Source organism: Phoenix dactylifera, unplaced genomic scaffold (genome assembly GCF_009389715.1).
Source record: "Phoenix dactylifera cultivar Barhee BC4 unplaced genomic scaffold, palm_55x_up_171113_PBpolish2nd_filt_p 000143F, whole genome shotgun sequence".
In the NCBI taxonomy this organism is placed as follows: domain Eukaryota; kingdom Viridiplantae; phylum Streptophyta; class Magnoliopsida; order Arecales; family Arecaceae; genus Phoenix; species Phoenix dactylifera.
Genome location: NW_024067698.1, coordinates 1 through 58,831, shown reverse-complemented (window position 1 = coordinate 58,831; position 58,831 = coordinate 1). Strand labels below are relative to the sequence as shown.

Sequence of the window (58,831 nt, the reverse complement as noted above, 5' to 3'; positions counted from 1 at the left end):
TAAATAGGGACTTTTACAGGAGCAATTTGGTCTTTTGCGGATGCGTTTTCAAACGCGTCCGTTTTCAAATGCGTCCGTTTTCAAATGCGTAACGCCCGCTGGGCGTTACCTTTTTCTCACACGCGCACGCGGCCCGAGATTTTGGCCGCGTGCGCATTTAAGTTTTTTTTTTTTTTCAACACATCTAACTACTTTTCATCACATGAAAGTCATTTTTAATCCCTGAATTTTATACATATATTTTATGATAACTTTTTTTTTTGATATAAAAGGATAACTTATTGATTTTATTACTAAAAGTAGGCAATCTAGCCGATTGGCATGCATCCGTCCAATTTAGAGGTATGGCGCTAGTACTGTAGTACATGAATTGTTGTGGAATATATACTTGCACCGGCCGATAAAAAAAAAAAAAGAGTATATATAGAGAAAGAAGAGAATTGCTATAAAAATATGAACATGTGTTTTTTTGTATCAATCATGTTTCAAAATGGTGCTGATTAAATAGTACATATGTTGCAAAAGAGAGCCTTAACTTCTACTAGGTTAATGACAGCCTAGTATATCATACATGATTGAATGTGCCTCCACCTTTGGACGCCACCTTCTCTTGGGCGAGGTTGGTGAGAGGCTGTGGTTCGCTCCCAAGTACGAACACTGCCATCATAATTCGCGACGTTTGAGCCATGCTGACGAGCTTCATGCCATAATCCATTGACTTCATCCGAGCGATGCATCATGCATATGGCGCTTCTAGAAGAAACTTAAATAAAACTCGTGATGGGACCTGAGGAGGAAATACGTCCGTTGAGCTTGTACTGGACCCCACCTCTAAGATACGTGTCCAATTTGGAACCTCGCATGCTCGTAATCTTAGCCCAGACCCAACCCCACGCGTGAGACGTGCGGGAGAACCGGACCGGTGAGGGGTGGACAGATCCGTGGTACGTACGTGAACCATAACTAAGATACCGACCCTTTTTAACCGCTCGTTTGGCTCGAGGGAAAAGAAGTAAGAAAAATATGTCCAACGAAAAAATAATGAGATATTTTTTATTTGGTTGGAGTTTTTAAAGATTAGATTGCCTCTCATTTATATATTCTATGCACATCTAACTACTTTTCATCACATAAAAGTCATTTTTAATCCCTGAATTTTATACATATATTTTATGGTAACTTTTTTTTTATATAAAAGAATAACTTATTGATTTTATTACTAAAAGTAGGTAATCTAGCTGATTGGCATGCATCCGTCCAACTTAGAGGTATGGCGCTAGTACATGAATTGTTGTGGAATATATACTTGCACCGGCCGATAAAAAAAAAAGTATATATAGAGAAAGAAGAGAATTGCTATAAAAATATGAATATGTGTTTTTTGTATCAACCATGTTTCAAAATGGCGCTGATCAAAGAGTACATATGTTGCAAAAGAGAGCCTTAACTTCTACTAGGTTAATGACAGCCTAGTATATCATACATGATTGAATGTGCCTCCACCAGTTTGTGCTTTGGACGCCACCTTCTCTTGGGCGAGGTTGGTGAGAGGCTGTGGTTCGCTCCCAAGTACGAACACTTCCATCATAATTCGTGACGTTTGAGCCATGCTGACGAGCTTCATGCCATAATCCATTGACGTCATCCGAGCGATACATATGGCGCTGCTAGAAGAAACTTAAATAAAACTCGTGATGGGACCTGAGGAGGAAATACGTCCGTTGAGCTTGTACTGGACCCCACCTCTAAGATACGTGTCCAATTTGGAACCTGGCATGCTCGTAATCTTAGCCCAGACCCAACCCCACGCGTGAGACGTGCGGGAGAACTGGACCGGTGAGGGGTGGACAGATCCGTGGTACGTACGTGAGCCATAACCATCAGATACCGACCCATTTTAAGCTTAAAATTTCGGCAGGTTGCGTTTTGAAGGCCCGGGTTGAACGACGGCTCCTCTGGCTGATGCCGTTGACATCGCATTCGATCTACTTGACGTCATGCATGACATGAGACACCGATCAAACGGTTCTTTTTTTAATCCAGGGTGGGATGTCATTTTCCTGGGGTCATTTAATTTCTGTGGCTGAAAGGCGTGGCTCTTCTCAATGGATATGACATGTCCCGTGTTCATCTCAAACACTACCATCTGTGTGAGAAAACTCGGGACGACGACGTTCAAGCTTCTGCTGTGATTGCACGTCATATAGGATCTTTTTTATAAAAAAAAAAAGAAAAGAAAAAGGGGTGATAGAGATGTTCTACTTATTGTTGGACATCAGAGGCCCCATTTAGGCCACAAAACACTTGAGCACTCCTAGTTGCAAGGTATCAATGATACCCACAAAGAGAATAGAGCCACTATAGATGGGCACTGGGCCGGGCCGCCCACGGCCCGGCACGGCACGGCACGAAGCGGGCCGTGCCACAGTGCCGGGCCGTGCCGGGCACGGCCCCTTTGAGAGGGCCGTGCTGGGCTAGAGGGTCCTGGCCAGCGGGCCGTGCCTGGCACGGCCCGCTTCGGGCCTGGGCCGGCACGGCCCGGTCTAGGCCCGCGGGCCAAGCACGGCACGGCCCGCGGGCCAGCACGGCACGGCCCATAAGGGCCTGGGCCGGGCTGGCACGCGGGCCTGGCACGGTCCGGGCCTGGGCCTGGCACGGTCCGGGCCTGGGCCCGGCTCGGCCCGATAAAAATTAATGCTTCATAAATTTTTTTAATAAATTAATAAATATTGAACACTAAGAATTTATGATTTATGAATATAAAGCCACCTTAATGGTGGGGGGTTTGGCATAGACCCCTACCAGTTTATTAATTTAAATCAAAATGGTACATGAAGGGAGGTTTGGACCTTGGTCTGACCTCTAGAATACAATAAGAAACTAAGAAAGGGCCGAGGTTTGGACCTTGGTCTGACCTCCAGAATACAATAAAAATGTACAATTATAAAAAATTAAGAAATCTTACTAATCATCAGTGATTCAGTGAATCAGTATTCACTCTTCAGTCTTCAGTCTTCAGTAGTGTTTGTATCATCATCATCAGAGGATGTTGTATTATGTCCACCTTTATCTTGAAGTCTTGCCTCAGCATCCAGCCAATCCTTGAAGCAGAGAAGCATCTCCACCGTTTCGCCCGTCATCCTACTTCTCTTTTCGTCAAGAACACGCCGACCTGCACTAAAAGCGGATTCCGATGCTACCGTGGACATCGGCACAGCTAAAATATCGCGTGCAATTGCAGACATAACAGGATATTGATTTCTAACATTCTTCCACCAAGATAATACATTTAGATTCTCTATTTGATTTTCATCATATGCAGAATGAAGATCATTTCGTAAATAAAATTCTAGTTCACTACTTAAAGATGAAGAAGATGAAGAGGAACTTGAAGCATGTGTGTGTCTTCTCTGTGCAATGAATGAAAAAATAGATGACGAACGAGAACTACTAGAAGGAGAAATAGAGGTTTGTATTTGTGTTCTAGATCCACGAATTTTTTCATCATATATAGCATAAATATCATAAAGAAGTTTTTTTACCTCATCTTTAGCAGATTCAGCATCTTGATTCATATTTTCAGAGTATGCATCAAGTAAAATTAGCACGCCATTTAATTTAACTCTAGGATCAAATACAGCAGCTAAGTTATGCATAGGACATATCCTGTCCCAATACTCATTCCATTTAGATTCCATTAGGTCAATAATAGGCATTAAAACATCATCATATCTATGTTCTGCAAATTTTTGACTAATTATATATGCTTGTTGTAAAAATGAACATGAAGTAGGGTAATAAATACCAGAAAGAACATTGGTAGCATTATAAAAACTAAGCAAAAAATCTTCCAAAATTTTTCCTTTATTCCAATCAGTTTTAGTCAATGTAAATCCTAATCCACGATCATTAATATATGCACTTAATAAATTTTTATATGGGTATGCATCATGTATCATGCTATATGTGGAGTTCCAACGAGTAATTACATCAAGTTTAAATTTTTTAAAACGTTTACCATGATTTATGCATAATTCCTTAAATTCTTGAAGTCTTGATCTAGAAGCATGAATAAAAGAAACTGCATTTCTAATTTTTGAAATCACATCTTGAATCATGCCCATGCCAGCTTGAACAGAAAGATTTAAGATATGACATGCACATCTAATATGCAGTAAATTTCCATCTAATATGGGATGCAATGAGTCTTTTAATAATACAACAGCAGAATTATTATTAGATGCATTATCAAAAGTAATAGACATAATTTTATCATTAATATTATATGAACATGCAGTTTGATAAATTATATTTGAAATTTGTTGCCCAGAATGTGGAAAATCAAAAGCACGAAAAGCAAGAATACGTTTATTTAATTGCCAATCATTATCAATATAATGAGCAGTAATGGCAATAAAACAATTACTACCTACAGATGCTGACCAAATATCAGAAGTTAATGAAATTTTTACATTTAAAGTAGAAAGTGTTTCAATTAAATTTTGTTTCATTGCTAAAAAATTGGTCATAGCTACTCTTCTAAATGTACGCCTACTAGTTCTTTTGTAAGCAGGTTGTAGGTTTAATTGAACATATTCTTCAAAATTAAAAGATTCACATAAACTAAAAGGTAATTCATCCTTAACTATCCATTTTACAAGTGCTTTTCTTTGATTTTCATGATTATATGCAAAATTACCTACAAGTAATCCCCCTTGTATATTAAGGGTACTTTGAGTTTGAGCATGAGAATCATGCATCCTATGACTCTCTTGATGTCTTTTTAAATGCCCTGTTCCCCCACTACTACTACAACTATAAAGTTTGGCACATTTTTTACATTTAGCTTTCCAGACTCCCTCAACCATAACTCTATCAAATTCATTCCATACAGTACTAGTCCTCTTACGAGAAGAGGTTTGACCTTCACTCGGTTCACCAGTTCTAGAGGAACTAGGAACAGGGGGTTGGGGATTAGTTTCTTCTCCCTCAGAAACAGGAATGCCAAACTGACTTTCCTCAAAAGATGACATATCTATGATTAATTCAAAAAATAAAAACTAACCGCAAGGAGGAATTGAGTAGAGGGTCGGAGGGCAGAGGCAGAGCCGAGATTCCGAGCTTCCTCTTGTGCTCTCAACAGAAGCGACCTTCTCTTCTCAACAGGAACCTCCTCTTGTGTAGCACTTGAACAAACTAAAAATTAAATTGCTAGAATAGCACTTTAGAAGAGAGAAATAATAGCAGTAGAGAAGGAGAGAATGAGAGGTTTGGTGTGGTGAGAATGAGGGAGGAATGGGCTATTTATAGAAGCTCAAAAAAAAAATTTTCCCAAAATACCCCTTAATTCAGCCGTTATTGGACTGTTGGGAGGGGTAAAAGGGTCATTTTCACGAAAATAGCCGTTGGAAACGGCTATTTTCCTCCCCCCTCTCCAGACGGGCCGTGCCTGTCTGGAGCCGTTACGGGCCGTGCCAGGCACGGCCCGTTTGGAGACGTTGCGGGCCGTGCCTGGCACGGCCCGTTTGCGCCCGTTACGGGCCATGCCTGGCACGGCCCGTGGCGTGCCGTGCCCGGCCCGGCCCACCAATAGAGGGGCCTGGGGCCGGGCCGGGCTGGCCTTCCGTGCTGGACGGGCCGTGCCAGGCACGGCCCGTTTAGTTTTTGGGCCCGGGGGGCCTGGGCCGGGCCGGCCCGGCACGGCCCGTTGCCCACCTCTAAGAGCCACTAGGTTACAGGATGAGCTGGTCTTGACAAAAAAAATGATCCAAAATTTATCAGGTGCTGCTAATGTATCACTTGTTGCCGAGATAACACCACATATACTGGCAAAACTTTCTTTTGACACGTAATAATTTTTTTTGACATGTAATAATTTTATTTGTCCAATAATAATCATGGTTTTCTTTATTTTTTCTATCATAGCTGGGATAATTTGGTCCTCAAATTATGAGGATTGATTTATTAATCAATGAAAAACTTTGCATCATTATTTTACAAAGAGGAAGCATATACTATCAGGTAGACTCCTTTTCTTCATGGACAAGGCATTTTTTGGTGAGCATCATGAGAGGGCTGGTAGCATATGCATCCAGATGAGCCACTCTTTTTAAGCTATTAGGGAAATGCAAACAAGCGTGGAAACTAGAAGGAACTTTTTAAATGTTTCCACAAGTAATGCTTCCATCCTTTCTACGGAATGATTAATCAGACTCCCCACCACTATCACAAAGATTCAAAATTAAGCTATCAGTACGTCAAATGCCAATTCATGTAACTATCTAATCAAGAATATATTTTATGGTCCTTCCCCTAAGAAGTATTTCTTGTGTTGAGAAGAGTTACAGCTTAGTGGAGAAGTTATGAAAAGATGAGCCCTAGTATTTGAATGATCATGTTATGTCATTTCTTTTACTAAAATTCATATGAAAAGGTGAGCTCTAGTATTCATATCAAAAGATAGCTTCATGCAATAATTTTGCATTCAGTTTGCAGGATTTACAATTCCTTCCATACTTAATAAAAGCCAAGTTCACTGACTTGACATACATACACATGCTTCGAATCAAAATACGAATTCTCGTTCTTTTACCAACGATCATGTAAAAGTTTACCAACTTCTTGAACAATTATTTTTGCTCACCATCCAAGTCCCCCATATAGCTGAGAATTTATGAGCAATTGGAAGCCGTTTTGCCAAATAAAATTATTACGCAGTCGTTATTGTCCATCTTTATCAGCCAACCTTTCTTTCTTTTCTTTTAGTTTTCTAAGTGTCGCGAATCAATCATTCATTCATACAATATTTGTTGATATGAGATTAGGATTAAAATCGAATCGGATACTAGTATATCCATTTCTATATTTGTTTTAGTTGATAAATGCAGATATGGATACGAATATTAGTTGGATATAAAAATTTATAACCATATTTGTTTTAAACTGTCACCGATACAAATCGGATATCCAAAAAATAGATATAAATATAGATATAACTAGGATAATTAAACTTTATGACTACAAAATCAAAGATATTACTAAGTGGATGATAAATCAAATTAATAGTATGTTAATGTGGCCATTTATTTTTTTTAAAGTTCATAAGTAATATAAATTTAAATAGAATTACAAATAAAATTAGATTTTCGAATATCGATCAGATAATTGTCTATCCATATCTATATCTATTTTTTGACAGATATAGATATAAATATGAATATTAGTCGGATGCTCAAATTTTTATCGATATTTGGATAAATGTAAATATAAAAATATATACAAATGGATATTATGCAATCCACTTTTATCCTTGCACCAGACACCGATTAATGTGTTCTCATTTTCCAAGCAGGTGGATGTTATTTTCCTGGGGTCCTTTAAATTTCTATGTGGCTGAAAGGCATTGCTCTTTTCACAATGGATATAACCCGTGTTTATCTCAAACACAGCTATCTGTGTAAGCCACCTTAAATCCCAAACCCCGATAATTTTTTTGTCATTAAATAAAGAGAGAAGTTTTATTGACTTTATAAAATATTTCCTTTTTTCTGAGTGAAGACAGTGGCAATTTTCCATTTATGGGGAATATTGAAGCCTACCCCTCAAGGTGTCGGACGTCGGTTGGGTGGATTTGGGACTTTCAGTTTTTGGGAAAAATTGAAACCTACCCCTCACGGCCTCAGACGAGAGTTGGGGGGGTTTGGGTCCAGTTTGTCTGCATTCGTTCCCAAATCAGAAATATATCTTTTACATCAAAACCTAAACTCAGACCCAAACAAAACTCTATGAAAAAGGTTTGGTGATCCAAATGAAATCTATCATGGTGATTTAAGTTCATTGATGATTTTTATTCTTAAATAATATGATCCTTGATGATATAAGATTATAGCATGGTCCATTAATTAAATATCTACAAATAACTATGAGTAATTTGTTTGGTATACGATGAAAATCAAAGATCACTAACTATATAATATCAAAAATACCTCTAACATATGCTAGGAGGAGTTTTTTATGCATTCACCGTTGTCATGATTAATTAAGAAAATAAGCAAATATACCGATTTTTATAGTGATTGTATTCAACTAAATAGAGCAGTTAAGCTAATCATTATTTTGTGATGCAAAGCCATCATCAACTTATCAAAGATAAAAACCTTCATTGTTAAGCCAATAATGAGAAAGAAAAAGCTCTTTAACTCTCTTTTGTTTCTTAACTTTGAAAGCGATCAGCAACGAAGCCATCGCCATCTGAGCATATGGTCACCATATTGCCACTTCAAAGATACATCGTGATCTTCAACCAATTTTGATGATCTAGAAGCAGATCGTCCGAGCTGTCTAGTAGCTCCAGCTTAATATTTTGGACAGACTGATTCTCAACGGCAATACCCATCATCAAAAATAAAAAATAAAAAAGAAAGTAAATAAGGTGTGACTCACATGGCATAAAATACTAGATCTAGTGGGAATTTAGATCCAGGTAATTTTGGACAAGGGCTTGAAGTGGGCATAGATTTATGGTGGAGCCAGTAGTTTCCGATGAGTGCAGACTGCAGACCAAATAATATTTAATGGTACGATTCTTTAGTTCTGACGGTGCTATCCTAAAGGCAAGGGGTGGGGGGTTCGGTTCCAAGGTACGTCGACCCTCTTTTGGACCCCACATTACCCTAGTATTCCGTCCCGCGAGGTTTGGACCCGGCTTGCCTCGTCATTTTTGGGGATTTCTGCCCAAGTGGAGGGGTATGTAGTAATGTAGGTGTAGGTTGCAGGTGGGGTTAGAACCCCATCCTATCTAAAGAAAAAAGGGGTTAATGGGTAATGACGTACAATTTATCTAATAATAGTGACATTGAAATCTTTCCAATTTAGTGCTTATATAATACAGAACAATGATGAGAAAAATACAAATAAAATAACTACATACTGTCACAAGATTGGTCCATTAAACAAATTAAAAAAAAAAACACTTTAAATCTTTTTTTCAGTATCACCATTGAGAATTGACTAGTCTTAGGCACCGCAATGAGAAGCGCGACGATGCTAGAAGGCTTGATGGTCGGTTGCTCTAATCGAAATTGGAGACGGCGAGCGGCGCTCGGTCGCTGCAGCCGAGATCCTCGTCGGATGGCAGCATTCTAACCCAAACTAGCACAAAGCAAAAAAGTCCTCTAGCCGTCTGTTAGGGCGTTCTTTTTAGTTATCTCCTCTGCCTCCCTTTTTCTATATGTCCGGTGGAAAAGCTTATCTACCACCAGAGAATTAGGGCATGTGGGTCAACTAGAAGTGATTGGCTTGAGTACGATCTAGACATCGGGTGGGAATGCTTCGTACAAGAATAACGTCTTGTCTGTCACATCGGTGGGATCTCAATGATCACTGGGTCTCTCGGTTAGAATGCAGCCATAGCTCTTGATATGCAAGCTCGATAATATGGCGCTACGCCTGCCCAATGGCCGCTCGCAATCCACCACATGTTGGCACTGTGGTGTGTTTTAATTGGTTAGACCTTCCAGTAAGCTATAACCGCTTTGGAGACGTGTCACCTAGTATTCAAATTTTATTCTTATTCCGATTCCAATTTTAGTTCTAGAATCGGCCACAAAGTAAATATATTGAGAGATATGATCACTACAAGAAAATACATATTCCGCGACTAAGATTCGAGTCGCCGAATAACCATATTTGGTCGCCGAAACCTTTTCGCGACTAAAATACTCTTCGTCGCCGAACCCTAGTCACTGAAAGGTTTTGGCGACCAATATTGTGTGGTCACCTAAGGTACACCAACAACGACCAACGTTTGGTTGCCGAAGCAACTTTTCAGCGACCAAATTTGTTGTCGCTAATTCCCACGCCGACCAAATAGTTGGTCGTGGAATGTTTGTCTTCCGCTACCAAAAATATGGTCACTGAATGTCTATCTTCCCCCACCAATAGTTTGGTCGTAGAATGTATTGGAATGCATTGGCAACAAACATTTTTTGGTGGCAGAAAGTATTAACCTGTATTTAATTAATAATTCAAATTATAAGCTTAATATTTATTTTTGAGCTCGTTCCAAATCCTGTACAACCAACACAGCCTATCCATTATGCATATTGCACAATACATTTGCTCATCTAAATAGAAGTATACACAATGTTGGAGAATCCATAATCATTCATTATAAATATCATTCATACACAAAGTCAAGCAAACCTATTAACCATTCATCAAAATGTTTCATCCATACCATATGTTAAGGTGATAATCATCACCAAACACATCAAAATGTAAATTAAAAATTCCAAAATATCTGATCTTGCAATTCATCCAAACAACCATCATGTAGATAAAATATGAATAAACAAAAAACTGATTTCTGCTTGTAGACAACTCCACCATGATCATCTGAACAAAAGCTATCCATGTACCAAAAACTAGATTCACATGCTCATAACTCCACCATGTATCTGAGAAAGCAAAAAAGAATACACAATCAATAACCACATGTGAAAAATAATAAACTAAAATTCAAGTATAAGTTCACAATGATATTTCGCTTAACTTGGTCCAAATCTCTAAATAACCTACGTAATATAAATGAGAATACATACCAACGAGTATTTGTGCCACCAGTTGAATACATGGCCCCATCATGATGGATAGACGACTTATGCGTTTGAGTCTTTTCCTTTAAGAACTCTGTCACCAAACTTGTAAGATGTGCAATTTGCTTCTGTTCTTCCTCTCGCTCTCTCCTCTCCTGTTCCAATTGCCTCCGCAGCTCCTCACGCTCCATCTCACGCTCCATCTTCATCTCCTCCATCTCAGCTTTAAGTTTCTGTAACTCCCCAACATGGTCTTGTGACACACGACTAGGTGTGGAAGAAGATGAAGAGGGCTTCGGCCCATCCCCAAATCCAAGAATGTATCTCTTCCTTTTTCCAAGTGCCTGCCTAGACATCTCCTCTGATGTTAATTGCACACCGGATTGGGAAGATTCTTCTCGCAAGCTCAACATCTTTGACTGTCAATGCAAAGGTAACAACAGAATTAAATGTATATATAATCTTGCAAAAGCATAAAGTGATTTAAATTATTATTGAGATTTTAGATACCTACATGTTTCACGGCGCAAATAGGATCAATCCACTCTTTGTTCTTCTTGGTATGAGTTTTCTTATAGAATTCTGGAAATTTAAGGTTTTCAGAACCATTAAACTCCGGCTGCAAAGTGTAATTTAGATTAGCATATAGCCACTATATAATAAAAAAACTAGAATAACTGTCAGATCTACTTGCATAAATGATTCCAAAAATATACATGCAGCAAACTAGAATAAAAAATCTACTTGCAGCAAATTATTTGTTTTACAATAGCCAAAACTATCCCATAGACTGTTTCACAGGCAATTCACTAAAAATATAGCCAGTACATACTCAAAAATATATTACCTGTATAGTCATTGTTGCAACAAATGACCGAGATCCTGAACAATGATTGTACTCAAGCTTTTTCCTATTCTTTTTGCCAGCTTTTGATCTCACCTTCAAAAAAAATACAAATTAAAAATCAAAAGAAAACATTATGATCAAATATTTTACTTATAAACTCTGAAGCACTAAATATGTAAGTTACTTTGTGTTCTTTACTTTTCCACACATCGTCAATTAAGTGGCGCCAATCCTCTTGAGTCACATGTTCGTATGGATGACTATAAGGATCCACATGTAAGACGTTCTTAACATGCTTGTAATGCAATTTCATATTGTGCCTCCAATTTCTGTGAATATTGTAGCATTTTCTATGGACAGCTTGCTGAGCTACTAGATTGCCATAATAATCATCCGAGATTTTGAACTTGTCCTAAAAACATAAGTAAAATCATTATGTAGTATGATCAATGCAACTATTACAAGTATGTAAAAAAATATTATGCAATAAATAATTACAAGGACAGATTGTATGATAGCAGATTGAGTAGCCTCGTCTACATGCCGCCACGTCGGTATGCCCTTAATTGGACACATTCTCCTCGCCCATGTAAACAGCTTCCAGCATATTAGACAATTCGTCCCTATCATCGGTGCCATCCCCAGCCATTCTATCCTCAACACCTCCACCATTGTCACAGTTAGCATCATTTGAAACACAAGATTGATGCACGTGAACAGATTCTCCATGTTGCACCCAAGTCTTGTAAGAAGGCGAGATTCCTTTCAACATCAAATGAATCTTGACAACTTGAATGCTTTGTTTTTTGTCATTCATGCACTCGACACAAGGACACCAAATATCATTTGCTGAGCCTAAATTTGCCACCGCAAATTCAATAAAGGACTTCACCCCTTCTCTATACTCTTTACTCTTCATTCTATTTTTTATTGTCATCCAACTCTTGTCCATTTTGACTGACCTACAAAGTACTTCATCAAGTTAGATTGATTAGTTTATAGATTTATTTTTGTATCCTGCAAAAAAAAGTTGCAGCAAAAAACCAGGGGCGGCCCAATACATTTGGGGGCCTAAGACAAATTCAGTGAATGAGGCCTTTTCTTTTTTTATTATTATAATAATAATAAATTTTAATAAGTATAAAATAGTTAAAAAAATGATATGAAAATAGATAGCTGTCAAGTATACTATTTCAACAAAGATGCATGAATCTAACAATGATAGACAAGAAGCCTCTTCAGTTTAATATAATCCTTAAATAAAAGCATGGAAAAATAATTAATTTAAAAGAAGTCCCATCCCACCATCTCCCATCTCCCATCTCCCATCTCCCATCTCTCCTTCGATACCCAAGCTACCTCACAGCATGGCAACCATTCAACCCAAACAGAAAGGAGTAGAAACAATTAAAAGAATCTCCACCCTCTAAGAAGTCCATCTCTAATCCCCATCTTTCTTCCCGATGGCCCAGCTGGATAAGGAGTAACGTGAGGGAAGGAAAACCAAGACCAAAACCAAAATAGTGATGGTCCCCACCCTCTAAGAATCTCCACCCTCTAAGAAATCCATCTCTAATCCCCCTACTTTCTTCCCGATGGTCCATCTCTAATCCCCCTATCTTTCTTCTCTCCACCCAAATCCCTCTGACCGGAAGCCCTGCGGTGGCTGCGGCGGCGAAGGAGGCGAAGCCCTCCCGCCTCACCTCCAAATCTCCTGACAACTCAGCCCCGACGACCCCCACCACTCCGCGGTGGCAGCGGCGGCGGCGAAGGAGGAGAAGCCCTCCCGCTTCGCCTCCAAACCTCCCGACGACCCGGCCCCAACGACCCCCACCTCTCCGTGGTGGCTGCGGCGGCGGCGAAGGAGGAGAAGCCCTCCCGCTTCGCCTCCAAACCTCCCGACGACCCGGCCCCGACGACCCCCACCTCTCCGCGGTGGCTGCGGCGGCGGCCAAGGAGGAGAAGCCCTCCTGGGTTTCTTCTTCTCCCGCCTCGCCTCCAAATCTCCCGACAACCCCCGACGACCACCACCTCTCCCTCTTCCTCTCCCTCTTCCTCTCCCTCTCCCTCCCGGCCTCTGTTAAATCAAATAACAGAGGACCCCCGGCCACCTCTCCCTCTCCCTCTCCCTCTCCCTCCCGGCCTCTGCTAATTAAATCAAATAAGGGAGGACACATACCTTGGACGCCGACGGCGAAGAGCTGAGCGAACGGGCGAACGGGCGAAGGCGATGGGTGAAGGTGACGGGTGAAGGCAAAAAGATAAAGCAGAAATTACCCCAAAAAAAAAAAGTTAAAGTAGAGAAATAGGAAATTAGGGTTTGTTTGGTTTCTCAAACCCCCTACATACATACTTTTCTCGACTAAATTTTTTTAGTCGCTGGAGGTGAACCTTTAGGGGCCAAAATTTAGTCGCCAAAAATTTCCGTGACCAAATATACATTTAGTCGGTGTAGGATAATTATTCTGTAACTAACAAGAATATTGGTCGCAGATAGCCTTATTTTCCGCGACCAAACTTTAGTCGCCAAACGTTTTACCTCCACCCCGCCAACTTGGTTTTGATTTTCCGCGACCAAATATACATTTACTCGGTGTAGGACAGTCATTCAGTAACTAACAAGAATATTGGTCGCAGATAGCCTTATTTTCCGCGACCAAACTTTAGTCGCCAAACGTTTTACCTCCACCCCGCCAACTTGGTTTTGATTTTCCGCGACCAAATATACATTTAGTCGGTGTAGGACAGTCATTCAGTAACTAACAAGGATGTTGGTCGCAGATAACCTTATTTGCAGCGACCACTATTCATTTAGTCGCCGAAAGTGGTCGCTGAAAGTGTATTTTCTTGTAGTGGATCATTCCGATTCACATTCCAACCTATTCCAATTTCTTCCGATCGTGAGCCAAATACATTCTAGATTTTGTGATAAATAAATAAAATAAATAATGATCGAGATCTCTTGTTGTCGCGTGCACCCTTAAATGGGCCCTCTCTCTCAAGTGCAACTCCCATACCCAATGCTAGCTTAAATGTTGCCAAACTTGACTTACTGGGCACGGTCACATACAGCGTATGAATGAAGACCGGCTCCACCCGTTCGTATGAGAAGTGTCTTAAAGTGAAGTTAGGCAATATATCTGATTACCAAGTTAGGTGTTTTTGGAGACCATTACTCACACGGAATGTTATTGTCCTTTTGCTCACCGACACCCGTGCTTTTTATCGAGCAGCCTGGCTGCATGTTCTGCATCCCTTTAGCCGTATACATACATGCATGTCCCTCGTCAAACTTTTTTTTTTTTTTTGAAAAAAAAAAGAAGGTCTTTCCTTTAAGGTGTACTGTTTTGGATGCAAGTGCCATATATTTTATGCTCCCGGGTGTGCAAACTTCACGTATGTATTGTCTTATTTGCTTTTCCTTCGAAAGAGAATGCGGCTGCCTTCAAAATGAGTTATTTGGTTGCACGAATTTCGGTGCAGAGCTGAAGGCTGTCTGAACGGACCTTCAACATTCTCAGCGTGTACTGCTAGTTAATTCAATCACCTTGAAGGATGACTCGGCTACGATCATCAGCTAGATTTAGGGGGTCCAAGAATCGCTACCGGCGACCATCAATTGCTTCGAAACATCTGAATGATGATGAGGAATGGAGAGGTTGCCCAAGCTAAGCATGTATATAAAGAAGCCAACGGGGCTGCGAACTGGATGGCCGCCTATGTGGCTAACTATATCGGCAGCACCGTATGGGAAGAGGATGAAGAACTGCCTTGGGAGCTTTGTGATATTATGTTTTCTGACTTTATTGGATGTATCCATATGCATATTGTATGAATTATCCGTCTTAGCAAAAAATAAAAGAAAAGAAAAGATGGCATGGGCTTTGTGGAGACACCTTGCAAAAACTCAGTAAGAAGGTTGGTAGAAATAAAATATAGTTCTTAGCAATAAAATTCACGGAAGCTTTGATGCGTCCCCAACTGCAGAAAGAGGAGAAACGTTGTTCAGATCGGAGAAGGCTCCGGACTGGGGCAGATGGGCGGTACATCGCCGCATGAATTTGATGCGAAGAAGATGATTAGATTGGGAAGTGGGGGAGGAAGAAGGATAGATTGAAGTGGAATATTATTACTTGATCACCGGTTCAACATCTGATCAAAAGCATACATCTTGGTTGTATTTCATCTCTTCAACAAGTTTAGTAATAAGTATAATGATTTTATAGTTTTGATAGAGAAAAAAATCTATAATTAATTTTTCGGATGCTAAATAAATGTAATAATATTTTAACGTCCCTAACATCATATCCAGAGATACCAGAGACATATATAATAATTTTTTTTCCAGGTCCCTGATTTGATGTATAATTATTTAACAACGGCATCCTCATCCGTTGGCTTTACTCAGAAAAGTTATTTATATATCCCGAAAGTAATATAAAAATTGCTTATGGGTGCTTAATTTGCGCGCTCCGTTTAAAGTCATCTTGCCGAGTTTAGCCGAATCATTTCTAAATCTCCAAATGGGTAAATTATTAACTATCAGTTTTTTTGATTACCGGTTCCACATTAAGTCTGTCAGCTTTAGCTGTGCAAAATTTTATTTGGGCCCTTAAATGGTTTTATAATTGTTTAACTGATCCCTAAGTTTCCATTTCCATGCAGGGTTGTTAGGTCTCGCTAAAATAAAAACACATCATTTCTGGATGGCAAATATATCCAGGGAAAAATTATTTGTATCGAGCTAAATAAATTTTTAATCATGAAAAATGCTATAGGGCTCACCTTGGTCCCCTCGAGAGGACCGCATGCTAACAAATTGTTGTATCATGGCTGTTTCTGTTGTTTTCCATCCTTTCCTTCTTTCTCACTCACGGGGGCTTTTTTTATCTTTGGAAAGACTAAAAATTCAGAAGCCTGCCTTTTGATCAACATCCCCTTTGCCGATCACTCCAAATACCTTGTGCCGCATCAACATGAGAATGCCCTATGACATGTCGGTTTAATTATTTGCACATCTGTACATTTTAAGCTTCATATAACAACATCGAACTTTTTAGGTTTACATGACCCCTAGTTGGACCTTTAACTCTTTACTCTTTGCACATTTACAAGGTTTTTCATGTGAAGCTAGCTGACAATCTGTTAAAAATACTGACATTGAAGAACAGATGACAATTGGTAACAAGCAGAGAATGACCCAGTCACCTATGGTTCAAGTAGCATATCTTGATACTATAAAAGTAGCTAGAATAAGCTCATCTTGTACAAGAGCTTCTCCGATTAGGAGGGCCATTCAAATTGCAGTTATTAGTCATGCTCCTTTGTCCAATATTTAGATTGATAAGTACATGACTCTATAGCCAATTAAATGGATACTTCATTAACTCTGTTTTCTCTATAGCCATATTTGCCTCATGGTAAGTGCTAAGCATAATCTCCAAGCATGTACCATGAACTGGGTATCAGAAGGAACAACAACCAGAACAAAGATACCTTTTTTTCCCCATGATAGGAGGACTTCATTTTGTTATGAGAGAACCACACATTAGTTTCCAGTAGTGCTACAAGCACATTGTGCAGAAGGAAGCAATATACATGGAAAGCATACTTCTTGATTGTTTGGCAGTTGTTCTAGCGCATCCAGGGTCTGTGGATTATAGAGAGAGAGCATGATGACAGAAATTTGGTCCAGAGATTGGATCTCAATCGGAAGAAGCTGAGGTTGGCCATGGTCCTGATTTGTTTGGACAATATAATTTTACCTTAGTTCAAATCAATCACTCTTAATAAACGTAGCTTTAACCTATCAAAATGATGATCGTTCCAACACAAGAATGCCAATACGGTATGAAGATTTGGAGTCCTCAAGCTTGCGTCGCCATGATTCCTATGTTCAGGTTCAATCTAGCGATAGCAGCCTAACTTCATGGGGTCTCTAATCTTGAACAAGCTGACAGATTACCTCAGACAAGCTCCAAACATCAAGGATTAGGATTTAAGTATGATTCCTGGTGTCATCCTCTCACAACCTCTATATATAATTTTCTGGACGTAAACCCAAACCTACCTGCATTCAAGTGCACTGGGTTGGGTTTCTAAAAAGGCTTGGTCTGGCCCAGGCCAAATGGCATGGCGCAAGCAGTTCATGGACTCAGCCGTGGTCGGCCACAGATGGGCTCACATCGACAATCATGCCCTAAAAGAGAACCAAGATGGTTTCTGAAAATTGAAGCCCATAGGAAAAGAGTCAGCAATGTATATTAAGGCTTAGCACTCTTTCTCCCCTCATTACATACGTAAGCACAATGATCGGAATAGGTCACAAGATAATAAACAGATTAATTTAATAAATTATTTGCATGAAGAGAATATTATTAACTCATAAACTTCAGCAAATCTAATGCCTACCAATTAACGTTGGAATCTTCATTTGAGAGGGAAAAAACCAATAATGTATATTTAGCTTAGCATTTTCATATAAATACATAGACTTAAAGCTTGCTTAAGCATGTACAATTTCTTTTTCAAAAAGAATTAAGCGTGTGGTTCCTGCCAACGTGATTGCACTTGTTTTTTTAAGAGGATATCCGGGACTAGATATTTCAAGGAGATTTTTTCAAATGCCTCCTAGTAGGGTTGCAATTCTTTTTTTTTTTTTTTGAGAAAATAATGGGAATTGCCAACTAGTAGATCCAAGTAATTTTGTCTCACTTCCAGCTTAACCGAGGTTGAATTTGGCTCTGAACCCGATCTATCACTTCAAGGTTTTAGATTGAAACAATCCAAGGTTTTATGGCTAGACCTTTGTTTTCAAACTAATTATTGCAAGTCAAATTGGATCTTAACTCAAATATCAGATCTCAGAAGATTCCGGCTGGATTTGTGTCGACCTGAACCTGTTCCACCTCTACCCCTTAAATATATTCCATCCTATCTATGTTTTCTCACCCCTTGGAAGCTACCATATTCTTTTCACCCAAAAGAGAAAATGGTAACTATCATGTTCTAATGAAAAGAGTAGTTACCCTGTTCAATCCTTGATATTGTAATACTGCAACAGCATTTACCATTCACTATCCTTGAAATAAATCCAAGTGCCACTTCTCCAGCATCTGATGTCAGTGGGATATACAACTGGGTGATGGTTGATTTGGGAAAGTAGTAAATATGGTGCTAATATGTGGAGAGGATGAACAATAACCCAATATGCTTACCTAGAAAAAAAATAAAACTAAAAATAGAACGAAGTAAAATAAAATAATTCAACAGCTTTTAATTCATACTGTCGGCAACTCTCTCCAAGTGAAAGATAATGGGTTCATTCCCAAATTATAGCATGTTTCCACTATATTTTCAATAAACAAATAAATAAGTGAAATAATTTAAGAAATTAGTTTTGGTGAAAATAATACCTTGCATGAATGATAAGTTGGGATGCAAAATAGATTTAGTCATATCCACCTCCCTGCCTAGCATTATATCAATCTTCTTTAAAACTCATTAATTGGGTTTACGGAAAGAGGAGGGAGAAAAGTATGATCGACAAAAAAATAGAGAAATACTTTATATTTGATTCGAGTTTAAATTTTTTTTTTAGAAAAGTAGCATTTCTATGAAAATAATATTGCCATATTCTATGAAAAAGAAAAATCTATATAGGATATAAAAAAATTCAATTTCTACCGGCTGAAAATTAGGATATTTTTTTTTCAAAAATATCTTTAAGCTTTTAGATAAAATGGAATAAAGTCTCTCTCCTTATTAATGGCATAAGAAGTATTTTGCACAATTTTTCTAAAAAAATATACGTTCAACCAAATATAAATTAACCATTCTGATACGTCACTTTTAAATGATCAACCAAATATACAAAAATTACTTTCTTAAGTATTATATATTTAGATATTGGCTTTTCAAAAAAAAATATTTTCCGTCGCCAGTAACATTTGGCAAATGGTATCCCGTATACATTGTACAAATTGGATCCGCATGCTGAAAATTTTAAGGCGCATATAATTTTTTATGGGTGAAGTAACCTTGAATTATTTTTTTCCCTTGATGTTATATGGTCGGTTTGACAGATACAAAATAAATATGCATCTAAGTTTTCCAAAGTGAGCTAGACCTACTAGATCTTGTTTCCACTTAGCAGCAGAGCTAAATCCCATCCTTAACTTCATCCCGCTCTCTAATAATGGATCTAATCGTAAATCTCATGTCCGGCCTTGTCCTTTAGGCAAGTTTTCAAGTCAAAATAAGTTAAACTAGCACAAGACAAATCATAAGCTGGTTCTACTCATTTGCTGCCTAGCTCAATTAATTGTTTCTAGAATATATCATCCTTATCGCCTCTAATAAGATAAACTAATGCAATCCAATAAAATGCCTAACGCAAAAGTCTCACTGGAGTATCGAAGACTCAAGACAGGCCCATCCATGACATGACAAACCATCAATCAAGCCATATCATCCTGTTTTTCATCCTCGTATACTTGTCATGGTATGTTGGTCGATTTAGCTTCATTTTTACCAATGAAATGTTGAACAAAAGTCAAATGTTTCATGGGCATGATGCATCCTATCCACCCATACGTCATAATACCAATATTTCATCATCTTAGTGATTCAAGTTTCATAGGTTTATCCCTAGCCTAATGATTGATTGTGTTGGATCTAATACACGGCAAAGGCGTAACGAAGCAAAAGAAAAAAAAAGAGAAAAAAAAGAGGTGCACAGAATATTTATGTAGTTTGGTCTATCAACCTACATCCAGGAGCGGAGACGATGTAAAATTTTTACTATAGAAAATTGGAGATCATGGAGTGCAAATTTTTTTTACAAAACCTTGCCCTTGATACACTCAATCTTTAGAGCACTCATTTATTCTAATCTTTTAGGATTACAAGACATATACATAATAGAATAAGTTGATTTAGATTTAAACTGATGTCCTACAATATTCACTCACCAGAAAAAGTAATGCTAGAAGGCACAAATCTATTATGAACCGAAGAAGGGGAGAAGAAGAACCATTAGAATGCTACATGAAGATTGGTGCAATTCGCACGATCGGCATGATTCCTGATATGTTCATGATATAAGCACCAATTCCCTTGTGCCAAGTGGCGTGTTAAAGTTTCTAATTTATATTTTTATGAGGTTGAGCCTCTCAGCAATTTCTTCAGAATTCGCTACTTAAGTGGAGGATGCATGGAGAGCAGAGCAGGACTCTGTTGTAATAATTAAATGTCCTGATGGCTTTTTAGCAATGAAGCATACATCTGCGACCAAGAGACCCACAAAGTCAACCCGTGACCTTTCCAAGCCGCACTCTTGGGCGCAATGCAAGCCGCATAGTTTTGAAAGGCGGACTAAAAAATTAGCTCATAACACACACTACCAAGATAACATAAAACTAAAAGGGAAATGGATGTAATGCACAGCCACCAAACCCTAAACATGAGAAATACACCAATTCTGAAGGCATCTAAATGCAGCTCCCTGAGACTTCCTAAAGTCAAAAACTAACAGCTCAAAAACATAGCTAAAGAACTAATAATTATTCTAGTGGTAATCCATGTATAATGAGGGAATGATCCAATGTATGGTTTCGCTTTCGCGACACGTATGATGCCATGAACCTCATCAGAAACTACTAGGTTGGTCGGATGATGTGGACCGGCCATCCCGACACACATCTGATTGAGACCAGAGGGTTCCATGTAGCACCAAGATGCCATGCCAGATTAGGAGGAGGTTTTCATCATGTTATCAAGTTATAAAAACATGGAAAAGAGAATGAGAACAATTTTGGATACCATTATGGTTGGGCCTCCAGCATGGCAACGTTGTACATCAATTGGCATAAGAAGAAAAAATTGCAGAAAAAGTGAGATGTATAATATTCTGTACAAAAATATATACCATAAATTATTATGAGTTAAAATGATTAAGCTCTACCGACCGAAGAGAGGATAATGATAATGAATTTTTGTTCAAAGAAATGATAATCTAATTATTATCTTAACTACATCAAAACAGACAAAATATAAAATACATGCATGCATGCATGTGCATACATAAACACACGCAACCTAATAGAATATATATATATATATATATATATATATATATATATATATATATATATATATATATATATATATATATATATATATATATATATATATTGTGGGAGTGCTTGAAAATGTTGCCTGTGAAGAAGACTATATAAGCCGACTTGCAGTTCCACCAACTACAAGGACAGCCAGAAGGAAATCAAACATCAAAGAGAGGCAAGGGAAACCAGTCGAATCTTATTACATTTCTTTCAATCTGCCTCTAATTTTCTACAGGCGGAATTGGACATATTGGTGTGCAACATCAATTTCTTGCTAACCTATATCGCTTAACAAGAGCGAGTAAGAAGAAAGATGAAACAAGCTGTAGTAGGAGGAAAGAAAATTGCCTGGCTTTCCCATGTACGCCGTTGATCACTGACGAATTCCTCACCGAAATCTCATGCTTTTGAGGTGAATTTCTTGTGGAGAGCTGAAGAGAGATCACTGAAAGGGCCCATCTGAGCCCTTGAGCAACTGTTGAAGCCAAAATGATACCCCAAGGGGAAGTGTCTTACAAGATATCGCATCCACCTCCGCCTTCATGCTGTTCTGAGAGACAACGATAGCTGAAAAGAGAGGGGGGAGAGAGAGAGAGAGGGAGGGGGAGAGAGGAGAGGAGCAAGGCAGGCAAGAAAAGGGAGAACTCCTATGGCACTTAATATAAATGGGATATATAACTATAAAAGATATCAGACACACTGGAAAAAATTATATATGATGGTATTAAAGAAAGAGGTTGGAGAGAGAGGAGAAGAGAAGAAGTTGTTCCCACGAAGGTGACGAGACTTTGATTTTTGTTTTTGCTGACTATAAGTGGGTCCCAAGGAAAAGCAGGCCCTTTTTGTTTTCATGTTAGGCTCTTCCCCCTTCAACGCGCACGAAAGAATTTTTGCCTTCCATGCCAGTTTCTCTGACTAGTTTGCCCTCGAATCTATAAGAACAATGAGGCTTTCAACTTTACCCCTTGCCATTTTGATTATTTATAGAGTCGTACTATGAATACGTACATTGATGTGCAACTTGTTGGATGGTGGAGTGTCACAATCTCCACAATCATTCAAGCCTTGGTTCTCTTATTTACATATATTTGGAATGAATATCTTCAAGTTTTAAAAGCAATATAATAGATGTAAAAGAGCATTTTAAATCCTTTCACTTCCCCAAAAATGGACCGGAAAAATTAATGAGAACAACATACCACTTCACTAGAGCTGATCACGGGCCTTCTGGCCCGCCCAGCTCGGTCCGAAATTTTTCGGACTTGGGCATTAAAAAAAGGCCCATCGGTCAGGCCTGGACAAGAAAAGCGGCCCGACCAAAAAAATCGGGTCGGGCCTGGTTAGGTCATTCTGACCCATTTTCAGATTTCAAACAAAGAAAAAATTGAACCTGTCGGATCGGGCCGGGCTAGACGGGCCTAGAACCAAATTTATAAAGTCGGATCGGTCCTGGACAAAAATTTAAACCCGACAGTCAGACCGGATCGGACCTGGGCATAGCCATCGAGCCTAATTTCTGATGTAGAGCTCGGCCCGGATTTTGATCAGATCTACACTTTACCCTTTCTTTTGAGGACAAAAGAGGATCAATGGACGCACAATATGACTATGGAGCTTTGCTCAGGCTCCATAATATAAAGCAATTGTAGAACATTCTAATCCTAGCTTATATGCTAAGTGTGCAATGGGCTTTCATCAAATGCGAGGTGTGCATTATTTTTCGTGGTCATTTGAGAAACCAAAGGTAGATGCATAGTTTTAGTGAAAGAAGTAGCAATATAACCTCACCTTCGCTTTAGCATATTGCAAAATAGCTAATATAAAAATTATAGAAATTGGAATGTAGACAATTTGATGTTAGTAGTGAATGGGCAACATTTGAGCAAAAGAGGTTACTTGGTTAACAGCTCTCTCTAACTTGGAGGGGGTTCTTGAGTCCAAACCCAAGTGTTGGAATTCTTGTTGTGTTTCACAAAAGTGGATAGAATAGAGTCTAGATATAGCATTCAAATTTATATTAACCCAGCAAAATTTCAAGCGTACTTCTTGATAAATTGTAACCACTCGTAGTATGCCCCAACATTAAACATTAGAATTAAGCGGGTCGAACAAGTCTTTTTTGGGTAAGGCTACAAACAATTCGAGCGAGCAGCGTAGGATTGGCTCGATAAAAATATATGAAAGTTTGGTTCAGAGCTCGCATGTATCGGGTGTGAACATTTCTCTCTAGAAGTCCGGTCCGGGTGCCAGGAAGGGGATGACGCCGGCGTCGCCTGGCCCTGGTCCGAGCAGGACGGAGGTTGGGTCGACATCGTCACTCTCTCCGGTTGATCTGGAAGGGTGGCAGAAGCCGACCAAGGTGGCTCGCCGGAGGACGCCGGAGAAGGATGTATCGGAGGCGGGAGTGAGTTTGCTGGTGGGTGAACCGAGTAGACCCGGAACGGGCACTGGGTCAGGAGCCGAGGTGACTCAGTGCGTGGACCGGGCGATGCCGAGTCTGGGCCGGTTAGAAATGCGGCCCAAGTCTAGCAGGGGCCTACGACCGAGCGGACCGGGATCGAGTCCGCTGAAGCGGTTCAGAAGCCCGCCCAGATTTGATCCGACTGTGGCCTGTTCTGTGGGGGCTTCTTCGACTCAAGCTGGGGGGAAGGAGACGGCCCGAGCGAAGTCGCGGCGGCCGGCGGCTGGCTTTCGCGGGAGGAGCAGGAGTTCACCTCCGCCTTTAGCACCGGTGCGTGGCCGGCCTCCCATGGTGACCAAGCATCCCACAGGGGTTGAAGGGGATCAACGGTGCAAGCAAGCCGCGAGCACGGGAAGCCACCTGTTCCGGTTGTTATCGGTGGAGGCGGGCTTGCCGGAGCTCGGCAGTGTGCTGGCGCCTGAGCTGCATCCGGGGGAGACGCTGGTGGGGCAGGCTAGTGGAGAGGATGGCAACGGTGGTGATTCAGAACAGAGGAAGAGGTCGGCTGTGAAGCCGATTGACAGCGATCTGCAAATGCTACAGGCGTGCCAAACGGCACAGGGGAGCAGTGTTTGTGACTCAGTGACAAGGAAGGTCGGTGTCAATGGGCAGGGGGAGGATTCTTCAAGCTGTGGTGGGGATCAGCATGAGCATGGCACGGGTACATCAGTGAGTGCGTGCCATATGGCACAAGTGAATAGTGGTGGTCAGCATCTTCAAGTTTTACTTCAACTAATGGCCTCGGCAAAGGGGGTTAGTCCTAATTCTCTTGGAGGTGCAGGTTGTATGGAGGTGGATGCAGGGGAAAGTCACAGCTCCGGAGGTGTGGGCTGTGTGGGATTGAAGGGTGATTTATGAAGATCTTATTGTGGAATTGTCGTGGCGCGGGGAAACCATCGTTTGCCCCGGCATTTCGCAGGTTAGTGCAACAACATAACCCGGATGTGTGCATTCTTCTTGAGACCCGGTTGTGTGGTGGCAGTGTACAGAAGGCAAGAAGGGCGATTCCGAGATCGTGGGGGTTCTATGCTGTGGACTCTCAAGGTTTGTCGGGTGGTATAATAGTAATGTGGAGTTTGGGGGGCTGCACTTTGGATTGTTTCCATGTCAGCAATCAAGAGGTGATCATGGTGATTTCGGAGGGTGATAGGAGACCTTGGGTCCTTTCAGCTGTTTATGCTAGCACTGATTACAGAGTCAGGAGGGCCTTATGGGAGGAGGCCTCTCAGATGATTAGTCATGGCCATCCCATGCTGATGGCTGGTGATTTCAACTGCATTGTGGACTCTCAGGAGAAGATGGGGGGGAATCCATTTTCCCTCAATAGGAAGATCAAAGAATTTCAGGACTTCATCTCAACCAATGGTTTGATTGATTTGGGCTTCTCGGGACCTAGGTTTACATGGTGCAACAATCAGCAGGGGCGGGCCCGTGTCTGGGAGAGATTGGACAGAGCTTGTGCCACAGCTGGGTGGGTTCAGAGCTTTCCAGATTATCATGTCAGACATTTGCCGAGGATTGCTTCGGACCATTGTCCATTGTTGGTGAGTACCGAGGCACACATTCCAGTCCGCTCCCCTTTCAGGTTTGAAAAGATTTAGCTCAGTTACCCTAGGTCTTGGGAGATGGTGAGGGAGGCATGGAGATCCCCGGTTAGGGGTGATGCCATGTATCGGGTGTCCCGCAAGCTAGAGTTAACCAGGAGGAGGCTGAAGAGGTGGAATCGGGAAGAAGTGGGGAACATCTTCAGGAGGACTGAGGAGGAGGAGGAGGCCATTTCCATGTTACAGGCCCGGGAGGCACAGGGGGGGGGCTATCTGAGGTGGAGATGGGGGTTCTGAGATCTCATTTGGCTTTACATGATTCCCTTCTTAGACAGCAGGAGATATTATAGAGACAGAAGTCCAGAGTACAGTGGATTTTAGAGGGGGATAGAAACACAAAATTCTTTCATCAGGCTACTTTGATCAGGAGAAACCAGAACAGAATTAGATCAATCAGGAGTGAGGATGGCCAGATGTCAGATGACCCTGCGAGGATCCGGAGGATTGTGGAGTGCTTTTTCAGAGCGAGGTGGACAGAGCAGGCTGGCGAGGGGGGCCGGGGGGAGATGGTGATGCCGGCGATGAGGGTGTCGGAGGAGGAGACTGCAGCTTTGATCAGGCCGATTTCGGTGGAGGAGATACGGGAGGTGATCTGGTCCCTTGAGGGGGACAAGGCGCCAGGGCCGGATGGATTTCCACCCTTATTTTTTCGGAGGTACTGGTTGATAGTGGGACAGGATGTGACGGCGGCCATACAGCAGTTTTTTACCACAGCGGTGATGTCAGCGGACTGGCAGCGTACTTTCATTACCCTTATACCGAAGCGGCGGGATGCTTCTGAGCCGGGGCACTTTCGACCGATTAGCCTGTGCACCACTATGTACAAGGCTACGGCGAAGATCCTCGCCACTAGGATGCGGGGCATTCTACTGAGGCTGATTAGTCCGGAGCAGGGAGCTTTTATAGGAGGTCGGAGCATATCCGACAATATCATGATTGCTCAGGAGTTCATGTTTGACTTGGAGAGGGCCCCGATGAGGAGATGCTTGATGGGAGTCAAGCTTGATATGGAGCGGGCCTATGACAGAATGCGATGGGAGTTTGTTCATCAGTCATTGCAGGGGTTTGGTTTTCCCGAGGAGTGGATTCGGTGGATCATGGGTTGCGTTAGGTTTCCATCCTTTGCCATTTTGGTGAACGGTACGCCTTCTCGCTACTTTGTGCCTGTGGGAGGGCTACGACAGGGTTGTCCCTTATCTCCCTTATTATTTATTATCTGCGCGGATGCACTATCCAGAGTGTTGCGTCAGTCTATGATTACTCAGGAGTTGGGGGCTTATAGGCCTGCGGTGGAGGGTCCATCGATCTCTCACTTGCTTTTTGCGGATGATTGTTTGCTGCTAGCTCGTGCGACACGCCGGGATGCTAGGGCTTTGGGCAGGATTCTACGGGATTATTGTGCCATGTCTGGTCAACGGGTTAACTTCTCGAAATCCGCAGTTTGCTTTAGCCCGTCTACCAGGCAGGTGGTGAGACACTCCATCAGTGAGATTTTGGGGGTGGGTGAGCATGGTGGTGTTATGAGATACTTGGGGGTCCCGCTCTCAGGCCGGCGTTTGCGTGGGAGTGATTGCTCCTTCCTGGAGGCTACAGTCAGACAGAGGATGGAGGGTTGGCAGTTGCACTCATTATCCATGATGGGGAGGGTCACTTTGGCTCGGTCGGTACTCTCTTCGATTCCCATTTATTTGCTTTCCCATGCTTTTATTCCAGTGTCAGTTTTGCGGTCCATCGAGCAGCTGGTTAGGAATTTCATTTGGGGGAGGCAAGGTGGCAGGGGCGGTATTCATCTGTTGGCTTGGGAGGTGGTGTGCCAGCCCACTAGATATGGAGGTTTGGGGGTGCAGTCACTGTTGGTACGGAGGGAGGCTTTAGTGGCTCGTCATGCTGCTAGGTATGTCTTGGAGCCTGATAGTATGTGGTCCTCTCTAATGAGGGCCAAGTATGGGGCTTTGGCTGCTGGTGTGAGAGCTGGTCGCCGCCACTCCTTCGTATGGCGGGAGATGTGCGCCAGAGCTGGGGAGGTTCTACTGGAGATCAGATGGGCTATAGGTGACGGTCGCTCCGTGGATGTCCTGGAGGATTGTTGGGTGACTGCAGTGCCGATCAGCCGTATGCCGACCTTGGTGGACTCGGTGCGTCTGGCGGGCCGGAGGGTCAGTGATTTGTTGGATCCAGATGTGGGCGGATGGAGGGAGGGGCTGGTACGAGAGGTGTTTGGGGCGCAGCTGGCTGCGATGATTTTGGGTCTTCCGGTGCCTTTTCAGGGGGAGTCTGACAGGTTGGTTTGGGTGCCGTCGGGCCGATCACAGGTGCGAGCGAGGGATCTATACGCCCTTTTCAGTAGAGAGTCTCCTAGACGGATGGAGGGAGGCTGGATTTGGAGGATGCGGATTCATCCTCGGGTGGCGCTATTTATCTGGAAGGTGGCTTGGGGCTGCCTTCCCACCAGGAGTGTGCTAGTCAGGCGGGGCATGAGGGTTCCTCAGGAGTGTGTGGTGTGTCCGGATATTGAGGAGACCATTCAGCATGTGCTTTTGCAGTGCCCTAGGGCTCGAGAGATATGGAGGTCGTCTCCAGCACCTATTCCCCACTCCGTAGGGTCGACACAGGATTTCATACAGTTACTGCGGACTTCGGTTCGGAGCCCTAGGCTGGTGGAGGAGGGCATTATTAGGGCATACCTGGCCTACCATATCTGGTTGGACCGGAACGCTCGTTTGTTCGAGGGCAGGAGGATCTCGGCGATGATGGTGGCAGAGAGAGCCGTGCTTCAGGCTGGGGAGGTTCTTTCTTGTTTTGGCGAGTCTTCACTTGGGATGACTAGGGACATCTGGGATACCCGCAGTGCTGTTTTAGCGCCCAGGTTTGCCATTGTGTCTTGGGTACCCCCACCCCCTGGTTATCTTAAAGTGAATTTTGATGGCAGTGTGGCGACGGACAGGAGGTCGGGAGGGGCAGGATTTGTTATCCGGGACCATTTTGGGAGTTTGGTGGCAGCAGGAGGCTGGGGCACGACGGGGCTCACGGTCGTTGGGGCAGAGCTGTGGGCTGCTTGGGCGGGCATGTCCTATGCGCGGCAGGTGCTCGGGGCTAGCCGGCTGTACCTTGAGGGGGATTCCTCCATAGTCATAGATTGGATCCGGGGTGCTGATAGGTATGGAGATGGACATCCGCTCATTCGGGAGACCCGCAGACTGGCGATGGAGATGGACGAGTTTCAGGCCGTGCACATTTTTCGGGAGGCGAACAGGGCTGCTGACTGGGTCGCCTCCCATGTTGCACGACATTCTGGGGAGCTCCACTGGACATCCACAGTGGAGTTACCGCCACATTTGTATTTTTTACTTTCTTCTGATTTGGCAGGATGTACTCACGCTAGAGCTATATGAATTGCCGTTTTGACCAAAAAAAAAAAAAAAAGCATGCTTGATAAGCCCTTATATATAGCAAGTCCAGCCTGAGGAGCCTCCTTCTTTGGCTTAGCTTGGCTTGTTTTCCCTACTCTGCGGTCAAATGGATAACATGTTCGGTACTCCACAAAAATGATATAAAATATAATAAAAATACCTATTAGAAATAAAAGAATATATCAAAGCTGATTTTTAAATAAGATTGTTTATTGCAGGATAAGCCATTGGAAGGAAAGCAAAACAGCATGCCATTGTGTGAATGGATCGTGCCTCTAAGGGCTCGTTTGGTTCGCAGGAAGCATTTTCTTTCCTAGGAACATGATTCCTGGGAAACAAATTCCTAGGAAGAGAATGCCTAGGAAAGTACTTTTGGCATGTTTGGTTGACCATGGAAAAGTGACAAATTTCCAATGTGCTTATGTTTGGTTGGCCATCCACTTTTCTAGGAAAGTTATATATAATTACTATAATGCCCTTAATAAAAATTAGGTTTTTAATGCCTCTTTAATGCTTCTTTAATGCTGAAGGGACTTTTTGGGAAAAAGTAAAAATGGAGTGATTCCCGCCTCATGGGAAAGTAACTTTCCCATGTTTCTCATGGGAAAGACTTTCCCATGAAATGTGGGAATCACATTCCCATGGGAATACAACTTTCCCTTCTCTCTCCTTTGAAAACTCCAACCAAACAAGAGGCATCTCCTTACTTTCCCGTTGACCACACTTTCCCCCATTCTTTTCCCGCGAACCAAACGAGCCCTAAATGGATTTAGGTTGTATCTTTCGGGCGAAAGAGTTACTGGTCTTCTTTGTTGTTTGTATAGGATCTCAAACTAATCCAGATTTTTTTCATCCCTCTTCACAATTCTTGAAGTGGCTATTTCTCGATCCAACAGTTGACGTCATCGAAAAAGGCGAGTCATACAACCCAAACCCATCCTAAACATTGAATCTAGAACTATGATATTTTGATGCACATTTAAGGCTTGTTCGAGTTTCGTTCTTCAGAGTCGTTCGACCGGAATCAATCACCGCTGCTTTCAAAAGGACGATTGGGCTAAAAATTCTACGGAATTCGTGGGTTAAGCCGGTACAACCAGCAAAATCACAGTTCTTGGCTAGGTCTATATTCAGAAATAGCTCATGAGTATTTATGGATATAGGTCTAACGCAGCCTATAATCCTATAGATTTTATAAAATTTTGAGCCTAATTATCGATACCGATCCTTGCTCATCTCATGAACATGGAGGATAAAATATTAAATAACACATAGAGGTGGGGCTAACATGGTCAATTGGGTGACTTTTCTTTGCTTCTCACGTAAGGGTCTCGAAGCTCGAAGCCGCGGTTGGACATTTTAGAATCCAGTCCGACAACATCTGTTGGGCCTAAGCCGGTTTCAAGGGGTTGCGGGGCCCACCGAACGTGGACCAATACTGGGCATCGCGCGTTGCAATTAACAGGTGGTTATAAGGAATCTTAAGCATACGGTAGGTGATGGTATCTAATGACTGCCATGGATAACTTATGCTCCATGTCCCCACTATAAAAGATCAAATGAGATGTCTCAAGGCTTCTTGTGTAGTATTTAGATCTAGATTCATGCCCGTTTAGATTTTATAAACCAAAAGTGGCAAGTAGATTTTGAGTATAATGTTATTTTACTTATTCTGTGAGCTAAAAGCAGAGCCCAACTAAGTCAAAGACATTATCCGGTTGTGAGTTTGGTTGTCGCGATTTTGAGTATAGCCAAATATTCTCTGCCTTAACAAGTTTTTTTGGGAAACTTGGAGACAAGTTTGGGGCAACCGCAGCTCTTCAGAAACAGCTCAAAAACTATTTTTTATGTTTGCCCTTACCCATTGTGGCTCAACATATCAGGTGGTCATGCTTGGCACGTCCTCTTAGCAAGCAAGGAATAAGTTGTTCACAGATAGCAATGGGCACAAACTCTACATACTCATTGGAATGCATCATATGTTTCATTGCTGCCGTGTCATAGCTGTAGCAACTTAAGACTTCACCCAAAATAACTAGTCGGAGATATTATTTGAGTTGCTTGATCCTGTATAAGTATTCAAGATCTAACCAGCAAATAACCGATGTGGAACTAAACACACGCCCACAAGAGTCTCACATACTTCCTCTATTCAAGTCCTGATATTCTAGTTAGACTAAGGGTTCAAATCCATTCAAATCTAATCACAAATATCACGATCAACCGGTGGTCAGCCGCAATGGATCCGTATTGCAGTGTCCCCTAATCCACATAAATTATATGCTGGATCTGCTCGGATACCATTTGTAACAACTCAGGATCTCACTCAAAATGTCGACTAGCCAGAAAGTATTATTTGGGTTCCTTGATTCTGTATAAGTATCCAAGATCTATCCAGTGAATAACCGATATAGGATTAAACACATACCTATACGGGTGCTCACAATAGCAAAAATAACTGGATCTTGTTCCACATCACATGGTGCATAGCCTACTTAAAACTACGAAACACTTCTTTAGAACTGCAAGCACAGAAAGCATAGCATATGGCAGGACTGGGATATTATAAGGTCAAAATTACAAGTTCGGTTGCAGTTCTATCATAGTGTTTGAATACAAAGGGTCAAGGTTAGCTGTATGTTAGGCTTCGCTGACCTACTCCATCTGCCTGCCGGGATCCGTGGCTTTTAGGTTTAACCGCAAGCATAAGAGTTTTTGGTCCCATTTGCAGGGACCCACACTCAATGATAACCGGCGGTTTGAAAAGATAAAACGTGATCTAATAAACATGGGTGTAATAATCTTTAGATGATCTTTTAGGGTGCAGGTGTACACCATGGTTTTACTTTTGCAACGAAGCCGACGAAAATTATAAAAAAGATGCAAAAATTATAAAAAACCGAGTGATAAGTGATGAATTCAAGATTTTAGAAATTATTTTTAGCAAAATTTATAAGTGAAGTCTTAGGCAACATAACCGAAGAGATAATTGGACACCATGATACTTCTGAATCTTTTCAGGGTAGCTTCATAGGAATATTACAATTCTACCTTCGAGGATACATACTTTTTGCAGGTTTAGCTAAAGCAAAAAATAACTTTTTTTTTTGCTAACACAGATATTCTCGTATGAATACATTTAAAAAAATTAAAAAATAAAATATCTCTAAAGACTCTCGGTACACGAGCCTTAGAAGTCTGGAAAAGTCTGCTAGAATGATAAGCTATAAAGGAGATCATTTAGTCTGCAGCTTTATTCACCTCTCGGAAAACATACCTCGCCCTAAAGGAGATACAACTTTTAGCTAAGCGCCAGATGTTCTGAATCAGGGGATGCGACCCCGCCTTCCTAGCTCGACCCTGAATCCAACCAATCACCATCGCCAAGTCACCCTTAATCCAGCTAAAGCTATAGGTAGCATCCTTGAGTCACTCTTGCTGCCCATAAATCCGCATAAGGGCCTCCGAGAGAGCAACAATTAGAGGAAGAGTTTTCGTTACATGAAGGTCCTGCATGTCATAACTCATGGTAAAGGAAGTTCAGAGAGCTTGCAGATTTTTCAACACAGGAAGGCAGAAAAAAAGAAAATATCTCAAGCCTCAGACTAGCCAATAGATTACCATAGCTCTGCTGATTCATGCTGCACAAAAACTCTATAACAACCTTCGTCTGACTTGCCATCATGAACAATGTTAGCAAAAATATCATACTTCCACGGCAGCTCCTTGTTTCTCCTAGAAGGAGAGAAAAAAAAGGCAAGGAATCTCAGAACCAATTGTTTAACATGAGATAGTCAAGGTGCCAATGGAAGTATCAATGAGCAGCACTGTAATTATGAAACAAATAAAGCAACTGGCCATCACCCGTGGATCAAGTTATGTTATTATTTTTGTTGCTTTTAGACACCTTTATCCTTTGGCTAGGTGCTGCCACAAGCAACACAAGCCTGAAACTTCAGCTCCACTTCTTGCACACTGAAATGGACCTGAGACATGTCCCAAAGTGCCGAACTAGAGTAATTGCCATATCCCAATGAAATGGCACAGATACGCCCTAACTATATTATCCTAGAGGGAAATTCTAGTGTGGTGGTGAAATGGATGAGGTTCTGATGGACATTTAGAGGATCACTAGGAACCTAGGCGGTTTGAGGCGACTCATATTTTCAGGGAGGCAAATGGTGGTGGTATCATGCATGGCTAGTCATTCTGTGGACACCATCTGGGGGAGTGTCTTCAACTCCTGCTCAGCTTTCAAATATGTTATACTTGGATTCTTCAGGATGCATTTATAATAGGGTGAGATAACCCACCCGCTTCACCAACAAAAAGAAAAAGAAAAAGAAAAAGAAAAAGAAAAGATACCAGCATCATGCATGCGCGTTTGACATTGCTAGCAACTTCAAACAAAATTTGTTTTGCTGACTTTCATCCAGCACACTAATTCAGACTAGACGAGGAAAAAGAGGGGGAAGAGACATAATTTTGTCCGACTAGAGGAGTGATGTTGTGGGTTTTGAAAGGGAGGAAGAGAATTGTAATTTTTCTTTTTTTTATTGTTCTAAGACAAACAAGGAGAAAAACACTCTCCAATCCGCGGTTTCATTGGTCTTCTTATAGACATGCTTAGCCTGGAAGGCAATATCTCCGCCTACTATGGCCCAAATATACCGGAGCAAAAGATAGAGCCAACATGTTTCTTTATCCATATACCTATTTAGCTAAATTTGATTTTTTTTTTTTCTTCTTCTTGTTTCTTTTATCCTTTTTGTGGAAGATGAATTTAAAACAAGTAGAACCTATCTGCATATGGTGACACGAAAGTTCAAAGTGGTTTTTTTGAGCCCACATGTAGATATGGATAAGAATTTAGTCAGATATGATAACCTAACAGCCAGAGTTAAAGCCAATGCCACTCAATCATGTAGAGATGAAATTCCTGAACGTCGGCAGACGATCTCTAGAATTCTAATCATCGGTCGCAAGATCAGTATGATACTGCGGTGTGGTCATCTGCATCTTGAAGTGGAAATTTTATCTGTTTATTTCAGATTTACCTTTGAGATCAGCATATGAAAGCACCGAGATTAAGCATCAGGGAATGCAGATATTAGCAGTACAATTGTACAAATTAAAGAAATCAGAAGAATTAGCATCTCTCTCAGATATCTGATAAGTGCTACCCCCATGCTAGTTTATTAATGAATACAGGAACCGCAATAATATGGATGAGCTCAACTTCAGAGATTCATCTTTGGGGAATTTATGACTTCCTCAACTTCAAAGCATAGCCATGCTTCCGAGTCCAGCACAACAATCTGTTGAATTAAATCAAATAATTTAAAAATTTGAAAACCAAATTGGTTAACGGCTAAGTGGCAAGCATCCGTGCACAAGCAAGAGAGCAAACATTGAAAAATTTCCAAAGAAAGCAAACCATGACAAGTGTCATGTATCCAGCACAAGAGCAAGCATGGAAAGGCCCCTCGAAGAAGGAAAGAAGCATGAACGGCCAAGATGCAATAAGCCGAAGAATCAAAGAAGCACAAGAAGATACGTCATCAATCCGCGGAAGGGGAATCTTCTTCTTTTGACGTGCCTGAGCCTATATAAAGGGCTCTAGGGATCATCTCAAAGCACAATCAATAATTTTCTTTTCTCCCTATTCCAAAAGTCTTAGATAAAAAAGGATCTAGGAATCATTGGGGAAAAAAAAAATAAAGAAAATTTTTCTTCTCCTCATAATTTTTCTAAGTTTCTTTTGAGCTATCTGCAAGCGTGAACGTGCTCTTCTTTCTTCCCTGGAGGCGCACTGATGGAAAAGACGTGGTTCTGTATTGGGTCGTCGTATCTCTAAGAGATCTATGCCAGTTTCTGGGACAGCGCATCAGCGTGCTTCGATCCACAGGTCATCTTCTCTCTCTTTCTTCATTTTATTATTATATTGTCAAGTTAATTATTTGCTAGTTTATTCTTCTTATTATTGTTTTGAATATTAGAAATATTTAATTTATCAATTATATTTGTGCATCTAGGCTAACAATCCAGAAAAGTTTATCTACTGTTAGCACTAGATTTTAGATTGCAATATTTATTAAATATTTTGCTGTATAATTAGAAATTATTTTGTTTTAGCTGTTACACATTTATGCTAGCTTTAGTTTAGTACTTAATTTTTCAAGCAAAATATTAGATTGCTTAACCTCCAAGAGGTTTATTAATACCTCCATTTAGACTTCTTACAGAGTAATTTCCAGATTCCATTCAAACGGAAATTCGAAAATTGGTTAATTCATAGGAGCTAGCTTAATATTGCACTTAGGATAAAATTGAACGATACCTAGTGAAATTATCTATTGAATAACGGTGTCTAAGAAAAGTTTGTCAAAAAGGTATACGTGCTTAAGAAAGGCTGTTACTTAAGTGAGCCAAGTGCTTCACCACCGATCTGGAGCTGATCTGGCTGTTATTCTTTGGATTTTTCAATTAGACATCTAAAGTTCAAATTAGATATCGGTGCAATAATTTGATATAAAGCTTCTTATTTTTACATGTGCCAAAATTATGTTAAGCTACAAATCAGTCTCTTTAATTTATTTTCATGTAGCAATTTATATTTTTTGGGTCGCTGTTTCATACTCTGATAAGGAGTCAAGAAAAGGACAGGGGATGGGTGTTCAATCGACCACATTGGAGGTTGAACTAGTGTGCACGTCATTGCTTGTCAAGTCTCAATCACGCTCCCCAAACGAACTTTGGAGTTCTAAGAAATTGGTTCATAATATGATCGCATTCAAATCTTAAGAAACGTTGAAGGCTATTTTACAGGCAAAGATTTTATTAGAGGCATTAAAATTAGTAATTTTTTAGGAGATTATTTATTTTAGAATTATTTTATATGGAAAAGGAATTGTTAAATTTGGCAGTACGATGATCAAGGAAAACATTTTAGAATTATTTTTAGAATTACAAGCTTAAGTCATGGTTCTTTGCTTGTAGTGACCGTAACAACAAAAGCTTGTATCATCATTTTCTTTTATGTGGTGGCTTCCTTACTGGCAAAAGTTTTTGGTTGACTAGGCCTTAATTTTCAGGGGGTTCGTTATAAGAGTTTGTATTAGTTTAGCATCGTATATAGCATGAAAAAAAAAATGGCCAAGTTTGTACTCACAGCATCCATGACCTCCCTAATAGCCATACCATATTAATTAATTCATTTGGACCCAACTTCTTATTTGATACTCCCTAAAGCACAGCCAACTCACGTGGCAATGTCATGGATTGCAACCTAGCTTTTTCATGTCACCTTGTCGTGCACTCGTCAATTAAGTATGCATATCAAATTAGAATTTGTAAAAGTTAATGCACTTGAACTTAATCCCAAAATCAGAACTTAAGAATAATGACAAATGTGAGATATGTGTAGAGAAGTCTCTTTCATTCTGTAAGTAGAGATTTTGATCTCCTTGAACTCATACATAGTGATGTATGTGACTTAGGAAGAACCTCAAGGGATAGAAATAAATATTTTATAACTTTCATAGATAACCTTTCTAGATACTGTCACCTCTAACTTATTAAAGCTAAAAATGAGGTCCTAAATAAAAATCAAAGTATATAAAGCAGAGGCTGAAAACCAACCAGATAAAAAGATTAAAATCTTAAGAGGTGAATATACCTCATTTGAGCTGACCCAGTTCTGTGAAGAACATGGGATAATTCATGAAGTGACAGCTTCTTATTCACCTCAATCTAATGGAGTAGCTGAGACAAAGAATAGAACCTTAATGGATATGATTAACTCTATGTTAAATAGTTCCGGTGCACCAGAAAATCTTTGGGGAAAGCACTAGTAATTACATCTTATATCTTGAATAGAATTCCATTCAAACATAATGATAACCATATAAAATTTGAAAACATAGAAAACCTAACTTAAAATACTTAAAAGTGTGGGGGTGCTTAGCTAAAGTAAAAATTTCAGAAAATAAAAGAAAAAAAATTGGACCCAAAACAGTAGATGCAATATTTATAGGATATGCAATTGAGAGTAATGCTAATAGATTTTTAGTATTTAACTCTCAAAGAAATGAAATTAATAACAACACCATAATGGATGCAAGAGATGCAATCTACTTTAAAAGTATGTTTCCCTCTAAAATAAGGATAAATGATCAAATAAATACCAATAATAATTTAGGGACTAGTTCTAGCAGAACAAGATTTAGAGAAGAATAAGAAGAAGAAACTGAACCTAGAAGAAGTAAAAGAACTAGAGTTGAAAAGAACTTTAGAGAAGACTACTACACATTCCTAATAGAAAACACTCCTACTTCTTTAGAGGACGCCTTGAAATCTCTAGATGCCCCTTTCTGGAAAGAAGCAATAGATAATGAAATGCAATCCATAAACCAAAACCACACTTGAAAATTGGCAGACCTACCCCCAGGAAGTAAACTCATAGGGTGTAAATGAATCTTTAAGAAGAAACTTAGGCCAGATGGAACTATTGACAAATATAACGTTAGGTTAGTAGCCAAAGGTTTTACTCAAAAATCTGGAATTTACTTCTTTGATGTTTATGCCCCTGTAGCTAGAATCACTACCATTAGGATTCTTGTTGCCTTAGCTTCCATTCATAAGTTGGTTATATATCAAATGGATGTTAAAACCGCTTTCTTGAATGGGGACCTAGATGAAGAGATCTACATGAACCAACCCAAAGGTTTCATTGTCCCAGGTCAAGAGAAAAAGGTATGTAGGTTGATTATATCTCTTTATAGTCTAAAACAAGCCCCCAAACAATGACATCTTAAATTTGATGAAATAATCCTAACTAATGGATTTAAAATTAATAACACAGATGAATGTGTATATTATAAAAAGAAGAATAACAAAATTATAATCTTATGTCTATATGTAGATGATATCCTAATTTTTGGAGCAGACTTAGAAATTATTAATGAAGTAAAACAATTTTTATCTCTAAAATTTGACATGAAAGATTTAGGAGAAGCAGACCTAATCCTTAATACTAAAATCATGAAAAATGAAGATGAAATAACTTTGTCCCAAAGCCATTATGTGGAGAAGATTCTTAAAAAAGTTTCACTACACTGATTGTTATCCTGTATCTACTCCCTATAATCCATCTCTTCATCTAAAGAAAAACTTAGGTGATCCAGTTAATCAAAGCTTGTATGCCCAAATCATTGGTTCTTTAGGATTTTTTGTAAATTATACCAGACTTGATATTGCATACTCTGTGAACCGACTGAGTAGATATACTCACAATCCTAATAATGATCATTGGACTGCTCTAGAAAGAATTCTCAGGTACCTTAACGGTACCATATCTCTGGGATTACACTATTGTGGTTATCCTGCTGTTCTGAAAGGCTATAGTGATGCTAACTGGATCAGTGATATAGTTGACACCAAATCCACCGCTAGTTTTGTCTTCCTTTTAGGAGGTGCAGCTGTATCATGGAAGTCTACGAAACAAACTGTAGTGGCTAGGACCACCATAGAATCTAAAATGATTGCCTTAGATACCACTAGCATTGAGGCCGAGTGGCTTAGAGATCTACTGATAGATTTGCCTCTTGAGACTTCACCATTACCTTCTATATCTATTCATTGTAACTGCATATCTGCTATAGATAAATGCAATCAAGAAAATACAAATGTGAAAATGAATAGGCACTTGAAAGTGCGCCATAAATCATTGAGATACAAATTAAAGAATAACTTTATTGCACAAAATTTTGTAAGATCCGAAAGGAATCTAGCTGATCAGCTTATCAAAGGATTATCTAGAACAGTGGTTCTAGAATTGTCGAGGGGGATGGGGCTAAGCCCATAAGTAAAGTCACCACGGTGATAACCCAACCTGAAAAGGTTCAATGGGTAGCAACAAGCTAGATAGGTGACTAATGAGGAGCACTATTTGTTCCCATCCCTAGGGCAAGAGTTAGGTTGAGTTTTTACTCTTAATGAATCCGAGACCCATGAGGCAGGGTACCTACTTGCTCGTACTTTTTTTAGAATTCACCTATATGCGTGTAGTTGTGAGGCCGCGACTGTGGGAAGTGGGCTGTTCCCTAATAACACACATGAAGAGATACCTGCGCATGGCCGTAAAGCGCAAACCCGCTTCGAGCATGTTCACGCTATATTATGTGTGATGTTGATGAAATCTGAGCCATGGACCAAGGTTCAAGGCATAGTCCACCTTGGCTCCACAGAGATAATCAATTGTCACTAAGTGAAGGTTCAAACCGAAAGGTACCTATACCTATTACATAATATAAGATACTCAGTATTTTATTTTATTTTTTTTTAATTTTATTTTGACTTTAGATTTTTTAAATATTTAATTTATGTGGGGGATTGTTGAATTAAATCAAATAATTTAAAATTTTGAAAACCAAATTGGTTAACGGCCAAGTGGCAAGCATTCGTGCACAAGCAAGGGAGCAAACATGGAAAAATTTCCAAAGAAAGCAAACCATGACAAGTGTCATGCATCCAGCACAAGAGCAAGCATGTAAAGGCCCCTCGAAGAAGGAAGGAAGTATGAACGGCCAAGATGCAATAAGCCGAAGAATCAAAGGAGCACAAGAAGACACGTCATCAATCCGCGGGAGGGGAATCTTCTTATTTTGACGTGCCTGAGCCTATATAAATGGCTCTAGGAATTATTTCAAAGTACAATCAAAAATTTTCTTTTCTCCCTATTCCAAGAGTCTTAGATAAAAAGGGATCTAGGAATCATTGGGGAAAAAAAAATAAAGAAAATTTTTCTTCTCCTCATAATTTTTCTAAATTTCTTTTGAGCTATCTGCAAGCGTGAACGTGCTCTTCTTTCTTCCCTGGAGGCGCACTAATGGGGAAGACGTGGTTCTGTATTGGGTCGTCGTATCTCTAAGAGATCTGTGCCAGCAAACCCGTGCGTGGGGGGCATAAACTTTCCTGGAACAGCGCATCAGCGTGCTTCGATCCACAGGCCATCTTCTCTCTCTTTCTTCATTTTATTAGTATATTGTCAAGTTAATTATTTGCTAGTTTATTCTTCTTATTTATTATTTTTGAATATTAAAAATATTTAATTTATCAATTATATTTGTGCATCTAGGCTAACACAATCTGAACAGGTCCTTCGTGAATTTTACCACAGGCTTCCCCATTAGTGAGAACTAAAACGTAAAAGGGCTCTCCTATTAAAGAGGGTAAAGAAAGAACCTTTCAAATCTTTTACCCTAAAGTAAAGCACCTTCAAATCCAATGGTGAAGCACATGAGCCAGCCACTGTGATTTACGACATCATTGAACAGAACCTTTTCCATCTGCTTTAAAGATAGCTTGAAACATTCCATAAGATTTCAAACTTAAGAAACAAAGAAAATATTGCCACTTCCAGGTCTTTATCACAACACAGGCCACGAAGTCTTCTGAATTTATCATGCACCAAGTTTTGCCCCAGAAATTCGGTGGACGTGCCACCATCCTGAGCCAAAATTGGGAGCTTTCCATGGAGGGAGGTGCCAACCAGCCGAGACGAGCCTGTTAGCTGATTTTAACCAGCAATATTCTACCACACCATTACCCAAACAAGTCACTGGTGAAAAAAAAACCTGTCGACTCTACATTTCTGAATAATAAGAGAGAAATATTGACTCACAAGCTAAGTCATACAAGAATTCTTATAAAAAAAATTACATGCCAAGAAACTGTCCTCTCCCATACCTGCCACAAAAATGCCACTACTTTTGAAAAAATTATTCGACAAGAGTTAAAATTTGACTGTCAAAGAATACCTATAACAGAGTTAAAAAACCTATAAACACATTCTGATACCTATAATTTTCTTTTCCTTCTCAAATGAGAAACTTAAAGCAAAAAGGTTTTGCTTGGTTATAACCACTATGAGATACAAAAAAGCATCCTACTATATGGTGGATCTATAAAAAATTTTCTACCATAATGCTCGGTGCCTTCTCCTTTTTTTTTCACTTTGCTTATCTTTGGACAGACTGAGTTTATGAGTCACTCTCCAACAGTACAATTGCCATTTTCAAATTTTGAGATGTCTGAAGCCACATCATCAACAGTTCAGTTTGAAATGCTGTTTGCAACATCACTTCATCTTATCTTAGGGAGATTTCTGTGAGGCAGCATCCTAGGTGGATGGCTCAGACACCTCAACAGCAGGCTCTGTAGTTTCTGAGAGTGCTTCAGAGTCCTCTGCAGGTTGCTGCAAACTCCAGTACATGATGCTGGCAGTTAGCGTAAGGATCATCTTCTGGTTTACCTGCCACAGCAGCAAGAAACATTCAATGCATAAGAATTGAATTAGAAAAAAATGCCCAAAGCTTCTTCAGGACCAAAGGCAAAAGGAAGGATGGTCCATCAATTAATAAACAAGCCAATTATTCAATTCCATCCGATGATTTTGGCCATCTGACAATAGCGGTTTTACCAAAAAGGTGATTGTACAGGAAGGTGCTGGCATCCCAATGATCAGTGAAATAAAATATGCTTGGCATAGATAATCCAGGATTTGATAAATTCATGGTTATGCTTACAAATTAACAAAAAAAAAATCAGAAGTAAATTGTGCTCTAATATGGGTTGTGCGCACAACATGAAGATCTAAAAGTATATTGCTACATTTGAGGATCTTGGTTATACTAATTTTACCTCCATTATGTCCTCAGGCAACAAAAAGATGGAACATCCGAGCTTTCTCGCGACACTGATTATATATTGAGCATTCAACTTCTTCTGTTCATCTGCAGAAGATTATAACAATGGGTGATCCTGTATGTGACAATAAGATCATAACAATGGGTGATCCTGTATATGATTAACAAGAGTAAATTCAACCTAATTCCATTCTCGCACCTTCATTTCTGTAAACATACAAAACAAGTCCACAAATTTATCTCACAAACATGCACATCCAGGACCTCAAGATTGATTGCCACACAATAACAGATGAATATTAGATTTGATGTGTACTGGCGAAAGAGCATACCATCTTCACCCTTTGTAACAAGTTTCCAGTTTACAACCCTTGGCTTGACAGCACTAAGAAGCTCAAGGAAAAATATTCCGTTTGATAGGCTTTTGTCCTGGTGGGACAAAGAAAGTAAAAGAGGAAAACTTGAGAGAAAAATAATATTTAAAGAGCTGACAGGTAATATTTCTCAAAAAAAAAGAGCTAACAAGCAGTGGGAAATTGATGAGAGTACCTTAAAACTTTCCATTTGAGAAGTTTTGCCTGATTTCTTCACTTTATTGTTGGCCCAACTTAGGATATCAGCATCTGATACCTCTTTTCCCTGGGAGTGGCATCTCAAGTTCTTCAGGAGCTGGAGAATATTGGATCTCATTAACTGCCACAAGTACGCTAAAAGAAAGCAAGATGAAAGAGTCAAATTATTGCTTGAAGCAGCAACCTGTCAACCATTTTTAATGGCACAAAAAATAAAAGGTCAGACCAAGATCAGCAGAAATAAGCAATCATGTATATGTATATGTATATGCATATGTAAGTATGTACGTATAAATGTTTTGTGTGTATGGGTGCGGTTATGTTACCCACCGGGTGTAAAGAAAGGACTTTACATCTTCCACCAAATTCATGTTTGTTGTTGAAAAATGGAAATCTAAACCTTGGATGTGATCTAGATGGCCTAGAATATCTATCTACAAAAGATTATATTTCGGAGAGCCCTAGCCTAGCATCAAGGCATCCCAAGTATGAAATTATGATGGGATGATATAGCGTGTTGATTTTGGAATGGCCTCTTGCCAAGTCTAGGGGTCTCCAGAACATATGATTTTCTGTAAGTAGACACATTTTAGGCCTTCTAGATCACATCCAATATTTAGATTTTCATTTTTCAATCACAAGCATTGAATTTTGTAGTGGGAATGTTTTTTAATCGCACCGACGGGTATTTTAACCTCACCCTATTTCCGTGGTGGAAAAGTATCGGAACCTTCTATATTTATGTTCTTCAGGTCATACAAAGGAAACCCTCTTAGTTTTCTGCATGTTAAAGATGGAAAAAAGAAAAATGGAACCGTAATAGTTGGATAAGCTTAATTTTATTTAGTGCATCTTCTATCACTCCAAACACATGTTACCACTCTTCCTCAACTGCCTTTTGCTTTAAAAATTTATTGCACCAAGGTAGCCATTTGCTTGAAGTTTGCAAAATGATGATTAACATCAACCAGATGTGACAAAAGATATAACGAAAGCAACCCATGAGAAGGTGATGATGAAACTGAGGGTTAATGGTTATAATGTATAATAACATATATTTGGCAGCTAACAATTTGTTTTGCATCAATAAGTTTAAAAAGAAGTATGTGGACATGGGAACCCATAAGCACACCTTTTATTCTGCTAGTCTCTTGTTGAATATATTTGCATGATATATTGAAGAAATGACCAAGCAAAGTCGATTATTTTGTTTCCAAGTAGTGACTCCTGCATACCTAAAACCTAACAAATTTATTTTGCATAGCTATAACTTTAAATAGCAGTCAGAAGATAAGGAATTTTACGAGGCCCACTTTTACCGTGATCATCTCTGGTTCAATACCTCTGATGTACAGCCTATCTCCATATATTTACAGAGATGATTAAGCAAAGTTAAATTAGTCAGTGCTCAAAAGTGGCTAAACTCTAAGTAGTTTCGAAGGCTGAAGTTTATTCCAGAAATTTCGATAACCTACAAAATGAATCAAAACAAAGGATTTCATCTACCATAAACAATCTTCTTCAATTAGGCATATTGACTTGATTCAGTGCACCATTAACAATTTGTAGCTGAGACCTTCACCAAACTAGTAAACAATGGAAACAGGCATATCTATAGAAATAATCTGCTATAAAAAGTTTGCTCGAACACCTCAAGTATCAATGTGATAACTATGCCCCAGAAAAAAGAAACAACAGAATCCAGTGCTCAGTAAAGTAAAACAATTTGTAATGCCATCTAGCACACTGTTACCTTATCAAAGAAACTAAAAAAGGAAAAGATATGCTGGCGGATATATGTTCTGAAAACTTCATTTCTGAATCATTAATTTTCCACTCATACAATATCCATACACAATAATATGTGGGCAAAGAAAGATTTAGGAGCAGAGCATGTCTCTGTATGTCTGTACATACACAATATGCAGACAAAACAATCAGGCTACCTAAAAGGAATGTTCGTGCCTCTAAGAGTAGTGCAATAAGACTGACCACCAGTCTCATTAGAATTTAAGCTAAAAAAGGGGAATTTTTTTTTATATTACAATTAATATAGTATGGAAAATATTAAACTTAACAAAATAAAAAAGAACAATCAGTACCCTCAGAACAACATACCACTTACCAAGAATGAGCTTCTTATTTCCTTGTACAATATCATTCCCAGCAACATTTACTAGTGAAAAATTCAACTCCTTTCCAATCTTTATAACTTGGTTGCAATTCTCCACCTTTCTAAATGGCATCTTGATAGGAGGTTTTGTTGCCTGCTTCCAATTAACTGATCCAGGAGACACTTTGTCAAGTACTTCCAAAAGAACCCATCTGCATGTACTTTTATCATTTAGCAAGATAGCAAAATAAGCCATCACCATATGTCAAATATAACTTACCCATTTCTGACATCTTCAAACAAATTATTAACATATATTGCAGTTCCAAGACTGTTGATCCACAACCGAAAGGCTCTTTCTTCTCTAGATACTTGGATATCATCAGGCATCATCTCTGCAAGGGACACCTTTTTGCTGTCAGCAGACAGACCGTTCCTGTATAACATAAAGATTATTAGTACTACGCTACATTTACATCTTAAAATGAGATAGAGTATATTAGAGTAGAAAGAACTCTAATGAATATTACCGATCATCATTTCAATATTCCCACAAGAAAGTAATTATATAAATACATCTAAATGTTTAATAGATTAACACCTCACTATTTTTAAATAATGATCAGAAGGCAGGGCTTGAGACAATTTTTTCCAGCCTTGAACATCTATTGCCTATATTAAAAGATGGAGGTATTTTTTTCCTTTCAGATGTTTCATCCTTCCCTACTCTTCATCCTGGTGAGGGTGATTTTTGCTGCTCCAACATGATGTTTGTCAAATATTCCATGAACAGTGACAACCAAATAATGTTGTTTTTTTGCTGTTGATTTTTGGTACTTTCTTTTTACAATGAATAGTAATGGCTGTTATCAAAACTCTAATATTAACCACATAGATATAGAAGATGTGTAAAGCTTGTAGGAAAGCAATGAAAATTTGGAATGGAGGATGCTTATGAATGGCATTTAGGGTTGTAAAGGCTCTAAGATTAAGTTAGAAAAACAAGAATGGGCCTTGGTCATTATAAGAATGCTTATAAAATAAAGTTGCTTCGAATCCAATTTGTGAGATGGCAGTGATCTTTAGCTGGTCATGGCCATAAATGTGCTGTTTTCCTTGGATTCACTGGAACCTTCTTTTTCAGAAGACTTAAGGTGAGGCCCTGTTTTGCAATGGAACAGAAGAAAAGGGAGTGTCGCAGGCGGGCATCTTGTGCACAGGTGCCACAATAGAAAAGATAACAGGCACCACCTTTTCTGTCTTTCGTTTCACTCAGGGATGGAAAAATATTTTGAAGACTAGGATGAAGCTAGTTGTGCTATATGAATGGAGGAAGTTCACTGTGATAAAATTTATAAACATGAAAAAACATGAGATGAGGATCATTGTGGAATAGAACTTCCAATTCATTCCAATGAAACAACATGGGATAATACTTTAACTATATTAGGTAACAAGGACTTCATGAAACTATGTCGGCTTCACTTTCCATGCAACTGACTGGAAAAAAATAGTTTGAAAAGAAGGGACAGACACAAGAGTGCTAACGATCTGGTAAACAAATTTGATATACCAAGGGAGCTCATTTATCAAGCCATGAGACCAAGGCGTATCTGATGTTATCTAACTATATGTAATGCTAATGGCTAAGAGGTGGACCTCCATGCCTGAAGTCTTCCTAATTGACTTCCTTCTCTGTTTCTCCAGAATCCATGTAAATCCAGCACCAAAAAAAGAGGGAAAATTTGCCGTGTTTATTTTTTATTTTACAGTGGATATCCAATAGAGATTAGAGTCTTTCCTAATCCCAAGTGTTGGAAGACAGATAGATGTGATGAGGACCATCCAATATTTTTTTTTGAGAAAAAAAATCATGCACATCACACGTGTCAGGATCTAGTATTCATAAAAGCTAAACAAATATATGGGAGCAAAGAAAGATGTACAAACTACTCGAGAAGAGACTAGGGAGTTCCTAATGGCAATCAGCCATCACTGGAGGTCAATCTTATACTCCACACATACTCAATAAAAGGGCCATTGCTATGAGGTTGGAGCTGGGTATGTGATTGCTGTCAGCAAGGTGGTGATGACAATAGACTGGCTCATTTTTAAATTCATCTACTTTTTATTTTAATGATCTAAAAAAATAGACACCAACTAAGGGCATACTAGGAATGGCCATAATGCAGAATGCGGTGAATATGGAAAGGTAGAGAGTTTTCCTCAACAGATATCTTTTTACACTAAGTTCAATTATACAAATAGGCTCGCAAAAGAATCTTTTTAAGATATTTGAACATGGTCAATAAAGTGGATAAGTTCCATGAAGTCTTTTGTAATCATTGAATGCGACAGCTAAGCACAGAACCTTCAGACCAATTATACCATACGCATGAAGGTTTGGGAAATATAGAAAAATTTAGAATAAATGAGCATGCAAAGAAAAGAGTGCAAAGGAGGATATGTTTTGAGCCTGCGAAGGGTAGAGTTAGAATGAGTGCACTATAACAGCATAAGCCATATACAGATAGAGATATGGTTTTGTCCCATGTCATGCAAGTTAACAATGGTCCAACAGGAATGGTGGGGGGTTGGGGGGAGGAAGGGATGCAATAAGCATGATCATGTGATGAACCAAAATGGAGGGACTGATGTGCACAAAACCATCTAGGAGTAACTGAGTTGGTTGTAATTTAGTTCTTAAAGTTTAGTAGTTTCATATTATTTTAGGGGTTAATTGCAAATTCAAGCACTGATTTGAGGGATGATACTATACCAGCTAATGGATCATATTTTTGGTACATAACTTAGACAGTAGTGCATCCATGATATAAATGATACAGGCAAAGTTTTAAGAGGTGAGACCATCAGCTTTTTTAAAAAGGAGAACTCGGTGGTGACCTTTAAGTGAGATCTCCCTCATTGGAGAGAAAAATAAAGAATTTCTATGGAACAAGAAGATATAAAACAAAGGCTACACACCCTTTCTTTTTCAAGAGAAAGCTACACCCCTTTTCATCACTAAAAACTATTATTCTTACCCCAGATCGTAGGTAACCAAACAGCATTTTGGGCCTCTATTCTTCCTGTTTGCCATTTTTCTTCTGGCCATCAAAGCAATCTAAACTAAGATCTTATGATTATTTTTGTAATGTAAGTCTTTAAAAGACTCCTTTTACCACAAGGGTATCTTTTAGGTCTTTGAAAGAAAAATGTTGTTGTAAATCTTCAAAAATAAGTGAACATATAAATTGTCTATTCTTGTTCCCTGTTTCCTTCTTTTTCATTACTTCTCCATCAAAAATTGAGGATGTATCTTCTTTAATTGAGAAGTCAATCTGTAAACAAAATTTTCATAATATGAGCTTATTTTTTTATTTGAGTTCTTTCATATTCTAAATCTGAGCAAATGCATTGAAACTAGAAAACAATTTTGGGAGTCTAAAAATCACCTTGGATTGATTAAGAAGCAAGGACAGAAAGACAATAGCAAACTTAAATGGAAGTAGCAAAAGGACATGAACTTGCCAGCCAGAGAATTTGACATCAAATGAAAACCAACGGCAAAACTAAAACCAAAAAGGAAGAATAAACTATTGTTTTAAAATGTCTCCATTAGTTTAATATATTTACTATATTATTCCAATGAAATGCAATAAACCACTCATAAACAATCAATGGAGCCCTTTACAATGCACAATGTATAAAGGGAAAAAGGAAAAGCAAGTTCTTGCCTGTGCTGGAATATTTGTGCTACAAATGTAAGATTCAGATTAGGAGAGCCTTCAACAATGTCCTTTGGAGATAAATATCTTTTGCAATCCAATTTCTCTGCTTGGTCCAGTACCATTTTTGCCCTCTCATTAGGATCCTTGGTATCCAAGGTGGCTGTGCTACAAAGTTCGGGAGCAAGAGCATTGAGAAGGTAAGCATAAGCCTCTCCATCCTGTAAGTATATGCATTTGTGAGATAAAGAAAACATTGTAATAACTAACGGATGCATAACGGAAAGAGAAAGGAATGAGAAGAAAATCCCAAGAAGAGAAACATTAATCACATGTACATGCAAGAGCAGTACTCCATGATGGTTAGAAAAGCAACTATCTCACTCGATAAACGTGTCTATCAAATTCTCCAGGTTGACAAATGAAATGAGTCAACAAAGTTGCTGTTTAAAAAATATCACCAAATTTATTTCAATGTACAAATAATTGATCAAATTCTACAAACATAGTGCCATCATATGGAACAGAACATACACCTAAAGGAGCTTTAGAGGTAGAAAAGAATCTCCAATGTTACAGCTGTAAATTTTAAATTTTTTGATGGACGAGGAATTATATATCTTAGAATGTCATTGATGTTCACAATTGTCAATTGCAGAGCAGAATAGTCTGTTCCTTTTCCATTTTAAAATATTTTTCTTTTTATTACCTTCTTCGAGACATCTGACTTGCTTCCTTAATAATATTAATTACCAGAAACCAAATATAAGTTTTTAGCAAAAACAGAAATGCTGCTCTTGATGACAGAAGATCTATGATCATATCCAATGTGGCACGAATTTACAGCCATAAAATGATAAAGATGCTCTCAAAAAAGTCCTATTGTAAATTATCTGTATGAGAGACATCATTTTAGTTATAACAGAATAGAAGTATCGATTTGTCAGAACTCAGAACAGAAGCACCCATGTACTTAACACTCCTGGTCAGGAAAAAAATAGCGCATTAATACAGCAGATCACCATAAGTCCCTCTCCCATGATGTTTTTTTGATCCTCTCGCATAAAAAACAGGACTAGGATTTGTTGGGAAATGATAAGCTTTCAAAAGTGTCCACGCACGAGCAGGATTCATGTAAGTATAAACATTAATCTGAACTCAAAGGGTTCCAGCATGAATGCAATATTAAAACCTGAATTAAAAGTTTTCTGGATCATGGCATTTCAATGATAATGTTGCTGTCACTATGCGCGTATGATTTACTCTATCTTCTAATATATTTTAGGAACATTGTTAGTGAGGTCAACATGGTGCGCATAACTGAAGGAGAAAAAATGATACAAAATCTTCTAATTCAAATTCTGGTATGTACCTTAACATCAGAAGAAAAATTTGTTACAGTTTTCTTGTAACCTGCTTTCTTGAGATGAAAATTCATCCATTTCAGTAGCATTTTTTCTGGTGCCAAGCTCATCAGTTCTTCCACATCCTGCATATCACATACCAGCATTATAAGTTACATAATTATCCTATAATGCTATGTTATAGGCATCCAAAAAACAGAAAAAAAAGGTTACTGTTACGTGACCTTGCTGTCATCCACCAACTCTACCAATTGAGGTGTCTTCTTGAGGTTAAGATCCGCTAACAGTTGTATCTGATTATTGGTCACCCGGTCAGTCAAGTACATTACTGGATTCTTGATATATCATCATACATACTGTATATATAAGGTTCTCTCTTTCCAGAGAGAACAACTATTTTAGCCTATTGCTTGCATGACCTGAGCCATCAAAGTTGCAATGCTCAAATGAAACCATCAATTCTTCTTATAATAACCCTCTTTTCAGAACATTGAATCACTTCAATTAAAGATCGCAAACAACTGCTGTTGAGCAAGGAGGGATGGAGGGAGGAGGAGAGAGAGAGTTCCAGTGTGTACCTTTATAATTTGAGATATCAACCCCAGTACCAAATGAGGCTGCATAAAAAAAATAATAATAATTTCTCAGTTCAGATGGCAAGAAATGAGTACCGAGTTAATTAAGAAATAAGAGCACAGGGTGCTCCACATGCAACAAAAAGTAGACAATTTTCAAACAGGATCCTCATAGCAGCAACTTCTAATTTAGAAAGCAGCTTCTAAAGAAAACTAAAAGACCAAAAGCCATTTTCAAACACAAACAGAAGCTTTCTAGAATAGTTAAGGTTGTATAATCCTTTAACTTATTATTAATGTTCAAAAAGATGTATAATGGGGGATATTATGCATGGACCATATAACGTCAATTAATAAGAAAAATCTAGATTAGTACAAAATTATATTTATGGAACTAAGCTTTAGAGGAGAAATGTTTAAAAATCAGCAAAACAAAAATAAAGTATATGGAATGCAACTTTATTGGAAATACAAAAAAAGAAAAAAGATAAGGCCTCAATTAAGATTGATGGACAAGAGGTAGTATAAAGCGACTGATTTTTGTTATTTGGTCTTTATTATATAAAATAACAAAGAGATAGATGAAAACATATGTTATATAATTAGAACTAGTTCAATGCGATGAATATATGCCTTGGTGTTATGTGATCGATGCATATCTTAGCAGTGTCCCATTGCTCAAAGTATTAAGTAATAAAGAGGGTTCGGGAAAACTAAAGTAAGAATGTTAAGATGAATATGTCGTATAAATAGGAAGACTAAAGTAAGAATTCAATATGTGAGAGGAGCTAGAAGAGTTGCACAAACTAAGGACAAAGTGACTGGGAATCAATGAAGATGGTAATAGGCATTTATAATGAAGATCTGCTTAGGCTCAAATCATAAGAGATACTTTAATTTGAGTTGATAAATGCAGAAAAAAGGGAAACCTAAAATAATATGAATGGAGGCTATGATAAAAGATGTCAAAGAGCTTCAAGTAACATCAAGGATGGCCCTAAATAGGAACATTTGCACAACGAGCATCAACCAAATAGTTGGGACAACGCTTGGTTATGATACAAGTTGCACTAACTAATGGGTAATAACTAAATAAAAAAAACTATTCAATTCATTTTAATAACACAAGCAAGAAGATAAAAAAAAAATGGTAGGTGTCTTTGTCAAACATGTTGTCCAAGCTGGATATTTTTCCTCAAAACAAAAGCAAGCAAGAAGATACTTGACCAGAAAAACTTATAAATAATTACACCAAAACTAATGAAGCCAAAAAGGAAATATTAAATTAGATGGCCATTTTATCAAATGACAACTTCACTCGCACTTACCCTCCCTTCAACCAAATCCTGTGTTCCAATGTTAACCACGGTGCACCCAATAGCCTTTGCAGAATTAAGGCAAAGAGTGTGATTCTCATTCCTCTCCCATGGATTGAGTACTCGTTTCGTATTGATTGCCCTTTCATCTATTGTCCCCGGCACCGCAACATTGATCAATTTACTAAATCATATCAGAGAACTTTTTGTTATTGATAGTTGTGGATAAAATCAGGTCTCTTACTAAAAACCAGTAGCATTTACAGAACAGAATTGCAAACATTGACATGCAAAAGCAATCATAACTATCTGTTTCTTCTCTCAAGCTTTGTCAAACAAATATACAACGTACAGAACAATAACTCACCAGAGGAGGACACCATCCCTCACAAGGTTGAACAGATCATTGGAGGCAGGGTCGAGAGGCAGATACTTCTTCAGAAATGAATCCTCCCCAAGATAACTGTTTATATGCGCCACATACGATGCCTTCTCTGATTCATTAATGGTGTGAAGGAGTGTGGTGGTCGTTGCTTTCAAGAATGATGAGGAGTTCTTCGTGCTGCCCAATTTGTCTGCTGCCCTCGCTTGTAGATTCAAATATACCTGCCCAAGAAATCAACTCTGCTCCATCAATCTTTCCCCGACTCTCATCATACATAAACTTCGACCAAGAAACAATGACCCAAAGCTCAAGAACAATACCCGAAGGAATGACTCAAAGTCTATATCTTTGTTGGTGTCAGGATACGACTCGCCCAAGATCGCCGTTATTTCTTGCTCGGTGAGCAACTCATTGAGACCCTTCAACTTCACCATCATCGGTGGCAGATCTCCCAGCTTCACAGGACCCGACTCCTTCGCGGAAAGAAACTATCCAATCCCATCACAGAATGAACAGCACAAATATAAATATATAATTCTCAAGTCAAGAAGCGATACCATCGGATATTCATCACAACCAAATAAAAGGAGGAGGGTCGTTTCGAACGCTTACTTTGGATTTAAGGCCGCGGAGCTCCACCTGGGTGAATTGGCTCTGGAGCCCGGGATCGGAGACGAGGACCCCAGCAGCTGACATCTCTTTCGCAATTCAATCCCCGGGTTTCACAAGATCAAGAGTCGAAATAATCAAAACACAATGAAAAAATCCAATCTTTGAATCAATTTCAGATCGACATCATCATAAACCATGATCTTGATCGATTCCAATCTGAGAATACGCATCTTGTTCCAAGAAAACGAATAACCTTAGGAAAAAAAGCCCTCACAATCCCAAAACAAGAAAGAGACCTCACGATTTGCTGATGGGATCTGAAGAAAAGCTACCTGTGGGAATCAAAGATACATGCAAGAAAGCGAAATTTCCGTACTCCTTTCGGGCTTTTCTATCCCTTTTTCTATTTCGAACTCCAGGAATCGTGGGGGGAACGGAGGGGAGAGTGGTGGGGGCCGAGGCTTTTGATCTGGTTCTCTGCCGAAAGGCAAAGAAAAGACTGAATAAATAAATAAATAAGGCTTGAAGGGTTAAAACGATTTTTTCAGTTTTTCTGCGGAACCGCAAAAATCGGGGGGCCCTGCCATGACCATGATGGCGTTTCCGTAGACCGCATCCAGCACCGTTAGATCACCCACCGCACAGATCTCGAAGCGATCCGAACGCCGGGGCATGCTGCGTAAAGGAGATGGACCGGTTTCAGCTAGTCATGGGCATCGGGCCGTGCCGGGCCGGCCCGGCCCAGGCCCACCAGGCCACGGACTAAACGGGTCGTGCCTGGCCCGGCCCGCTCAGCCAAAAATCCAAGCCCGGCCCGGCCCCAGGCCCGTGGATTGGCGGGTCGGGCCCGGCACGGCACGAGACGGGCCGTGCCAGGCACGGCCCCTCACGGGCTGCCAGACGGGCCGTGCCTGGCACGAGACAGGCACGGCCCGTCTGGCAGAAAAATTCTGCCCGTTACGGGCCATGCCTGGCACGAGACAGGCCGTGCCTGGCACGGCCCGTTTGGACCCGTTACGGGCCGTGCCTGGCCCGGCCCGTCTGGCGGGGGGGAAGAAAATAGCCGTTTCCAACGGCTATTTTTTGGTTTTTTCCCAAAATACCCCTCCCAACAGTCCAAAAACGGCTAATTTGAGGGGTATTTGGGGAAAAAAATTTTTGGAGTCCTATAAATACCCCTTTCCTCCCTCATTCTCACCACACCAAACCAACTATTCTCTCCTTCTCTACTACTACTATTTCTCTCTTCTAAAGTGCTCTTCTAGCAATTTAATTTTTAGTTTACATTTAGCAAGTGTTCAAGTGCTACACAAGAGGAGGTTCCTGTTGAGAAAAGAAGGTCACTCCTGTTGAGAGCACAAGAGGAAGCTCAGAATCTCGGCTCTACCTCTGCCCTCTGACCCTCTACTCAATTCCTCCTTGTGGTTAGTTTTTATTTTTTGCATTCATCAATTTAGATATGTCATCTTTTGAGGAAAGTCATTTTGGCATTCCTCCTGTTTCTGAGGGAGAAGAAACTAATCCCCAACCCCATGTTCCTAGTTCCTCTAGAACTAGTGAACCGAGTGAAGATCAAACCTCTTCTCGTAAGAGGACTAGTGCTGTATGGAATGAATTTGATAGAATTATGCTTGATGGAGTCTGGAAAGCAAAATGTAAAAAATGTGCCAAACTTTATAGTTGTAGTAGTAGTGGGGGAACAGGCCATTTAAAAAGACATCAAGAGAGTCATAAGATGCATGATTCTTATGCTCAAAGTACCCTTAATATACAAGGGGGATCACTTGTAGGTAATTTTGCATATAATCATGAAAATCAAAGAAAAGCACTTGTAAAATGGATAGTTAAGGATGAATTACCTTTTAGTTTATGTGAATCTTTTAATTTTGAAGAATATGTTTAATTAAACCTACAACCTGCTTACAAAAGAACTAGTAGGCGTACATTTAGAAGAGTAGCTATGACTAACTTTTTAGCAATGAGACAAACTTTAATTGAAACACTCTCTACTTTAAATGTAAAAATTTCATTAACTTCTGATATTTGGTCAGCATCTGTAGGTAGTAATTGTTTTATTGCCATTACTGCTCATTATATTAATAATGATTGGCAATTAAATAAACGTATTCTTGCTTTTCGTGCTTTTGATTTTCCACATTCTGGGCAACAAATTTCAAATGCCATTTATCAAACTGTATGTTCATATAATATTAATGATAAAATTATGTCTATTACTTTTGATAATGCATCTAATAATAATTCTGCTGTTACATTATTAAAGGACTCATTGCATCCCATGTTAAATGGAAATTTATTGCATATTAGATGTGCATGTCATATCTTAAATCTTTCTGTTCAAGCTGGCATGGGCATGATTCAAGATGTGATTTCAAAAATTAGAAATGCAGTTTCTTTTATTCATGCTTCAAAATCAAGACTTCAAGAATTTAAGGAACTATGTATAAATCATGGTAAACATTTTAAAAAATTTAAACTTGATGTAATTACTCGTTGGAACTCAACATATAGCATGATACATGATGCATACCCATATAAAAACTTATTAAGTGCATATATTAATGATTGTGAATTAGGCTTTACATTGACTGAAACTGATTGGAATAAAGAAAAAATTTTGGAAGATTTTTTGCTTAGTTTTTATAATACTACTAATGTTCTTTCTGGTATTTATTATCCAACTTCATGTTCATTTTTACAACAAGCATATATAATTAGTCAAAAATTTGCAGAACATAGATATGATGATGTTTTAATACCTATTATTGAACAAATGGAATCTAAATGGAATGAATATTGGGACAAGATATGTCCTATGCATAACTTAGCTGCTGTATTTGATCCAAGAGTTAAATTGAATGGCGTGCTAATTTTACTTGATGCATACTGTGAAAATATGATTCAAGATCCTGAACCGGCTAAAATTGAGGTAAAACAACTTCTTTATGATATTTATGCTATATATGATGAAAAAAATCGTGGATCTAGATTCTCCGTACAAAGCTCTATTTCTTCTTCTAGTAGTTCTTGTTTGTCATCTATTTTTTCATTCATTGCACAGAGAAAACACACACATGCTTCAAGTTCATCTTCATCTTCTTCATCTTTAAGTAGTGAACTAGAATTTTATTTATAAAATGATCTTCAGTCTGCATATGATGAAAATCAAATAGAGAATCTAGATGTATTATCTTGGTGGAAGAGTGTTAAAAATCAATATCCTGTTATGTCTGCAATTGCACGCGATATTTAGCTGTGTCGATGTCCACAGTAGCATCGGAATCCGCTTTTAGTGCAGGTCGGCGTGTTCTTGACGAAAAGAGAAGTAGGATGACTGGCGAAACGGTTGAGATGCTTCTCTGCTTCAAAGATTGGTTGGATGCTGAGGCGAGACTTCAAGATAAAGGTGGACAGAATACAACATCCTCTGATGATGATGATACAAACACTATTGAATAGTGAATACTGAATCACTGATGATTAGTAAGATTTCTTAATTTTTTATAATTGTATATTTTTATTTTTTAATTGTTAAAGTGAGTTATCTCTATTTTTTCTCCTTTCTTATTGTATTCTGGAGGTCAGACCAAGGTCCAAACCTCCCTTCATGTACCATTTTGATTTAAATTAATAAACTGGTAGGGGTCTATGCCAGACCCCCCACCATTAAGGTGGCTTTATATTAATAAATCTTTAGTTTTCAATATTTATTAATTTATTAAAAAATTATTTCCATTTATTTTAAGGGGGACGGGCCGTGCCTGGCCCGGCCCAGGCCCTTATGGGCCGTTCCGGGCTGGCTCGTGGGCCGTGCCGAGCCCGGCACGGCCCTTATCGATTTCTGACTGCCTGCTCTTCTTTTTCTCTTGCAATAGGTATTCTTTCTTCTGTCTGAAGGTAAGGGGCAACTAGTAAGGCAGAAGCAATCTGGACGGAACCTATCTCAGAAGACCCCTTCCAACGATCGTCGTCCTCTCCTTCGTGTATTGATTTGTAATGTGCCTACCATGTTCGCCAACCCTTATTGTGCCTTGCCTGGCTTGAACCGGGCCGTGCCGGGCCCAGGCCCTTATGGGCCGTGCCGGGCCAGGCCGTTATGGGCCGTGCCGGGCTCGGCCCGCGGGCCAGAAAGTGGTAACCCAGCCCGGCCCCCTTTAATGGGCCGTGCAGGCACGGCCCGCTTCGTGCCGGGCCGTGCTGGGCCATGGGCGGCCCGGCACGGTGCCCATCTCTAGTTTCAGCACCGGGCGGCCGGTTTATATTTTGGACTTTTGCGACTGAAAGCAAAAATTATAAAAAATTATAAAAAATTCTCTCAAGTTCATGTTGATTATATTTATATTTAATAATTTATAAAATTTATATTTATTTTTAGTTATCTTAATAATATTAATGAATCCATTTATCTCATATATTATAATAATATATATATTAATATATATATATATATTCTCTGATATTCTTAAATGGTTGTTAAGTCAGGTAATATTATATTAGTTATTTTTCAAATTTTTCTGATACGGTATCTAAATTCTCTTAAGTTATGTATGAAAGTATTAGATAAAAAATAAACCTCAAAGAGTTAAGTATAGATTTTTTGTATTATTAGATATAAATATAATTTATCTTTAATCTCAAAAAAAATTGTAATTTACTCAAAATTATAATACAAAGAATGTTGGATCCAGAAGTTGGTTTGGACAATCTAATGATCAAATGCAGCACAAGCCCTTTCATCATGCATTTCAGCTTTGATGCCATGTTCATATTTATCTCACATGTGACTATATTTTAGCGTAACTCATGCATGGTCTAAGGGCTAATGCTATATTATACCATCAGATAATTCAATGAGCATCAGACCTAACCCACCCCAAAGAAGAAAACTTATATAAGATATCTCACCCTTTGCCCCATGACCAATAGCTTTAATGTAAACCACTGCTCTAATTTGCAAAAATCTTGCTTAAACTCAAGGTTTATGTAGTGACTACTGTTTATGTTCATGGTCTTCATTTCTCTTCTTGAGAAGAACTTCCTACGGGGCTTTTTTCTTGATTAATATCGTATGAATGCTAAAGTGTACATTACATAATTTTCTATGAAAACAAGCAATAATTCATCATGTCCATGCGGCATGAAATATAATCTGATAATTAACTAAATACAAGTCAAGTCTTACTCAAGATTTATTGTATATTAACAAGTCTTCTTATGATTTATTTTGAATGATAGCTGGAGGAGTTGCATATACTTTTGAAAATTATTAAGATAAATGTGATATATTTTATAATTACTTAAGCATGAGAACTGTTAGCATGAAATGCTTTTATACTAAAAGGGGTCAAGCAGTGAGGTAGAGGAGATACGATCATCAATTTAGCTATGAGTAAACTTGAGGAATGTTAAGCATGTATCAATTATAGAAGGAAATTATAGACAAGTCTCTGTATTGATAGGAATGTTACAAAACTTTTGAAGCATCGGCAATATTACTTCCTTCTATCAATTTTTAAAACTTATTTGTACTATCAGTAATTTTAAGAACTTAAATGCAATATTACTTCCTATCAGGTTTGAATTAGTCCCGGCACGCCGCGTGCTCGGGCTAGTTCAAGTCTTTCAGGGTTAACATAAGGGGGACAAGGCATCCGGACCGGATGGGTTTCCACCGGTATTTTTCCACAGGTATTGGATGCTAGTGGGGCGGGATGTGATGGAGGCAATATAGTAGTTTTTTAGCACAGCCGTGATGTCCCCAGATTGGCAGAGGACATTTGTTATCCTGATCCTAAAGCGGATGGACGCCACTGAGCCTGGCCATTTTCGTCCGATCAGCCTATGCACCACCTTGTACAAGACGACGACGAAGATCCTAGTAGCCAGGTTGAGGGGCATTCTTCCGAGACTTATCAGTCCTGAGCAGGGAGCATTTGTGGGGGGAACAGAGCATGCTCAGATAATGTCCTTATTGCTCATGAGTTTATATTCGACCTTAGGAGAGCTCCGATGAGGAGGAACCTGATGGGGATCAAGCTAGATATGGAGAGGGCTTATAATAGGATGAGTTTGGAACTTCATTCGGCTCTCCCTTCAGGTTTTTCGCTTCTATGAGACTTGGATTAGATGGGTGATGGGGTGCGTGAGGGCTCCCTCCTTTGCTATTTTAGTGAATGGTACGCCTTCCCAATACTTTGAGTCTTTGGGTGGGCTTCGCCAGGGATGTCTTTGTCCCTCTTTCTCTTTATTATTTGTGCAAATGCGCTCTCTAGAGCTTTTCGACATATAGTGCACACCCAAGCCTTGGAGGCCTATAGGCCAGTACAAGAGGCCGCTCCGATCTCTCATTTGTTGTTTGCTTATGACTGCTTGATGTTAGGATGGGCGACCAGACAGACGG

The 58,831-nt window shown here is 39.5% G+C and overlaps 3 protein-coding genes and 1 long non-coding RNA gene across 6 annotated transcripts; 1 reads left to right on the top strand and 3 right to left on the bottom strand.

Annotated features, from left to right (window-relative positions):
- Window positions 1-10,191: 10,191 nt before the first annotated feature.
- Window positions 10,192-11,580, bottom strand: LOC120104930. The gene is made up of 4 exons (XR_005507281.1): window positions 11,443-11,580; window positions 11,110-11,177; window positions 10,602-11,014; window positions 10,192-10,457 (listed from the first exon to the last, which is right to left on the bottom strand). It is a non-coding gene; the product is annotated as an uncharacterized LOC120104930 (long non-coding RNA).
- Window positions 11,581-11,588: 8 nt separating this feature from the next.
- On the bottom strand, window positions 11,589-12,497 carry LOC120104918. Its single transcript, XM_039116827.1, has 3 exons — window positions 11,941-12,497; window positions 11,641-11,854; window positions 11,589-11,599 (listed from the first exon to the last, which is right to left on the bottom strand). The coding sequence occupies exons 1-3, from the start codon at window positions 12,169-12,171 to the stop codon at window positions 11,589-11,591; spliced, it is 456 nt and encodes a 151-aa protein (XP_038972755.1). The 5' UTR covers window positions 12,172-12,497.
- A 12,657-nt stretch (window positions 12,498-25,154) lies between these two features.
- LOC120104917 lies at window positions 25,155-29,320 on the top strand. The gene is made up of 4 exons (XM_039116826.1): window positions 25,155-25,612; window positions 25,999-28,497; window positions 28,561-28,968; window positions 29,260-29,320. The coding sequence occupies exons 1-4, from the start codon at window positions 25,155-25,157 to the stop codon at window positions 29,318-29,320; spliced, it is 3,426 nt and encodes a 1,141-aa protein (XP_038972754.1).
- An 11,348-nt stretch (window positions 29,321-40,668) lies between these two features.
- LOC120104929 (fimbrin-5-like) lies at window positions 40,669-52,890 on the bottom strand. 3 transcript variants are annotated; one of them, XM_039116838.1, is made up of 14 exons: window positions 52,414-52,890; window positions 52,122-52,289; window positions 51,784-52,022; window positions 51,429-51,600; window positions 50,104-50,142; window positions 49,750-49,818; window positions 49,534-49,650; window positions 48,171-48,382; window positions 44,714-44,869; window positions 44,446-44,645; window positions 42,298-42,455; window positions 42,081-42,177; window positions 41,744-41,835; window positions 40,669-41,354 (listed from the first exon to the last, which is right to left on the bottom strand). In XM_039116838.1, exons 1-14 carry the CDS (start codon window positions 52,495-52,497, stop codon window positions 41,223-41,225), a joined length of 1,935 nt encoding a protein of 644 aa, XP_038972766.1. In that variant the 5' UTR covers window positions 52,498-52,890; the 3' UTR covers window positions 40,669-41,222. The 3 variants fall into 3 exon arrangements, 2 of the variants coding, with proteins under 2 accessions (XP_038972766.1, XP_038972767.1); XM_039116839.1 differs by having other exon boundaries at window positions 52,122-52,274; XR_005507280.1 differs by having other exon boundaries at window positions 41,298-41,354; window positions 41,744-41,863.
- Between the last annotated feature and the right edge of the window lie 5,941 nt (window positions 52,891-58,831).

Bases quoted from the DNA above. Each gene is read 5' to 3' on its own strand.
- LOC120104929 (XM_039116838.1), bottom strand. From the start codon at position 52,497: ATGTCAGCTGCTGGGGTCCTCGTCTCCGATCCCGGGCTCCAGAGCCAA. The intron at 52,023-52,121 runs GTATTGTTCTTG...TTTCTTGGGCAG, and splicing joins ACTTTGAGTCATTCCTTCGG to GTATATTTGAATCTACAAGC. The intron at 41,355-41,743 runs GTAAAATTAGTA...CTGCTGTGGCAG, and splicing joins TGCCTGAGGACATAATGGAG to GTAAACCAGAAGATGATCCT.
- LOC120104917 (XM_039116826.1), top strand. From the start codon at position 25,155: ATGGTGATTTCGGAGGGTGATAGGAGACCTTGGGTCCTTTCAGCTGTT. The intron at 25,613-25,998 runs GTTTGAAAAGAT...TACTTTGATCAG, and splicing joins CCAGTCCGCTCCCCTTTCAG to GAGAAACCAGAACAGAATTA. The intron at 28,969-29,259 runs GTATTTTTTACT...TGTTTATTGCAG, and splicing joins GTGGAGTTACCGCCACATTT to GATAAGCCATTGGAAGGAAA.
- LOC120104918 (XM_039116827.1), bottom strand. From the start codon at position 12,171: ATGGAGAATCTGTTCACGTGCATCAATCTTGTGTTTCAAATGATGCTA. The intron at 11,855-11,940 runs GTAATTATTTAT...TTATGTTTTTAG, and splicing joins CTATCATACAATCTGTCCTT to GACAAGTTCAAAATCTCGGA.